General features: G+C 33.4%; 1 protein-coding gene across 1 annotated transcript; it reads right to left on the reverse strand.

Moving 5' to 3' along the window:
- Window positions 1-4,516: 4,516 nt before the first annotated feature.
- LOC139849686 (multicopper oxidase LPR2-like) lies at window positions 4,517-56,333 on the reverse strand. Its single transcript, XM_071839318.1, has 4 exons — window positions 56,178-56,333; window positions 30,028-30,257; window positions 4,688-5,927; window positions 4,517-4,598 (listed from the first exon to the last, which is right to left on the reverse strand). Exons 1-4 carry the CDS (start codon window positions 56,331-56,333, stop codon window positions 4,545-4,547), a joined length of 1,680 nt encoding a protein of 559 aa, XP_071695419.1. The 3' UTR covers window positions 4,517-4,544.
- Between the last annotated feature and the right edge of the window lie 15,756 nt (window positions 56,334-72,089).

Genomic DNA, 72,089 nt, shown 5'->3' on the forward strand with positions numbered 1-72,089 from the left:
GGTGCGAAGCATGCGTTCTGATATATTGTTTTGTTGAGATGTTTGTGGACACGAGAATTGAAATTCGATGTCGTTAGTGGAAAAGAAGTGTTATTATATTCGCCCTCGTTATCTCACTATAGGGTTTTGATGGAGGTGTTACAGTGGTTTTTTACGTATGCGTGAAAATGTAGAAATTTTGAGTAAACATCAGCTTTCTTTCGAAGAGGATAAACTCATACAAAATGCGTATAATGGTCTAAGAATAACAGATAATATTTAAAGCCTCCTACGCTAGTTATAGGTGATGTCCATATATCAGAATGTAATATATCAAAAGGTTTAGAAACAATATTATGAGAACGGTAATTTAACATGTTTGTCTAATTGACATGCATGACACAAAGTATTAGCCGGAGCTTTATTACAATTAAAGAAACCACGAGAAACTAAAATGCGTAAAATATAATCGCTAGGATGTCCTAGTCTAGTATGCCAAAGCGGTTGATTGTTAGATAGAAGAGAAATCTTGGTGAGGTTAGAAGAGGTGACGGGATAAAGGTCGCCATCACTGTCACATCGGAGCAGGGTATGTCTGGTCCGGGCATCCTTCACAGAAAACCAAAAGCGACAAATTCAATGGTAGTTTTATTATCTTTATTGAAGTGTTTGATAGAGATTAAGTTTTTGACAATGTTTGGTGTGACCATTATATGATTAAGGTGGAGAGGTCTGTAAGGGTTAGGTAAAGTGGCATTACCGGATGTGAGGACGTGTGTGGTGGAACCGTTACCGATAATAATCGAAGAAATAATAATTTTATTAAAAACAGTATTGAGTTTACCTGAGTCTGCAGCGAGGTGTGCAGTGGCCCTGGTGTCCATGTACCATCTTTCATTATCACTGAGGTCTTGGAGCTTGCAAGCGCTAAAAGCATGTAGCATCTCCACTACTGTGTGGAGGAAACCAAGTCCACGGAGGGGTCACACCCGGAGCCATATTCGCATTAAAGGCCTAAGGTGTAGCGTACTGTGGGTCGGGCCCTAGGATCCCAGTTCCCGGGCTTGTTGGGCCGTAGGTACTGGCTAAATCCCCTCCCATTATTAGGATGATAAGAAGGTTTCTGTCAAGTCCAATAAGGGTAATGTGCTTTTGGTTTCCAGGCCCAAGGTGGATAAGCCCGACTCATATTACCAGGCCTCCAAAACTGATTTAGACCATGTGCTACGCTACTATTCTGTCTAGTTTGAGATGACTTTTGTTTTCCATTATTTCCTCGACCATTTCCATATTCTTGGCACCATTTTTACGCCTATTGTTATTATTATTTGGACCAATGTTATTCCCATCAACGTAGAGTATGGTTGGGCTCGAGGAGTTATTCGAGTGTTACGCAGAGGGTGGTTTTCCACAATTTGTCATTCGTTTTTCGGTTAAAAGTAACATGGATCGGGCTTGAAGAAAAGTGGGAAATAGAAATTTGTAGGTAATGATTTCTGCAGTGTTACCGTATTTTTCTGGTTAGCCATTTAGCATATACGTTACGAGGTTTCTGTCTTCCACCGGAGATTCAATATTTTCGAGCAGATCCGAAAACGTTTGAATCTTCCAGAAATATTCGGTAATGGACAAGTCACCGAGGACAATGGTGCAGAATTCATTTTCAAGTTCCATTGCGCGACTTTTCTTGTTATTGCGAAACAAATTCTCAATGTGTTCACATAGTTGATGAGCGGTATACTTCCGTTTTACCACAGATTAGAGAAGTGGTTTTGAAAGTGTCCCATAAATCCAAAGTTTAATGAGCGAGTCCGTCTTCTTCCATTCCTTGTCATTAGGTCCGGAAGCAACAAAAGAACCATCAAGATGACCGATTATATCAATGGTCATACAGTGTGTTTCGAATCATTCACGCCACACATAGTTTAATTCATCTAGGTCGAGATTTAGGGGAACAAAAGAGCGAATATTGGTGACTCCAAAGTTATTAGAGACATTAAATCTGTGTTGGGACCCATGAAGCACGTCGTTTAAACAAAGATGAAGGGACAGTGAAGAATATTTCTGTGATATGAAGCTATGTCTGAAGTAGATGGAGAATAAAAGAAGAAACATAAAAAAATGGCGTGATTGCAGGAGGAGAAAAAGGGATATTCACGAGATTATTGGAGGAGAAAGAGGAGAGAATTAATATGGCTCTAATACCATATTAATGTGTGATTTCCAATCTATCATATCCATTCATATGAACAATGTATATATTCAAATTACAATGGAGTTTTAGGGTAACGGTATAATATGGGCTAGCCCATAGCATACAAACATATACAACACATAAGTACAGACTAATATTAATGTCAAGCATATTGTAACTTACTAGGAGCATGATAATGATAATGAAAGCATATGTATGAAGCATTATCTATATATGACCAGCTACTACACTCGAGTCACTTATTGCGCGATTCACCAATATTGAAAGTTCCATATTTTCATCTATAATTCACCAATATTTAAAGTTCCATACTTTCATCTCTAAGTGTTACTAATAAACGAAACTATAGTGGAACATAACGTACCATAGTTTCATTAGTTAATTTAGAGTCCAAAGAGCATGCTGATCATTGTAAATTAAATCTTCCATTAATGTATCATTCATCACACCTGGTTTTCCTTCGCTAAAGTATAATTTCAAAAGCTTATACACTTAAAATTTTGCCCAACAGTCTACAATAATCTAATAGCAAAATAATTTCACTCGAACCATCCATTTTTGATGCTCATCTCACTCGAATTTTCCAATTTTTAATTAGTTATTGATCTGCACTAGATGAAACGAAGGCACAAGACCTTTGAAAAGAATGATTCCATTATACTGCACTTCATGACTACATGCAAAATAACAACCCAATACCATACGGAACACTCGCCTCTATATTAAACAACATCTAGAGAACAAAGTGTATAAAAATCATGCATTAATTGAACCACACTGTTAAATAAGAAAAGAGTGTAAACTTCCCATTGAAGCACCCATTTTCCCGCTTTTAGAATTAGTAGGTCAAAAACAAAATAAGGCTCAAATATGTGTATAAATTCAAACAAGAGAACCTAGATCGTCATAACTGTTATTTGTAGGTTGTCCCACCAAGATACGAATCCATTTATCTCATTGCTTGACCGAGCACTCACATATTCATCATCTTAACCTCTCATTTATAAACCTTTTGAAATAGAGAAACTCGACAATATTGGGAATCATCTTAGAGATTTCGAAGTGGATCCATTCACAATTTAATGGATTGAAAATTTTGTTAGCTAATTCTAATTATTAATTTAATTTAAACTTATTAACTTACAAAAAAAACTTTAAAGTACAAAAGGAAAAAGAGAATGTTTAAATTTAATATTATTTTCATTAATTTTAATTAATAGCAAACACACATCTTTTTTGTTCACGACATGACTTGAACTCACAACTTTAAAGTTGATGAATTCTCTTGATGACTCTAAAGCATAATCCCTTTGGTACTTATTTTTATTCAGTTGCATTTGTTTCTGAAATCTGAATGACATATTATGCTGAATGATTCAACATTCAGTGTTGAACAATTCAGAATTGCAAAAACTTTCTTAACCTTTAAACAGACAAATTTTCTATAATATCATCCTTAAATTATATTAAAAACACACTATCGAATAACTATATTGATTTTTATTTATGTAAAAGATTAATAACGTAATTTTAGCTCATTCATATTATTTATTGAGATTAATTATCGAATAGATTATTACTATTCAGAACTAATTTTAATGTAGAGCCTTTGATCAATGTGGTCCAGCGGTAGGTGGGGTCTGCCTCCTTTAGGGGAAATCAGGAGTTCGACCTCACTTGGCTACATATTAACCCACAATTTCATTGAAGTTCTACCCATGGTACATTTTCCACATCGCGGGGGCGGGGGGGGGGGGGGGGGGGTGGTGGTAAATGGAAGGGGGTTTTTACCGTTTGGTGCGGGTTTCCTCCTAGGCACGCAGTTGGGGGGCGTGTATAACTGTGTAGGAGATGAATGCGTAGGTGGTTAAGTACTCCTGAGCTGACCCAAAAAAATCAAATTATAAACTATTCAGTATTTAATTATTATTATTATATACTTTATCAAACACCGTCTAAACAGAGGTCTTACATCCCGCTTTTGTATCAAACACTTTATAAACTGTTAAGTCCCCCTTTTGTATGATGTCCGGTGCTATCGCACATCCCGCACAGCATCAAGTCCGGCAGTGTCAAACAGAGGTCTTACTCATTCAGACCACCTTGTTTTCGCCCCACCTAAAACCAATTTGACTCATAACCACTTTTACCATCATGTTTAAAAGTCAAGTAGAAAACAAAACAAGTACAACACTTCAAACAAATTTTTTATTGAACAAGATTCACATGATTACTTTAAAATATAAAAAATAAAATCTAAAAATAAGTTCATATCAATCAATATCAATATACTCGCATAAAACATAACAATCATGAAACATCCACAAAAGCCTCTTGAAAGCTCCAATAATCATTTCACCAATTTTAAAGGCCTCATCATCACATTATCTTCATGATCCAATATCTACAATAACCGTAACCAAAACCAACATGAATAGCCAAAACATAATAAAAACTTCATGTTTGTAATCAAATTATATAGAAGCAACTTACATGGCAATGGTAGGCATAACCTGGCTCAGCGGTTGCGTCGAATGGGTACGATGCGTTCGTATGTATGTACGCAAACTTCACAATGATCTTCGTAACATGTCCCGGTTGCATCTTATACACATTCTTCCATCCATTTTCGTACGGTTCTACACTCAATTTCGCCCCCTGACTGTGTTTATTTATCTCGCATTTTTCAGCGTTATTATATATCTTCATACACGCTCTAAATGTCTCTATATCGTTTATCTTTGTTTGATCCAACACTTTGAAAAGTGCAAGATGAATATGCAACGGGTGATTATCCTCCGTTAGATTAATCACATTCCATATCTCCGTTGTCCCAACTTTAGGTTTTTCGGTCACTGGGTCATCATATGGCTTTGCATTGATATAAAGATGGGTCGGCTCATTGATTGGGCTCGTGTACTCGTACATAGCAATGTAACGAGTTTTCGCCACTTGGGTTAAACTCGGTGTAGGATACTTGATCAATGTTTTTGGTACACACGATGAGTCGAATTCATGTTGTCGACTAATGATGAATTTCATGACTACTCCATTGTACTCGTTCACCTGGTTCTCTGGTTCTCCATCGCTAGGGTATGGATAGGCTGCCCCATTGTGTAGTATAGCCGAATCGGTAGTTGACTTTGAAAAGTCAACTACCACATCTGTGATCTCAGATGGCGCCGGAAGTATCTCTTTCACGGATACCGATTCCTCACTATAAACCGAGTCAGACCTGACATGGATGAACATTAAATCATTCCCAAAAAGGAACTTAAAGAACCGTGCATTACTCGCATTGATAATACGGAACCGGTACTTTCTCCGACGTACATTCATGTACGGCCACGCTTTGCCGTTAACAACGATGACATCACCGAAATACTCGGGATTCCAATGTGGATGTATCTTTGGATTTTTTCCGGCCACATCCATGTGAATGGATCCGTTAATACGGAAGCTACGGTCAAAAACGATCAGGGGACGATCATATTCGTCCTGAGACGGTAGTCCAAGTGGAGCCTCTACGTGATGATCACGTATAATGTAGGACCCAAACAACCCGGCAAGAAGGTTGACTCTAGTCAACCCCATGGCATGATCATGGTAATATAAGTTGCCGGGCTGTTGTAAATTATGATAATGATACGTCTTTTTAGACCAAGCGGGCCCGCGCTCTTTGAATCCAGACGTGAACCATGAATGTGAGTTACCGTCGCTTTCGGGTTCATCGTGAAATGTGAAAGGACCCGTTCATATACATTATAAACGATTCACAATAGTTGATTACATTGCGAGGTATTTGACCTCTATATGATACATTTTACAAACATTGCATTCGTTTTTTAAAAGACAATCTTTCTTTACATCGAAAATTGACAGGCATGCATACCATTTCATAATATCCACTATCAAACTATAAATTGATATAATAATAATCTTTGATGAACTCAATGACTCGAATGCAACATTCTTCGAAATATGCTATGAAAGACTCCAAGTAATATCTTTAAAATGAGCAAATGCACAGCGGAAGATTTCTTTAACACCTGAGAATAAACATGCTTTAAAGTGTCAACCAAAAGGTTGGTGAGTTCATTAGTTTATCATAATCATTTATTTCCATCATTTTAATAGACCGCAAGAATTTCATTTCCAGTTCTCATAAATATACGTCCCATGCATAGAGACAAAAATAATCATTCATATGGTGAACACCTGGTAACCGACATTAACAATATGCATATAAGAATATCCCCTATCATTCCGGGATCCTCCTTCGGACATGATATAAATTTCGAAGTACTAAAGCATCCGGTACTTTGGATGGGGTTTGTTAGGCCCGATAGATCTATCTTTAGGATTTGCGTCAATTAGGGTGTCTGTTCCCTAATTCTTAGATTACCAGACTTTAATAAAAAGGGGCATATTCGATTTCGATAATTCAACCATAGAATTTAGTTTCAATTACTTGTGTCTATTTCGTCAAACATTTATAAAAGCTGATAATGCTAAAAACGAACATATATTTCATAGCATTATTCCTCAAGAAAGACAAGCTTTTAGTTGCAATTGTTCTATTTACAAGAGATATTCGTTTAAATAATAAAAGGTGAAGACAAAAGACAGATTCGACGAATTGAAGACGCAAACGACCAAAAAGCTCAAAAGTACAAAAGACAATCAAAAAGGTTCCAATTATTGATAAGAAACGTCTCGAAATCACAAGAGTACAAGATTCAAAACGCAAAGTACAAGATATTAAATTGTACGCGAGGACGTTCGAAAATCCGGAACCGGGACCAGAGTCAACTCTTAACGCTCGACGCAACGGACTAAAAATTACAAGTTAACTATGTATATAAATATAATATAATATATAATTAATTATATTAATTATATATATATTATATATATATAATAAAAACCGTCGGCAGCAGGAAACTCCAAGGGTGTGAGCTGTAAATATCTCTCCGCGACTCGCGGAGTTTTAAGGCCATTTTGCCGCGAGTCGCGGAGCCCCAAATTTCAAGTCTGGCTATAAAGCCAACCGAATTCTGATCAAATTTAATCAATCTTTTTCTCTTCCTCTTCATACGTAAATATATTTATATTTATAATTTATATTTTAATTTTAATTATAATTCTAATAATAAGGGTATGTTAGCGAATGTTGTAAGGGTGTAAGTCGAAATTCTGTCCGTGTAACGCTACGCTATTTTTAATCATTGTAAGTTATGTTCAACCTTTTTATATTAATGTCTCGTAGCTAAGTTATTATTATGCTTATTTAAAACGAAGTAATCATGATGTTGGGCTAATTACTAAAATTGGGTAATTGGGCTTTGTACCATAATTGGGGTTTGGACAAAAGAACGACACTTGTGGAAATTAGACTATGGGCTATTAATGGGCTTTATATTTGTTTAACTAAATGAAAGTTTGTTAATGTTAATATAAAGATTTACAATTGGGCGTCCCTATAAATTACCATATACACTCGATCGGACACGATGGGCGGGGTATTTATATGTACGAATAATCGTTCATTTAACCGGACACGGGAATGGATTAATAGCCACTAGAATAATTAAAACAGGGGTGAAATTACATTCAAGGGTAATTGATGTAATTGTTAACAAAGTAGTAAAACCTTGGTTTACACGCAGTCGATAACCTGGTGTATTCATTAAACAAAGTATTAAAACCTTGTTACAATTCGAATCCCCAATTAGTTGGAATATTTATCTTCGGGTATAATAATAATTTGACAAGGACACTTGCAATTTATATTTATGACTGATGGACTGTTATGGACAAAAACCAGACGGACATATTGAATAATCCAGGACAAAGGACAATTAACCCATGGGCATAAAACTAAAATCAACACGTCACACATCATGATTACGGAAGTTTAAATAAGCATAATTCTTTTATTTCATATTTAATTTCCTTTATTTTATATTTAATTGCACTTCTAATTATCGCACTTTTATTTATTTTATTTTATCGCACTTTTAATTATCGTACTTTTTAATTATCGCAAGTTTATCGTACTTTTATTATTCGCAATTTCATTATCGTTATTTACTTTACGCTTTAATTTAAGTCTTGTATTTATTTTATATTTTACATTAGGTTTTAACTGCGACTAAAGTCTTAAAATCGTCAAACCGGTCATTAAACGGTAAAAACCCCCCTTTATAATAATAATATTACTTATATATATATTTGTATTTTTATAAAAGTAAACTAATATAGCGTTGAGCTTTGTTTAAAGATTTCCCTGTGGAACGAACCGGACTTACTAAAAACTACACTACTGTACGATTAGGTACACTGCCTATAAGTGTTGTAGCAAGGTTTAAGTATATCCATTCTATAAATAAATAAATATCTTGTGTAAAATTGTATCGTATTTAATAGTATTTTCCTAGTAAAATATAAGCTATTTTGTATACACCTCGTTCGACATCAAGTATTTTTGGCGCCGCTGCCGGGGAAAATCTTAAAAGCCGGAAGCGCAACGCTAATATAATAGAAAAAAAAAAAAAAAAAGATTTTTATCTACTTTTATTAAAAGTCGTTTTTTTTGTAAAATTACGTTTTAAAAATTCGAAAAATATAAAAAGAAAAACAAAAATATTAGTATTTTTAGGATTTTGTTAAATATTTAAGTTTTATAAGTTTCTTTATTTTTATTTTAGTTTATAAAAATATAAGTTTTAATTTTAATATCTTTTAATTATTTAAAAAACAGAAAACAAAAAAAAAAAAAAAAAAAAAAATAAAGAAAAACGCGTAAAAAGTGAAACCTGTCAGCTCAAATTCTGAACCCCGCGACTCGCGGGGTTTTCTTCTCTCTTTGCCGCGACTCGCGGAGACCTTCTGACACACGGACAAAACCCTAATCAAGCATTGATTACGGGTATTTTTAATTATTATTATTATTAAAACCTAATTATAATTATTATTATTATTATTTTTAGTTTTAGATTTACTTTTTACTTTTTATTTATTTATGTATTTAGTATTAATTAAGTTTTTATTAAATTATAAAATTAATAGTTTTATTAAATCAATAATATAAAAATAATATTTTTATAAAAATTGTACTTTTTACAACTTTTTGTATATTTTTATATTTTGTCCCTTTTTAATCGTTGTAGCGTAATATTTGTATTTTTTAGCTCATATTTAATTTTAAAATTAGTTTTTGCTATAGTTATTTTTACTCCTAGATTTTTAGGCTTTGCCGTAGAATTCCTTAAAGTGCTTTTTCTTTAGACTAAGATTTAGGTGCTTTAGAATTTTGCGACGCCTTTTTAAGTTTTAGTTTCTTTTTAAGTTATTTCCATTTGGGATTTAGTTTTTCCTGTAAGCTTTAATATTTTTAGACACCTTTTACTATGTATCAATTATCATTCCAATTAGTAATTTCAATTTGCGATTATAATTTTAAGTTAGTTGTAGTAATAAGGTTAAATTAGTTAAGTATTTTTAAGTTTTGATAAGTTTCTTTTATTTTTCCGTCACCTTTTATTTTTCAACCATTTTTCTTTTTCGACCTTTTGCGACGAACTCTTTTTCTTTCTTATTTCTCGCCCTTCTAGTTTTTAGGACTTAGAATTTTATTCTACTTCTTATCTAAATTTCTTAAAATTACGAAAATTTATTTTGAGTAGTTAAATTGATAGACATCAAAATTTTCTGGTTCGTAGTAATAGTTGGATTTGTACGTGGACCGGGTTATTGGAGCCAAACAGTCCTCAATTATATTGAGACCAAACGAATCCTGCCCCTCTGCTGCATCTTTTGGCTATTCGAAACGTGGGCAAAATCAGAAAAGTCTATTAATTGGATAACTTATTATAATTTTTCTTTCCTTTTTAAAACTAATAGGATATTCAGTGAATGCACCGAGCAAGACGTTCATCACCTTTTGTACGTTCACCACCTGTAACTCGATCAATACATCGTTTAACAAATATAACCGCCGTTGATTTTTCTTTAGAATCGTCATCCAGTCGACCAAGTACTTCAGTTCAAATTTCCGATAATCCATTTTTTGAACCCAACCTCACAATTGAGAATCCAGAAAATATTCAGGAACGGTTCGTAGATCCTGAACCATTAAACTTTCCTCCGGAACCACCAATCATTCAAACAGAGATTGTTGAGGAACGAACCATTAAATCTGAAGCATCTAGTGATACCGATTCAACAAATTCAATTATGGAGAATCTGGAACCTTTAAGTATGGAAGACCGAATGAGAGCTAAACGCACTGGCCAAGGTCACGCAATTACTCATCCAGACATTAATGCGCCAGATTATGAAATCAAAGGACAAATTCTACACATGGTGACTAATCAATGCCAATTTAGTGGTGCGCCGAAGGAAGATCCAAATGAACATCTACGTACCTTTAATAGGATCTGCACACTATTTAAAATACGAGAAGTGGAGGATGAACAGATATATCTCATGTTATTTCCCTGGACTTTAAAGGGAGAAGCCAAAGATTGGTTGGAATCGTTACCTGAAGGGGCGATTGATACATGGGATGTTTTAATTGATAAATTTCTTAAACAATTTTTTCCTGCATCTAAAGCCGTAAGACTTCAAGCAGAAATTGTTACGTTCACACAGAAGCCAAATGAAACTCTATATGAGGCGTGGACAAGATATGGAAAATTGTTAAGAGGATGTCCGCAACATGGTTTAGACACCTGTCAAATAGTACAAATATTCTACCAAGGATGCGACATCACTACAAGAAAAGACATAGATATAGCAGCTGGTGGTTCTATTATGAAGAAAACCGAAACTGATGCTTACAAAATTATTGATAACACTGCTTCCCACTCACATGAGTGGCACCAAGAAAAAGATATCATTAGATCATCTAAAGCAGCTAGAGCCGATTCTAGCCATGACTTAGATTCCATTTCGGCAAAGATAGATGCTTTCGAGAGACGAATGGAAAAGATGACTAAGGATATTCACTCAATACGAATTAGTTGTGAGCAGTGTGGAGGACCACATTTGACAAAAGATTGTCTCAGTATTGAATTAACAATGGAACAAAGAGAGAATATTTCATACATAAACCAAAGGCCTGGAAATAATTATCAGAATAATTATCAACCGCCAAGACCGATTTACAATCAAAACCAGAATTATAACCGAAATATTCCATACAACAACCAACAAGGTCCTAGCAATCAACAAGTATCCAACAATACTTATAATCAGCAAAGACCGAATTTTCAAAACAAACCACCACAACAAACCGATGATAAAAAGCCGAATTTAGAAGATATGATGACAAAGCTAGTTGAAACTCAAACGCAGTTTTTCACATCTCAAAAACAAACCAATGAACAAAATGCTCAAGCATTTAGAAATCAACAAGCTTCTATTCAAAATCTGGAACAAGAAGTAAGTAACCTAGCAAGGTTAATAGGTGAAAGAAAACCGGGAAGTTTACCTAGTGATACAAATGCTAACCCCCGGAATGAAACAGCTAAAGCTATTACCACAAGAAGTGGTACAACACTTAAACCACCTGAAATACCTGTAAATTCTGATGAAACTATTCCTACTCCACAAGAACCATAACCTGATAAAGAAAAGGAAAAAGAACCAGTAGTTGAAAAGGTTAATGAAGATAACACAGTTAAGGATAAACCTTATGTTAAACCATACCAACCACCACTTCCTTATCCGAGTAAAATGAAGAAAGAAAAACTTGAAGCCGAGCAATCCAAATTCTTGGATATGTTTAAACAGATAAATGTAAATCTTCCTTTCATTGATGTGATTTCAGGAATGCCAAGGTATGCTAAATTCTTGAAAGATCTAATCACGAATAGAAAGAAAATGGAAGAACTCTCGGCTGTTACTATGAATGCTAATTGTTCAGCAGTGCTGTTGAATAAGATACCAGAAAAACTATCTGATCCAGGAAGTTTCACAATTCCATGTTTTCTGGGTAGTCTTAGTTCAATAGAAGCATTGGCAGACTTAGGTGCTAGTATAAATCTAATGCCGTATTCACTATACGCTAAACTAGACCTTGGAGAATTAAAACCAACCAGAATAAGCATACAACTAGCCGATAGATCAATAAAATATCCTAGAGGGATAATGGAGAACATGCTAGTTAAAGTTGGTACTTTAGTATTCCCAATAGATTTTGTTGTTCTGGACATGGAAGAAGATTCTCAAGTTCCTCTCATATTAGGAAGACCATTCTTAAACACGGCTAAAGCAATGATAGACGTGTTCGGTAAGAAACTGACCCTAAGTATAGAGGATGAGAGTGTTACCTTTTCAGTTGATTGAGCAATGCAACAACCACAATCTGCAGATGATACATGTTATTATATTCAAACTATAGATGCACATGCAGAATTATTAGAAGAATTTCCAGAATTACAAGGAACAGGAGAATGTTCTTTAGGAGAAGGAAATGAACCAATTGATGAAGCTGAAATGTTAGCTACACTTATAGCTAATGGATATGAACCAACAACAGAAGAAATTCAAATGCTAAAAGAAGAAGACAGATATCGATATAAATCATCGATAGAAGAACCTCCAAAATTAGAGTTAAAGCCACTTCCAAACCATTTGGAATACGCTTATTTACATGGTGAATCTGAATTACCTGTAATAATATCGTCTTCTCTTACTAAAAATGAGAAATCACAACTCATTTCTGTGTTGAAAGCTCATAAACCAGCTATTGCATGGAAGATTCATGATATTAAAGGAATAAGTCCTTCGTATTGCACACATAAAATCCTTATGGAAGAAGGTCATAAAACATATGTGCAACGCCAACGAAGACTAAATCCTAATATGCAAGATGTAGTTAAGAAAGAGATTATTAAACTGCTAGATGCAGGTTTGATATATCCAATTTCTGATAGTCCATGGGTAAGCCCAGTTCAATGCGTGCCTAAGAAAGGTGGCATGACTGTCATCACAAATGAGAAAAATGAGCTTATTCCTACTAGGACTGTAACAGGATGGCGTGTATGTATTGATTATAGAAAATTAAATGACGCCACCAGAAAAGATCACTTTCCCTTACCTTTCATAGATCAAATGTTGGAAAGATTAGCCGGAAATAGTTACTATTGTTTTCTAGATGGATTTTCCGGATATTTTCAAATTCCAATAGCACCCGAAGATCAAGAGAAAACCACATTCACGTGCCCTTATGGTACTTTTGCTTACAAACGCATGCCATTTGGACTTTGCAACGCCCCTGCAACCTTTCAAAGGTGTATGATGGCGATTTTTCACGACATGATAGAAGAATGCATGGAAGTATTCATGGATGACTTTTCAGTCTTCGGTGATACATTTAAATCATGTCTAGTTAATCTGGAACGAATGCTAATTAGATGCGAAAAATCAAATCTAGTACTTAATTGGGAGAAATGCCATTTCATGGTTAAAGAAGGCATCGTTCTTGGACATAAAATTTCAAAAGAAGGAATTGAAGTGGATAGAGCTAAAGTAGATGTAATTGCTAAACTTCCACATCCCTCCAATGTTAGAGGAGTTAGGAGTTTTCTAGGGCATGCCGGTTTTTACCGACGTTTCATAAAAGATTTTTCTAAAATTGCCACTCCTATGAATAAACTCCTAGAAAAGGATGCGCCATTCATCTTTTCAGATGAATGTATCAAATCTTTTAATATTCTTAAAGAAAAACTCACTAATGCACCAATCATGATAACACCAAATTGGAATCTACCATTTGAACTAATGTGCGATGCAAGTGATTTTGCAATGGGAGCCGTTTTAGGACAAAGGATTGAAAAACGATTTCAACCTATATATTATGCTAGTAAGACGTTACAAGGAGCACAAACGAACTATACAACTACTGAAAAAGAACTCCTTGCTATTGTCTTTGCTTTTGACAAATTTCGATCATATCTAGTTCTAGCAAAAACGGTGGTCTATACCGACCATTCTGCTCTTAGATACCTATTTTCAAAACAAGATGCTAAACCAAGATTAATCCGTTGGATCTTACTCTTACAAGAGTTTGATATTGAAATCCGAGATAAAAGAGGAGCAGAAAATCTCGCCGCTGATCATCTTTCTCGTCTTGAAAATCCCGAATTAGAAGTTCTGAATGAATCGGCCATACAAGACAACTTTCCTGATGAATATCTATTGAAGATAGATTATAAAGAAATCCCATGGTTTGCAGACTATGCAAACTACTTAGTTTGTGGATTCCTTGAAAAAGGATTATCGTACCAAAGACGAAAGAAATTCTTCAGTGATATAAAACACTATTTCTGGGAAGATCCACATCTGTTTAAAAGTTGTCCCGATGGAATAATACGCCGATGTGTATTTGGAGATGAAGCTAGTAAAATTTTAAACCATTGTCACACAGGACCAACAGGAGGGCATTATGGGCCTCAACTAACAGCAAGAAAAGTTTATGAAGCTGGATTCTATTGGCCTACAATTTACAAAGACGCACACCTTCTTTGCAAATCCTGTGATGCATGTCAAAGGACCGGAAGAATAAGTCAACGTGATGAAATGCCACAAAATGTCATCCAAGTATGTGAAGTATTTGACATTTGGGGTATTGACTTTATGGGTCCATTTCCAAAATCTCATAATAATCTATATATACTCGTAGCCATTGATTATGTATCTAAATGGGCGGAAGCACAAGCTCTCCCAACTAACGATGCACGAGTTGTAGTCAACTTTTTAAAACGTCTTTTTGCAAGGTTTGGAACACCGAAAGCTTTAATAAGTGATCGGGGTACTCATTTCTGTAATAATCAACTTGAGAAAGTTCTTAAAAAATATGGAGTAACTCATAAAATCTCCACCGCATATCATCCACAAACAAGTGGACAAGTTGAAAATACAAACCGAGCTTTAAAACGTATTCTAGAGAAAACCGTAGGATCAAATCCGAAGGAATGGTCCATTAAATTGGAGGATGCACTCTGGGCTTTTAGAACAGCCTACAAAACTCCAATTGGAACCACACCTTTTAGACTTGTGTATGGAAAAGCATGTCATCTTCCAGTAGAAATTGAACACAAAGCATTTTGGGCTTTGAAGACATGTAACCTTGATTTACATGAAGCTGGACGTCTACGATTAAGTCAACTAAACGAATTAGAAGAATTAAGACATGAAGCATACGAAAATTCGTTAATCTATAAAGAAAGAACGAAGAAATGGCATGATAAAAGAATCAGAAGTTCAAGGGAATTTAAAGAAGGAGACAGAGTTCTTCTTTTCAATTCACGATTCAAGCTATTTCCTGGAAAATTGAAGTCAAGATGGTCTGGACCATTCATAGTCAAAAGAGTTTTCCCATACGGAACGATAGAATTAATAAATTCAAATGGGATTGAATTTAAAGTTAATGGTCACAGAGTTAAACATTACATACATGGTCCGATGGAAGTCGACAACGAAGTTAATCACGATTTCGACACCACAGCTAACTAAGTGTGGGGAGAATCAAGTGTTTAAGGGATAATATGTATTTCTGTTAGAGTTAGATTGTCTGTTTTCGTGTAGTTCTCGAAAATGGAACACGTATGGTCTTTCCCTAGCAGACCCTAAAGAACTAGTCTTCTCCCCCCATTCTGAATTTTTATTTTTTTTAGGTTTTTACGAAATGAAGACTGCCTGTGAACTAAACCATGGTCTAATGCTACACGCTTTGATCACTAAAAGAAATAATGACATACTACCGAGTGAATTAGTATCAGTAATCAGAGAAAGAATGGACGGAGTTAGAAAAGGATCCAGATGCGAAGATAATAAGTTACAATTTGGTAAAGGAAAATCAAAATCCGCAGCGAAAAGAAGAGCACGACACCTAGAAAAATGTCACAAATGCGGAAAATGGTCACATGGAGGTAAATGTTCAAATAATCAAACCTATTCAAATACCGAATTTGTTACTTTATGCAGAGACGGACCGTTCATATGTTTAGAAGAAAAGACAATGAATGCTCGAGGTTACGCCTATGCAGCCATGGAAAACCAATTAAACCGACTATCTTATGAATATAATAGATCATATAACTAAGAAATCTATTTCACAGGTATGTCTGTACAGTTTTTATTTTTATTTTTATTTTTAACCTTTTGATAATAAACGCTAATTTGTTCGCTAAAAAGTATTAAATTGGTATTAAATAAAATTAGGTTTGGCGACCGAAATTATTGATATCCTTCAAAAATTTATTACATCACTGCGAAATTTAACGTTTATTCTTAAGGTATAAATATCTTTAAACAATCAAACCAAAATATTTCAAAAATTCGTCATGAGTTAAATTAGGTCTTGGAACCGAAATTACTTTACCGAAAAGAGGGGCGCATATTTTTGATAATATTTGATTGATTAAAGTGGGATAAAAAGACAAAAAGATTTTTAATTTTATTATGTTTTTAATCTTAATATTTTAAATTAATATTGTAAACTTTGTAAAAAAAATATTTTTAAAATTGTAAATATTTGAAAAATTAATATAAGTTTGGTATGAATTTATAAATTTTTAAATTAAGTTTGGTGTGAATTTTTAATTTTTAAAATATTAATTTTTAATTTTATGCATTTTAAATTTTGAGTTTGGTGTGAATTTTTAATATTAATTTTGAATTTTATATTTAAGTTGTGTGAATTTAAAAACAAAAAATTTACTTTATCTCATTAAGTTAAAAATATGATTTTTAAAATTCGTCGTAAGTTGAAGACTAGGTCTTTGAACCGAAATTGCTTTACCCGAGGGAGGGACGAGAACTTTTATTATCAATATTTTTAATCTTGTTGATTTAAAGTATGCCAAAAACATTAAAAAACCCAAAAATCTTAGCTTTTAAAACAATCGCTACAAAAAGACAAATTTTAAAATTTTGTCGAGGGACGGACTAGGACATCGATCCGAAACGACCTCGTCCTAAATAACAAGGGAAACAAAATTTTAAAATTAATTTCTTAATTGTGTTATAAGTTAAAGATTATAAAAAAAAAAAAAAAAAAAAAAAGGGTAAACTCCGCGACTCGCGGAGTTTGCAGGGCAAAACCTCCGCGACTCGCGGAGGGACAAAATTACAGAAAAAAAAAATATAACAAGCTGAACGATCTGTACACACAAAACACAAAAACACTGCGAATTCTGCTGCGAAAACACACCGAAAAAACCCGAAAATCACCTCCAAAAATCTCAATTTTTAACCGTTAATCACCAAATTTTTTGCTAAAATCATGTTGAGATGGATGATATCTAAGAACTACTCAAGAAAAACGGTAAATTTCTACACCTAAACACCATTTAATTCGAATTTTAGTGTTCTTGAGCTAATTTTTACCCAATTTGATTTTGATGCTTTTTAGTGTAATTAGACTTAAATTGTTTATGTATTATGCTTGTATAACCTAGATTGATGCTGTTTAACATGATTAGAAGCCTTAAACTTCAAATTTTGAATAATCTAGGGTTTGTGTTCTTGAGCAATTTGGGGGTTTTTGATATAAACAGGTTATGGCCGATTTTTGTCATGAATTGTTGCTAAATTGAGTAGTGTAACATGTCTAGGTAGTTAAATGATCCAAACTTTGAGCCTAAACATGATTTTGAGAATTAAAGTGGACTTTTTCAAGTCCAAAATTCATGAACTTGATTTTTGAAAGATAATGCCATTTGAGACTTGTTTATTTGCTAGTAATGATTATTTTGACATGTTATTTGAGTTGAATGCTTATGAACTTGGCGAAAATTTTCGTATATGCTTATTTGAAAAAGTGTAGATTTGATAAAAATGTGAAAATAAGCTTAAGTTTGATATAAATTGATAATGTCATTGTAATTATTTTGATTGATGATTTTGCTGACACTAATGCATATTTGGATGCACAAAATTTGTGTTTGATGTGTTTTGCAGAATGAAAGGGGTGAATCTTCATCCCAAGCCCGCCATGCTCCTGCTGAGAACTTGGAACAACAGGAGGTAGATAACTACTACAAGCAGGATGTACCTCATCCAGTCATGACCTTTTCAGATATGCACTTGGAACAGTTGCACCCGAACCTGAGATTTGACAGACTTTGGATAGATTATCCAAAATATCAACGGGGTTTGCATACTCTTCATTCCAAGGTTGTTGAGGTACCGAGGGTCATAGAATGGGGACCCTTGGAAGCTGTAGAATTGGCCGGGCCAATTAGGGAATTACTGGTACAGAGGTATGGTAATTCTTCTTTTAATGACTGGATATGTTTATTCACCATACGCAGACCTGTATATAAAGTATGGTGTGAAGAGTTGTTATGTAGTATAGAGTTGAATGATCGGGTAGCTAGTTTAACCGATCGTTCTTTTATTAGATTTTTGTTAGGCGGTTCGATGCGCCACATGTCTTTACTGGACATGGCTCAGGCTTTACGTATATATACGCCTGAGGAATTAGCGTCTGCCGATTGTAGAGGATTGATACTAAACGGTAGGAAAATAGATGAAAATTTTGATACACACGGTGTGTGGAGTCAAATGACAAGCCATCACCGTTTCAAAGGGGGAAACTACTCTTATTTGGATATAGATAGAGCCGAATTAAGAGTAATACATAGGTTTTTAGCTAATTCGATTACACAAAGGGGTAAAAACAAAGAAAAGGTAAATGAACAAGATTTGTTTTACCATATGTGTATTCGAGACCCACACAGCGCTGTAAGTATACCATATTGTGTGGGTTATTATTTATCAGCTATGGTTCGAGGGATGCGTCCACATAGCATAATAGGAGGTGGTATTTTTATTACTTTGATTGGTGAATATCTCGGTGTGGATATAAGTCGGGGGGGATTATTAGTAGAAGAGCCGGAACCCCGCGACACTATAGGTTTAAATGTATACCATGGTACAAAAGTTTTGAAGCGGCGAAATAACGCCGCAGTACGGTACAATGGTAGACATCCACAGGTAGAGAGAAACCAGGAACAAGGTAATGTAGGAGGGGGGAATGAGATGCAAGAAATGCATAGGTTTATAGCTTCTCAGGAATACGAAAATGCTAGACAGAGAGCATTTGAAGATTGGCAAGTTCATCAGAACCAGATCATAGCGCATTGCCAACATATAGGTAGAAACTATATTCCTACACCGAAACCCGTCTTCCCTCCTTGGTCGATAGAGATGCAGCCACCATATCCTACGTATGACCCTGCCGAAGCATTCTATAGCACTTATGGTTATGCGTGGAACCCCTATTGGTACCAATATCATCCTTAGTTTACTTATTTTTTTTATTTTGTAATTTGTAATTATTGATATGTTTAATACTTTTATTAATATTGTAATCATTTTTATAATTATCTAACTTTTATTCTTAGATTTTAATAATTTTTGAATGTGGGGTAATATACCAAACTTCAAAAATATGTATATATGTTTGCAGTTTATCTTATGTATACAACAGGGTAAAACAACGCATTTTCAAAGACTGGCATTAAGTTCAGCAAAAGCAACAAATTTTGACGACAAGATGAAAAATATATGTGAAATAACAACAAGACGGGATGAACAAATGATGTGCACCATTTATCATTCAGCAAACAAACGCCAATATATTTGGAAACTTTGGTAAAAATTTAATCATTTTCACACAAATCACCCTCAATAATTTAAATTGTTACTGATTTCTTGCAAATGAGGGCATTGCAAGATCTTAAGTGTGGGAAGGGGTTAAATTCTTTCGGATTTTAAAATTTTTTACTTTATACACTTGGTTACCATTAAAAATACTAGTAAAGCAGTAGTTGTATTAGAATCTAGTGCTCTCTGATAAAAAAGAACAGCCCTAGTCTTATATACTGACTACCCAATTCTAGTAAAAATTTTCAATTAAATAAATTCAAATCATGTTTATACATATTTATGAACGATAAAACTAGGTTTTAACACCGAAATTATTGTTACCTCGGAAAGGACATAAATTGAGAAACAAACTAAAATGTTAAAATTCATTTAAAATGGAATAGAGGACGATAAAAAGAAAAATAAAAAGCCAAGTGTGGGAAAATTTACCAAGTTATTTTAAACATATGTCACATATATCTGTAACAAATAACTAAAAATACTTTTGCTTTGGACTAAACTAAACTGTTTTACCCGATGAAAGAAAAGAAGAGATGGATCTACACGATGAATCAATTCCATCACTAAAAGGAAGTAAAGTCTTCCGAAAAAGAAACGCGCTTCTTGATTTAGGTCATGAAGTTGTCGTCCAGACCAGCTGTAGGTTGACGAAAAATCTAGAAAAGTCATCACTAAAATCAGCAGGAAATCCACGGACCTCAGCATTAAACAGGGTCGCCAAGTGGTCAGATTTATCCTAACCATGAGAAGGATTTATCTCGTACAATTGGGAGGCACCGTGCAAATTAGCTGGATAAGACTAATGAATCAGATCCCCAGAAAGGATAATCTCCTTAAAGATTAAAAATCAGCTTTTAAGACTGATATTACTCAATCCTAGAGATTGACCTTAAAGATTGAGAATTACAAACTCATGGAATTCGATGATATCTAAACTCGAGCTTAAACGAGAAAATATTTTGATCAAAATTACAAACCAATTTGTTTTCTGAAAACCCTATTTTCAATGCGTTCATTACCATTGAACGTAAAATCCTAGGAATTCACCTGGAATTCATTAGGTCACCTGAACTAAATCGGGTGTCAACCGTAAGAACGGTGGTTGCATAGTGGTCAAAGACAGGACTTTGTGCCAAACCGACAAATTATAAGGGTGAGCTTTACTATTGCTCCTACCAAGGATAGTAATTGCGTCCGACACGTTATAAACCATAATCAAAAGCATGTCACGAGACATTGCCTTAACAGTTGCTTGTTCAACGCTTTCCTTTACAACCGGACGGTAGTTTGCCGAAAGGTAATATACGGAACAAGTAAACTGGACGTGTTGCTTTCCAAATACAAGGTTAGCAAGTGGGTGACACAAAACCGCAAGTTTTGAGCTAAAATTTTCAAATCTGAAACCCACCAAACCCACAAAAATATTTTGCAAACACCGGTAAAGGGTTATTCCGGAAAACTTATCTAGGGTAAAAACTAGATTTAATTTTCAAAAGATCAAATGTTTTCATAAAGATCCAATTTCCTTAATGGATCTAAATTTTTATAGTCATGTGGGACTGTAAACCATATCGTTACTACCATTGTTTATACCGCCATATAGAAATCACTGATGTACAAAGTGTGAAGAATAAAGAAGTGATTCTAGTATTTCAAGACGATATTGCTTGAGGACAAGCAACGCTCAAGTGTGGGAATATTTGATAATGCTAAAAACGAACATATATTTCATAGCATTATTCCTCAAGAAAGACAAGCTTTTAGTTGCAATTGTTCTATTTACAAGAGATATTCGTTTAAATAATAAAAGGTGAAGACAAAAGACAGATTCGACGAATTGAAGACGCAAACGACCAAAAAGCTCAAAAGTACAAAAGACAATCAAAAAGGTTCCAATTATTGATAAGAAACGTCTCGAAATCACAAGAGTACAAGATTCAAAACGCAAAGTACAAGATATTAAATTGTACGCGAGGACGTTCGAAAATCCGGAACCGGGACCAGAGTCAACTCTTAACGCTCGACGCAACGGACTAAAAATTACAAGTTAACTATGTATATAAATATAATATAATATATAATTAATTATATTAATTATATATATATTATATATATATAATAAAAACCGTCGGCAGCAGGAAACTCCAAGGGTGTGAGCTGTAAATATCTCTCCGCGACTCGCGGAGTTTTAAGGCCATTTTGCCGCGAGTCGCGGAGCCCCAAATTTCAAGTCTGGCTATAAAGCCAACCGAATTCTGATCAAATTTAATCAATCTTTTTCTCTTCCTCTTCATACGTAAATATATTTATATTTATAATTTATATTTTAATTTTAATTATAATTCTAATAATAAGGGTATGTTAGCGAATGTTGTAAGGGTGTAAGTCGAAATTCTGTCCGTGTAACGCTACGCTATTTTTAATCATTGTAAGTTATGTTCAACCTTTTTATATTAATGTCTCGTAGCTAAGTTATTATTATGCTTATTTAAAACGAAGTAATCATGATGTTGGGCTAATTACTAAAATTGGGTAATTGGGCTTTGTACCATAATTGGGGTTTGGACAAAAGAACGACACTTGTGGAAATTAGACTATGGGCTATTAATGGGCTTTATATTTGTTTAACTAAATGAAAGTTTGTTAATGTTAATATAAAGATTTACAATTGGGCGTCCCTATAAATTACCATATACACTCGATCGGACACGATGGGCGGGGTATTTATATGTACGAATAATCGTTCATTTAACCGGACACGGGAATGGATTAATAGCCACTAGAATAATTAAAACAGGGGTGAAATTACATTCAAGGGTAATTGATGTAATTGTTAACAAAGTAGTAAAACCTTGGTTTACACGCAGTCGATAACCTGGTGTATTCATTAAACAAAGTATTAAAACCTTGTTACAATTCGAATCCCCAATTAGTTGGAATATTTATCTTCGGGTATAATAATAATTTGACAAGGACACTTGCAATTTATATTTATGACTGATGGACTGTTATGGACAAAAACCAGACGGACATATTGAATAATCCAGGACAAAGGACAATTAACCCATGGGCATAAAACTAAAATCAACACGTCACACATCATGATTACGGAAGTTTAAATAAGCATAATTCTTTTATTTCATATTTAATTTCCTTTATTTTATATTTAATTGCACTTCTAATTATCGCACTTTTATTTATTTTATTTTATCGCACTTTTAATTATCGTACTTTTTAATTATCGCAAGTTTATCGTACTTTTATTATTCGCAATTTCATTATCGTTATTTACTTTACGCTTTAATTTAAGTCTTGTATTTATTTTATATTTTACATTAGGTTTTAACTGCGACTAAAGTCTTAAAATCGTCAAACCGGTCATTAAACGGTAAAAACCCCCCTTTATAATAATAATATTACTTATATATATATTTGTATTTTTATAAAAGTAAACTAATATAGCGTTGAGCTTTGTTTAAAGATTTCCCTGTGGAACGAACCGGACTTACTAAAAACTACACTACTGTACGATTAGGTACACTGCCTATAAGTGTTGTAGCAAGGTTTAAGTATATCCATTCTATAAATAAATAAATATCTTGTGTAAAATTGTATCGTATTTAATAGTATTTTCCTAGTAAAATATAAGCTATTTTGTATACACCTCGTTCGACATCAAAAGCGCATGTATTCTCAGTCCCAAAAATATAAAGGATAAAAAGGTAAATGAAACTCACCATACTGTATTTCGTAGTAAAAATACATATAACGTCATTGAACAAGTGCAAGGTTGGCCTCGGATTCACGAACCTATATTAATTATATATATATTTATGTTGATCAATATTTGTCTAACAAATTAGGGTTAAGTCATAGTGTACCACAATCCTAATGCTCGAGTCTGACTCAACAGTATAGTAACATGTTATATTACTCATGTTTAGTTAAAATTCTAGTAAAAGGTGACGTGTGAAACAACGTATCACAAATGGTTTCATAATCATAAAATAGTATTTTAGTTTTTAGAGAAAGTCAACAAAAAAATATTAACTGAAAAGTTAACGGAAAAGTCAAAGTTTAAGGTCAAAAGTCAAAGGTTAAAGTAAAAACGAGGTCGCATGCAAAAATACAATAACTTATACAAAAAATGATTTTTCGGTCAAACATGACTAAACGGCCTTTAGAAAAAAATTATCGGAGCTCTGATTGATAAACGGTCAAAGATAAGAGTTACACTTTACCAAAAAGATTAAGCATAAATGTTACAGAAGTAAACTAACCCTAGACAACTCGTAGTTGCCAATGCGGTTTCGGCGTTTCAAAGTTAATTTTTCAGCTTTAATAAATTTACAAAAGTGACCGAGTAGCCTACTTTGGAGATTTTTAGAAAATTCCTCGAAACTCGGATTGACAAACGGTCAAAGCCTGCAAATTCTAGTTACCACAAAGATATAACATGATTTTTGGCAAAAGTAAACACACATCAGGCCGACCATGACAACTGATACAAAACTGACATTTTTAATAAAAAGTTTCAGCTCTTTTCAGAATTTTTAAAATGTGACCAAACAGTCAACTTTGACGATTTTTAGAAAAATCGTCGAGACTCAAATTGACAAACGGCCAGAGTCGTTTGCTAGACCTTACAGCAAAGAATTTAGTGGTATTTTTCTTAAATCTGAAACAACGCAGATCAGCGAGAATTTCAGTTCCCTTTTCGACATTTTTTCAAAATTTGCAAAACTTCTTTTGTCCATAACTTGACAACCGTTCAACGAAACGATACGTGCTTTATATGAAAATTCATCTACTCGACGAGTAGAATCCAAATAACCACTTTTTATAACCCAGAAAATTAGTTCACTAATTATCATTAGCAATCTTAATTACGAAATTAATTGTTTAATTCATAACTTTCTAACCATTCATCGAATCCATTCGATATCTAAATGAAAAGTTCTTAATTTTTCGTTAGCTCTCCAACGACATGCATATCTTATACCTTATCTTAACCACAGGTGTAACTAACCTCAAGATTTAGCCTATCCTATCTAAAGGCAATATCAAAAGTACAAGCATGCATAATCCTATTTTCTCGAGCACTAGTCAGGGATACACTATTAATAAATAAAAGTTAAGTTGTGAGTGTTCACGTATCAATATTGAGATTCAATATTGCAGGAAAGGTACGTAAACGTAACGGAGATGACAAACACTAGATTGACCTCACGAACATACCCATGATCCATACCCATAACCTCCATAGCTATAGCTCATAATTTCCTTAGCTTTATCCCGCTCATAAAAATTCGTTTTGAAAATAATGCACTCATGACCTCGTCGTAGTATTTTATGTATAATACTAATAATATCGCTCATAATACTAATACTAATAAGATTTATAAACTTAATATTAATAATAATATTAATAAATAAATAATAATAATAATCTAAGAGTGCTCGATGAAGAATGCATCCTCCAAACTACAAACGTTCAAATTTATAGCACCACTCTACCTAACCCCTCATGCCAGCTAACACGCATCATTTATTCATTGTAACATAAGTGATATAGATATATATTATTTAATATATAATATATTTAATCTTTAGAATTAATTAAATATTATATTATATTTACGCTCATGGTAAAAATATAATTTTTACAAAAATGACTCGCGCGTTGTCACTTGACTCATGTACCACTTTCCGTTTTTCGGGCGCACTTTCATACGTTTAGAAAACTAGCCTTTTACGTTACGTGACGTGTACCTTTAATAATAATTTGACTTATTTATCAAAGATTTACTTTATGAAAAACGTAACTTATAAAATTGAGCGTTGTGGTCATTTCCTTCTATAAATCAAAGTCTCGTTGTTTGTCAAAATATTTTATTTTAAATTAAACGTTTTGTGACATGTACCTTTATTAATAACTAGACTTAAATTAATTAAAAACTAACCCACTCAAAGTGTAACTTAATCTTTTGAGTGTTTTGGTCATTTACTTTTATAATTCATACCCTCGTTAGTTATCGAAGTATATTTAATAACATTAACTTAAACCAAAACGTCTTTTGACTAAATTGAAATATATTTATAATATATAGGTTTGAAATACTTTAATAAAATATTTAGATTTTAATTATATTTCAAAGTATATTTGAAGATCGTTTATAATATTATATCCTATAACGTTTATACTTTTAAAAAAAATATAATTTCCTTATGCGTCAACGTTTAGTTTGTTTTTCTTAAACTTTCTAAATAATATAACTATATTCCCAAAGTTTCACTTTCACTCTAAATAATAGGAAGGTTAACTAGTTAACGTTTATATAGAAAGTCGAACAGAAAACTCCACTAACATTTGACTAGTTCCCGTTAATTGACACATTTGTCTTCACTTATAACTCACTTTACCATTTTCCGAATACGGTTAATAATAAGGGTTACCTAATTCAAAGTGGACCTCATAACAGATACTCTTAATCATAATTCAATGTATCTGATAATTCAATCATTTGATATTATCTTTTAATCTCGTCGATAAACTTACATCGAACAAATACATTCATGTAAAGTATTATCTATTCAATACCTTGATAGTATTTTCAGGTTCATAAAATAGATCTCATAGCTTATAATCATATTCACTAATCCGTTCGATGTTTTATATAATATATCTCAATTTAATAATCACACATATGTATATGTATATATAATTGTTCGTGAATCGCTAGGCATGGTCAAAGGGTAATTGATTATATGAATATGGTTTTCAAAACTTTCGAGACTCAACATTACATATTTTTGCTCATCGTGTCGGGAACATATAAAGATTAAAGTTTAAATTTGATCGGAAATTTCCGGGTCATCACAAAATGTCCCGTTCTTATTGATTAAAAACGTTCCATATTAATTGATTTCGTTGCGAGGTTTTGACCTCTATATGAGACGTTTTTCAAAGAATGCATTCATTTTAAAACAAACCATAACCTTTATTTCATCAATAAAGGTTTAAAAAGTTTTACATAGATTATCAAATAATGATAATCTAAAATATCCTGTTTACACACGACCATTACATAATGGTTTACAATACAAATATGTTACAACAAAATAAGTTTCTTGAATGCAGTTTTTACACAATATCATACAAGCATGGACTCCAAATCTCGTCCTTATTTAAGTATGCGACAGCGGAAGCTCTTAATAATCACCTGAGAATAAACATGCTTAAAACGTCAACAAAAATGTTGGTGAGTTATAGGTTTAACCTATATATATCAAATCATAATAATAGACCACAAGATTTTATATTTCAATACACATCCCATACATAGAGATAAAAATCATTCATATGGTGAACACCTGGTAACCGACATTAACAAGATGCATATATAAGAATATCCCCATCATTCCGGGACACCCTTCGGATATGATATAAATTTCGAAGTACTAAAGTATCCGGTACTTTGGATGGGGTTTGTTAGGCCCAATAGATCTATCTTTAGGATTCGCGTCAATTAGGGTGTATGTTCCCTAATTCTTAGATTACCAGACTTAATTAAAAGGGGCATATTCGATTTCGATAATTCAACCATAGAATGTAGTTTCACGTACTTGTGTCTATTTTGTAAATCATTTATAAAACCTGCATGTATTCTCATCTCAAAAATATTATATTTTAAAAGTGGGACTATAACTCACTTTCACAGATTTTTACTTCGTCGGGAAGTAAGACTTGGCCACTGGTTGATTCACGAACCTATAACAATATATACATATATATCAAAGTATGTTCAAAATATATTTACAACACTTTTAATATATTTTGATGTTTTAAGTTTATTAAGTCAGCTGTCCTCGTTAGTAACCTACAACTAGTTGTCCACAGTTAGATGTACAGAAATAAATTGATAAATATTATCTTGAATCAATCCACGACCCAGTGTATACGTATCTCAGTATTGATCACAACTCAAACTATATATATTTTGGAATCAACCTCAACCCTGTATAGCTAACTCCAACATTCACATACAGAGTGTCTATGGTTGTTCCGAAATATATATAGATGTGTCGACATGATAGGTCAAAACATTGTATACGTGTCTATGGTATCTCAAGATTACATAATATACAATACAAGTTGATTAAGTTATGGTTGGAATAGATTTGTTACCAATTTTCACGTAGCTAAAATGAGAAAAATTATCCAATCTTGTTTTACCCATAACTTCTTCATTTTAAATCCGTTTTGAGTGAATCAAATTGCTATGGTTTCATATTGAACTCTATTTTATGAATCTAAACAGAAAAAGTATAGGTTTATAGTCGGAAAAATAAGTTACAAGTCGTTTTTGTAAAGGTAGTCATTTCAGTCGAAAGAACGACGTCTAGATGACCATTTTAGAAAACATACTTCCACTTTGAGTTTAACCATAATTTTTGGATATAGTTTCATGTTCATAATAAAAATCATTTTCCCAGAATAACAACTTTTAAATCAAAGTTTATCATAGTTTTTAATTAACTAACCCAAAACAGCTCGCGGTGTTACTACGACGGCATAAATCCGGTTTTACGGTGTTTTTCGTGTTTTCAGGTTTTAAATCATTAAGTTAACATATCATATAGATATATAACATGTGTTTAGTTGATTTTAAAAGTCAAGTTAGAAGGATTAACTTTTATTTGCGAACAAGTTTAGAATTAACTAAACTATGTTCTAGTGATTACAAGTTTAAACCTTCGAATAAGATAGCTTTATATGTATGAATCGAATGATGTTATGAACATCATTACTACCTCAAGTTCCTTGGATAAACCTACTGGAAATGAGAAAAATAGATCTAGCTTCAAAGGATCCTTGGATGGCTTGAAAGTTCTTGAAGCAGAATCATGACACGAAAACAATTTCAAGTAAGATTTCCACTCGAAATAAGATTGTTATAGTTATAGAAATTGAATTAAAGTTTGATTATGATTATTACCTTTTATTAGAAAGATAACCTACTGTAAGTAACAAAGGTTTCTTGATCTTGGATGATTACTTGGAATGGATTTAGAAAACTTGGAAGTAAACTTGCAATTTTGGAAGTATTCTTGATTTTATGAAACTAGAACTTTTGGAATTTATGAAGAACACTTAGAACTTGAAGATAGAACTTGAGAGAGATCGATTAGATGAAGAAAATTGAAGAATGAAAGTGTTTGTAGGTGTTTTTGGTCGTTGGTGTATGGATTAGATATAAAGGATATGTAATTTTGTTTTCATGTAAATAAGTCATGAATGATTACTCATATTTTTGTAATTTTATGAGATATTTAATGCTAGTTGCCAAATGATGGTTCTCACATGTGTTAGTGACTCACATGGGCTGCTAAGAGCTGATTATTGGAGTGTATATACCAATAGCACATACATCTAAAAGCTATGTATTGTACGAGTACGAATACGGGTGCATACGAGTAGAATTGTTGATGAAACTGAACGAGGATGTAATTGTAAGCATTTTTGTTAAGTAGAAGTATTTTGATAAGTGTCTTGAAGTCTTTCAAAAGTGTATGAATACATATTAAAATACTACATGTATATACATTTTAACTGAGTCGTTAAGTCATCGTTAGTCATTACATGTAAGTGTTGTTTTGAAACCTTTAGGTTAACGATCTTGTTAAATGTTGTTAACTCAATGTTTAAAATATCAAAAGAGATTTTAAATTATTATATTATCATGATATTATGATGTACAAATATCTCTTAATATGATATATATACATTAAATGTCGTTACAACGATAATCGTTACATATATCTCTCGTTTCAAAATCATTAAGTTAGTAGTCTTGTTTTTACATATGTAGTTCATTGTTAATATACTTAATGATATGTTTGCTTATCATAATATCATGTTAACTATATATATAACCATATATATGTCATTATATAGTTTTTACAAGTTTTAACATTCGTGAATCACCGGTCAACTTGGGTGGTCAATTGTCTATATGAAACCTATTTCAATTAATCAAGTCTTAACAAGTTTGATTGCTTAACATGTTGGAAACACTTAATCATGTAAATAATAATTTCATTTAATATATATATAAACATGGAAAAGTTCGGGTCACTACACATCGACCCCACCATGAAGGTGAGTGACTGTTGGAATGCCTGTTTTTGTTCGAGGGATAGCCGTTGGGATTGTGGGGTCCCATGGAAGGATGTGTTGTGAAGGGAGACAATTTTTCCACCTCACATGAGTGGAGACACCGTGGACGGCTTCGATTGTAGGACCAGGAACTGTTGCGGTATGTCGCGTTTCACCGTATGCGAACACTTTAGATGGTGGAAGATCCTTGTGAAATTTCTGCAAATGAAGTAAAAATGAAGAAAAAATTGTTAACTTGCACAATTTGAAGTTACATTGAAATTTAGGCCTAAACATATCTACATGTCCCTAATTCAATAAATTGTTAACGACTATAGTAACTTCTTTCCGAAGTTCATTTTCGATTGCAATTAATAAATCTCTGTTTAGACCAATATAATATCATTGACTCTGTTTTCAAGTTAAAGTGTTCTTTTTTTTCGAATAGCAACTTTATTAACCAACGAAATCAATACAAGAGAGTCACTTGAGACCGACCCAGATTACAAACATACGACCACAAACCTGGAGGATATTACAACAAAAGCTCGAAGCTACAAGATTCTTCAATAGATATATACTCCGTAATTTTTACAGGGTCGTCTCAAGGCTGAACATCTTAATATGCTGAACATCTTAATATATACTCAGGCTGCATTTAACACGTACGCTCCTTAGTATAAATAATTGTACGATTAACCACTTCATTAATATTAATATTTATCCGAAAGATAATGGATCAAATATCAAATCACCATCACCATCGCTTATCTAATACTATATCCAATCTTATTTGCATCAAATATCAGTCATGTTCTTCAAATTCTGGGCATAAGCTGTAGATTCAACAACAATCAACTACATGATCAGCTATGCTCGACTGGAGATCTGCCTTCTGATCTCTTTTTAATTCACGATCTGGTATCTGCTTTATTCCTTAGATTAGTTTCTCTATTTTATTCAATCAGTTCCCTATTCTCTCCTCCAATTCGATTTCCGGCGGCGATTTTCACGATCTATTTCCGATAATCTGTTCATGTTTTCTTATTAGCCTTTACGTTTTCCTTTCTGATCTAGGGTTAATCTATTACTGGTTCTCATCTTCTTCTACTCCCTGCAATTTCTGGCGGAGATCTTAATGATTTAATTCCGGCAATCTGCTCTTTATTTTCTTATTAGTTTTTTTTTTCTTTTCTAGGCCTAGGTTAATCTGTTTTGGTTCTCTGTCTTTTTTTCTTATCATATTAAGATGTTCAGCATTCCATGCTCTCCTTTCACACCTACATCTAGCCGATTGAACAAACAACCACACATATCTCATCAGAATCGACACTTGAACAATTCTCGCATCATCAACAACATAAAATACCAACCTGATAATGTTGGCATTTGGGTTAAAGTTGATCGTAATCGCAAGAACCGCACTAACCCTAATTCGGCTATCTATTCACCATCTTCCTGTGACTTTCCTCCTCTTTATCAACAACCTACAAACCCTAACACCCATTTTCTCAAACGTATGAACGCGGCAAACAATCTCCTATATCAACGATTCAAACAACAAGAACACGCCAAATCCCTAATTAAGAGGTTTGGAAATCATAATCATTCATCCGACAACCATATCCCATCAAACCACCCAACCGAAATCCATAAACAACCTAACCATACAACCGAAAACCCTAAACCTACCCCATCACAATTCAAACACGTACACAATGGAATCACCTCATTTTTATTCTTCAACTTTCCAGACTCCTGGAACTCCGTTAAACTCTGGTCTCTTTTCAAAAAGCATGGCGAAATAAACGAAGTGTATATACCAAAAAAAGGCTAAAGAATGGAAAAAGATTCGGGTTTGTGAGATATAAAAATATACCTCCTCATCAAGTCGATAATATGGAAAGGAAACTGAATAGGATTGAAGCTGATGGTATGTTATTGGTTGTCTACAAAGCTCGCGATCAAAATAATGATACAAATGGGACTGCCGAAAACCATACTAATCAGAACTCTCAGGGTACAAATCAGAAGGTAAAACCTAATATTAATCTTGATAATATTGTTAACGACCGTACCTTCTGTCATGTTCTGAACAATAAGATACATGTTAATAAACACAATGATGCATATTGCTCCAAAGAATTTTCCATCAAAGTTCCAACCGACTCAAAGATAGTCGATCTCCTCGGGCACGCTCTTATCGGTGAGATCAAGAATATTGAACATCTTGAGTATTTCAATGAAATATGTAAGTCCGAGAACTTTAATGGTTTTGAATCTAAATATCTTGGTGGTAAAGACGTATTGCTCCTGTTTGAAGATATTAGATGCGCATTTGATGTTATTAATCCTATGAGCTTCGGTAAAAAAACATCCTCTGTGGAATTGGTTTGATAACATACGCCCTTGGGATCCGGATAAATACACATCATCCGGACGTTTGGTTTGGTTCGACATTAGGGGGGTCCCTTTAACATGTTGGAACGAGTCTACTTTTCATAAGATAGCCAAAATGCTGGGGTGATGTTTTGGAACTAAAAAATTGCTCACTAGAAGAGAAGGGATTGCAAGACATCTCCATCGGCAAAGCTCTCATCAACACAAGTTCACTCGCCCCAATTTTCGGTCAGGTATTTATTCATCACGATTTAAAGATCTATAATGCCTTTGTATCTGAAAATCTTATTACAGGTGTAGAATTTAACTCAACGGACAATAAATCATCGATTTGGAAGGACGATATACATTCAGATGAATACCCCTCGGACAACGAATCCCACATGGATGAAGATCAAGGTAATAGATCACAAAATTCTGAAAACCAAAATCCACCGCCACCACATGAAATACATGATGACCACAATGATAACCATAACTGCACTAATCAAAACCAAACCTCACCTTCCACATCATCGAAAAGGGTCGAAGCAATCAAATTCGCCACTCACAACCATGTAAACTCAAACCATGACAACGAAATCGCAACAGGACCTTCGCATATCTCGGACACAAACGTAGAAACCAACTCATCAAACCGGCATCATCTATATAACAACACCTCCTACTCAAGCAACAACTCACACATCCCTGAGTCTCACCCACGCCAACCTATACACATAAGCCCAATTGACATCATGCATAACCTAATATCTTCCAAGCCCACTAGCCCAACCAAATCCCCTATCAACAACCCACGGGCCTCCCAAATAGAACCCATTACACTTAACATAGATTCTCCTGCTATACAAACAAACCACCCCACCTATCCCACGGGGCCCACCGAACCCACCGAATCCCCAAACATCACACCCATGCAAACTCCACCCGTGTCAAACAACATACCCACTGAACCTACACATGCGGACACTACCATTGAACAAACCATCCCAACTAATTCACCCAACCACTTACCTACGGCTACCACTGATCTAACACCCAATGATGATAACCCCACCATATATACTATCCACGACTTTCCGATGAGTAAAACAAAGGAGAAATCAAAGAATAAAAACCACGATGTGACACGAGCCATAAATAAACCAATATACTCCTCCAATTCCATCGACTTCAAAAAAGTCGCACGCCCCAATCCGGTTACTAAACCACCCACGAAACAGCTAACCAAATCACCATTTGAGAATGCTAAGAATAGTACGCGATCAAAATTTTTATACATAAAGCATTGTGCGAGAAGCGGACAAAAGCTAAAATTTTCCCAACTCAACCGTAAAACAAACTCCACTTCCAAATTGTCCGGGAATGCCTCAAAAGCAGTAACAAAGCCTAAAGAAGCCAGCACGAGCCACAATTCCAACAAAATATCGAGTAGCACCAAAGACACAACCGAATTCGGGCTTGGCATCGGCATCCGTTGGGAAACCGAAACCTGATCTTCCTTCATCTCCATTCGTTTGTAAGTTTTTTATAATGTGTTGTATTTCACTAAATATTCGCGGGTTGGGTCAAACGGATAAAATCAATTGGCTCAAACAAATTTGTCAAAAAGAAAATCCGATCTTCCTCGGGCTACAAGAAACAAAATGTGGTCAATCCGATGACTTTTTAATCGAATCCTTTTGGTGTAACACAAATTTTAAATTCATACAAAAAGTCTCAATCGGGGCTTCGGGGGGTTTATTATTAATTTGGGATTCGTCGTCTTTCATATTTGACTCCGCCATTGAAGGAGAATTTTTTATCGCAATTAAAAGGAAATGGGCAGGGTTAGACACCGATATGTTTATGGTCCACACTCACACACACAAAAATTAAGATTTTGGTCCGAACTTTCAAAATTAACTGATTCCATCGATGTTCCCCACATTATCTTCGGTGACTTTAATGAAGTTAGATCTGATTCCGAACGCCTAAACTGCTATTTCAAACAAACTTGGGCCGATAATTTTAACAACTTCATAAATTGCGCTAACTTAATCGATCTTCCACTTGGAGGAAAGAAATTCACACGCATGTGCCTCAACATACAAAAATTCAGTAAACTCGATAGATTCCTTATCTCCGAAACTATCCTTAACATTTGGCCAGACATCTCCTCAAAAATACTTGAACGCGACCTTTCTGATCATTGCCCGATCATATTAAAAAACTCCTTCACCGACTTTGGACCTAAACCTACCCTAGTCTTCAACTCATGGCTTAAACTAAAAAATGTTGATGACATCATCAAAAACACATGGCTAATCCCAGTTAACGGAAATCGACCGGACTGTATTTTTCGTAGTAAACTAAAAAACGTAAAACCTGAACTTAAAAAATGTAGCCTCCAACTTAGCAACCTTGACTCCGAAATCAGTTCGCACCTCGATGCCTCAAATGAATGGGAAAAAATCGCAGAAACCAGGCAACTAACTGAATCCAAACATAAAATCTGGATAAATGAAAAGGTCCAACACATCGAAAAGAAAAAAAAGAAAAACAACATGTTAAAACAAAAAGCCCGAATTAAATGGAATTTAGAAGGTGACGAAAATACTAAATATTTCCATAACTTCATTAAAAGACGAGCCAGCAAAAACAACATCCGCGGCATCTCACTAAATAGAGCATGGTCCGAAGACCCCCACATAATAAAAAATGAGGCATTAAAATACTTTGAGACACTATTCAAATCCAAAAAACGCAAAGGTAATTGTCCCTTTGTAAACGACCCCAATCGCAATTACATAAACGATGCAGACAATCTCATACTTGAAGCCCGATTATCCGAAAATGAAGTGTGGGATGCACTTAATGGCTGTGACAGCTCAAAAGCTCCCGGCCCGGATGGCTTCAATATGAAATTCTTTAAAAAATATTGGTGGTTGATAAAAGAGGACCTTTTCAAAGCACTTGATTGGTTTTGGTGCAATTCTGAAATTTCTAAGGGTTGCAACGCCTCTTTCTTCACACTAATCCCAAAAAAAGTCCAACCCAATCGGTTTCAATGAATATCGTCCTATATGTTTAATCGAAAGCTATTACAAAATTCTCACAAAAATCCTTTCCAACAGACTTTCAAAAGTAATCTACAAAATTATTGGCACAGAACAAACCGCCTTCCTCAAAGGAAGATACATCCTTGACAGCATCCTAATTGCAAATGAAATAATAGATGAATTAAAAAGAAAAAAACAAAAGGGTCTCATATTTAAAGTGGATTTCGAAAAGGAATTCGACTGCATAGAGTGGGACTTCCTTTTTGATACCATGAAAAGTATGGGATTCGGCACTAAATGGATCAGCTTCATCCACGCATGTCTCTCATCTTCTACAATCTCCATCCTCATCAATGGCTCCCCGACCATGGAATTCTCCCCTGGTAGAGGTATCCGCCAAGGTGACCCTATTTCACCGTTCCTATTCATTATCGCGGCGGAAGGACTCAACATTCTCGCCAAACGTGCCATAGCAAATGACCAATTCCGCGGTATTTGTGTTGGCCATGACAAGATTGTGGTATCCTGATATTATGCGAGGTGTATATAAAATAGCTTTATTTTTACAACTAAATACTATTAAATATGATACAATTTTACACAAGATATTTATTTATTTATAGAATGGATATACTTAAACCTTGCTACAACACTTATAGGCAGTGTACCTAATCGTACAGTAGTGTAGTTTTTAGTAAGTCCGGTTCGTTCCACAGGGAATCTTTAAACAAAGCTTAACGCTATATTAGTTTTAATTTATAAAAATACAAATATATAAATAAGTAATATTATTATTATAAAGGGGGGTTTTTACCGTTTAATGACCGGTTTGTCGATTTAAAAACTTTAGTCGCAGTTAAAACCTAATGTAAAATATTAAAAATAAATACAAGACTTAATTTAAAGCGTAAAGTAAATAACGATAATGAAATTACGATAAATAAAAGTGCGATGAAATAAAATACAATAATTAAAAAGTGCGTTAATTAAAAGTGCAATTAAATACAATGACAATAAATAAAAGTGCGATAATTAGAAGTGCAATTAAATATAAAATAAAGGAAATTAAATATGAAATAAAAGAATTATGCTTATTTAAACTTCCGTAATCATGATGTTTGATGTGTTGATTTTAGTTTTATGCCCATGGGTTAATTGTCCTTTGTCCTGGATTATTTAATATGTCTGTCTGGTTTTTGTCCATAACAGTCCATCAGTCATAAATATAAAGTGCGAGTATCCTCGTCAAATTATCCTTATACCCGAAGTTAAATATTCTAACTAATTGGGGACTTAAACTGTAACAAGGTTTTAATACTTTGTTATCAATTATGCCAAGTGTCCTTATACATAATTTTACCCCTATTTTAATAATTTCATAGACTATTAATCCATTTCCATATCCGGTTAAATGAACGATTATTCGTACATATAAATATCCCGCCCATCGTGTCCGATCGAGTGTATATAGTTATTTATAGGGACGTCCAATTGTAATCTTTATATTAAAATTAACAAACTATCATCTAGTTAAACAAATATAAAACCCATTAATAGTCCATAGTCTAGTTTCCACAAGTGTCATTCTTTTGTCCAAACCTCAATTATGGTACAAAGCCCAATTACCCAATTTTAGTAATTAGCCCAACATCATGATTACTTCGGTATTAAATAAGCATAATAATAACTTAGCTACGAGACATTAAATTAAAAAGGTTGAACATAACTTACAATGATTAAAAATAGCGAAGCGTTACACGGACAGAATTTCGACTTACACCCTTACAACATTCGCTAACATACCCTTATTATTAGGATTTAAAATTAAAATTAAAATATAAATATATATATATATATATATATATATATATATATATATATATATATATACGTTTACATATAGATAGAGAGATTGATGGATGGATATTGATGAACCAAACACTCGTTTTTATAGGGCATGTGGGCTGGAAAAGGTGCTCATGCGATCGCATGAGCTTTGCCCTTCAGGCTCATGCGATCGCATGGCCAGCTGGGGAGACTCAAAAGTCTACAAAAACGTGGGCTGCTTATTTATTTATTATATAATATAATATATATAATTAAATTTAATTATATATATATTATATTATATTCTTGTACTCCGTTGATTTGTAATTTTTAGTCCGTTGCGTCGAGCGTTGAGAGTTGACTCTGGTCCCGGTTCTGGATTTTCGAACGTCCTTGCATATAATTTAATATCTTGTACTTTGCGTTTTGAATCTTGTACTCTTGTAATTTTGAGACGTTTCTTATCAATAATTGGAACCTCTTTGATTGTACTTTGTACTTTTGAGCTTTTTGGTCGTTTGCGTCTTCAATTCGTCGAATCTGTCTTTTGTCTTCACCTTTTATTATTTAAACGAATATCACTTGTAAATAGAACAATTGCAACTAAAAGCTTGTCTTTCTTGAGGAATAATGCTATGAAATATATGTTCGTTTTTAGCATTATCAAATATTCTCACACTTGAGTGTTGCTTGTCCTCAAGCAATATAGTCTTGAAATACTAGAATTACTTCTTTATTCTTCACACTTTGTACATCAGTGATTTTTTTACGGCGGTATAAACAATGATAGTAACGGTGTAGTTTACAGTCCCACATGACTATAAAAATTTTGATCCTTTAAGGAAATTGGATCTTTATGAAAATATTTGATCTTTTGAAAATTAAATCTAGCTTTTACCCTAGATAAGTTTTCCGGAATAACCCTTCACCGGTGTTTGCAAATTCTTTTTGTGGGTTTGGTGGGTTTCAGATTTGAAAACTTTGGCTCAAAACTTGTGGTTTTGTGTCACCCACTTGCTAACCTTGTATTGGGAAAGCAACACGTCCAGTATACTTGCTCCGTATATTACCTTTCGATAAACTACCGTCCGGTTGTAAAGGAAAGCGTTGAACAAACAACTGTTAAGGCAATGTCCACTGACATTCTTTTAATTATGGTCTATAACGTGTCGGACGCAATTACTATCCTTTGTAGGAGCAATAGTAAAGCTCACCCTTCTAATTTTTTGGTCTGGCACAAGGTCCTGTCTTTGACCATGCTATGCAACCACCGTTCTTACGGTTGACACCCGATTTGGTTCAGGTGACCTAATGAATTCCAGGTGAATTCCTAGGATTTTACGTTCAATGGTAATGAACGCATTGAAAATAGGTTTTCAGAAAACAAATCAGTTTGTAATTTTGATCAAAATATTTTCTTGTTCAAGCTCGAGTTTAGATATCATTGAATTCCATGAGTTTGAATTCTCAATCTTTAAGGTCAATCTCTAGGATTGAGTAATATCAGTCTTAAAAGCTGATTTTTGATCTTTTAAGGAGATTATCCTTTTCCGGGGATCTGATTCATTAGTCTTATCCAGCTAATTTGCACGGCGTCCTCCCCATTTTACGAGACAGATCCTCTCATGGTTAGGATAAGTCTGACCACTTGGCGACCCTGTTTTATGCTGAGGTCCGTGGATTTCCTGCTGATTTTAGAGATAACTTTTCTAGATTTTTCATCAACCTACAGCTGGTCTGGACGACAACTTCATGACCTAAATCAAGAAGCGCGTTTCTTTTTCAGAAGACTTTACTTCCTTTTAATGATGGAATTGATTCATCGTGTAGATCCATCTTTCTTTCAAATATATTACAGTAAATCGGGTAAAACTTTTTAGTTTAGTCCATAGCAAAAGTATCTTCAATTATTTGTTACAGAAATATGTGACATATGTTTAAGATAACTTGGTGAATTTTCCCACACTTGGCTTTTATTTTCTTTTATTTGCCTTTTTATTGTCCTCTATTCCATTTTAAATGAATTCTAACATTTTGGTTTGTTTCTCAATTTATGTCCTTTCCAAGGTAACAATAATTTCGGTGTTAACACCTAGTTTTATCATTCATAAATATGTATAAACATGATTTTGAATTCATTTAATTGAAAATTTTGAAAAATTTTACTAGAATTGGGTAGTTAGTATATAAGACTAGGGCTGTTCTTTATTATCAGAGAGCACTAGATTCTAATACAACTACTGCTTTACTAGTATTTTTAATGGTAACCAAGTGTATTAGTTAAAAAATTTTAAAAATCCGAAAGAATTTAACCCCTTCCCACACTTAAGATCTTGCAATGCCCTCATTTGCAAGAAATCAGTAACAATTTAAATTATTGAGGGTGATTAGCGTAGAAAAATGATTAAATTTTACCAAAGTTTCCAAACATATTGGCGTTTGTTTGCTGAATGATAAATGGTGCACATCATTTGTTCATTCCATCTTGTTGTTTCATCACAATTGTTTTTCATTTTGTCGTCAAAACTAGCTTTTGCTGAACTTAATGCCAGTCTTTGAAAATGCGCTGTTTTACCCTGTTTTGTATAATCGACAATATACATACATACAAATATAAACATGCATGGCAATTTGAAATGGGACTTAATATCCCACTTTCAAATCCTAAATGTGAAATATTAGTACACAATAATAATAAAAATGATAAAAATTACATAAATATATCCAATAACATAAGTTTAAACATGAATAATTAAAAAGATAAAAATATAAAAATCATAAAAATAACCAATGGAACTAAATCAGTCTGGATAAGGGTTCCATTGTTGGTTATAGGTGTTCTGATAGGCTTGGTTATAGTCATACCAGTTAAAGGGTGGTCGGATGTCGGGGTTGTGTGGGGGAAAATGAGCAGGTCAAGTAGGCACGTAATTATTTGGTACCTGATATGATAGCTGGCTCATGATTTGGTGCTGATGAACTAACCAGCTATCGTGTTGGCGTCGCCTATAATCCTCGTATACTCGCTCGGAGTTCCACTGCTCGTACATACTATGTCTGGTCGCGCTCGTCATTGATTCCTCATCTATACGAACGTGCACATCAAGAATAGCATCTCGAATGACATCCCTGATGTCTTCCGCTTCCTCCATTTCTTCGTCTGAACCCCTTTCTACCTGTGGATGATTACCTTCATAGGGAAGTGCCTGATTGCGTCTACTCTTCAATACCTTAGCACCTACATAAAACCCGCAATCCTATGGTCTCATCCTGTTCTCTACAAAGCTGTAATGGACCCCCTCGGTTCCTATCAACACCTAAATACTCTCCAATGAGAGTAACAAAAATACCTCCTCCTATTATACTCCCTTCCTGCATTCCTTCGACCATTTTAGATAAATAAAAACCAACACAGTAAGGGATATTAACAAAGCTTCTCGGATCCCGAATACACTTTAGGTAGAATAAATCATGTAAGGTCAGTTTCTCCTTATTGTGACCTCTTTGTGTAATCGAGTTAGCCAAAAATCTATGAATCACACGAAGCTCGGCTTTATTAATATGTAAGTAGGAGTGTTTCCCTCCTAGTGTAAAAACATTATAGTTTGACATACGCCTCCAAACGGCGTCAGCGTCAAACTTCCTATCTACCCTTTCACCCCGATAAATCAAACTCATACAATCAGGTAGTAGCAATTCACTAGGAGTGTAAATCTGTAACACCCTGGCCATGTCCATCATGGGCATCCTATACATCCTACCGCCAAGGATAAATCTAAGAAAACTTCTATCATCTAACCTATCTACATCTACATTTAACGCTATAGTACTCATCAACTCAACACACCATTCCTTATATACAGGTCTACGAATGGTGAAAAGACGTATCCAATCTGTAAAAGAAGAACTGCCATACCTTTGTACCAAATGCTGTCTAACACGGTCAGCTAGATGGACCGTTTCCAAAGGATTCCAATCAATTACCCTTGGCACCTCTACCTCTTTTTTTACTAATTTGAACTTATTACTTTGATATGATGGGTAATCTCTCCATCGTCTATCGAATCTCAAATTAGGATGTAACGCGTGTTCCGGAATTGTTGGGTATTCGACAGGCGGATGCGGCGGAAATACTTCAATTCATTAGGTAACTGTAGCAGATCATAATAAGGTACGTGCTGTTCAGGTTGATGTTGTGGTTCCTGTTGTGGTTGTTGTTCAGGTTCATATTACATTTCTGGTTCTGGTTCTGGAGCTGGAGGAGGCTGTCTAGATGATGATGCTCCTGAACCTCCAGTATCGGCTTTCTGCAAAACACATTAAACACAAAGTTTGTACATCCAAGTATGCATTAGTGTTAGCAAAATAACAATTTAAAATAATCACAATAACATATTAAATCAAAATTAAACTTATACACATTTTCACAATTTTTCACAATTCTACACTTTTCCAAATAAGCACATATGAAAATGTAGACAAAGTTCATAAGCATTTAACTCAAATAACATGTCAAAATAGTCATTACTAACAATTAAACAAGTCTCAATTGGCAATTATATCAAATTAATCAAGTTCATGAATTTTGGACTAAAAAGTCCACTTTAATCTCCAAAAATCATGTTTAGGATCAATGTTTAGATCATTTAACTACCTAAAAATGTTACATTACTCAATTTAGCAATAATTCATGACAAAAATCGACCATAACCTGTTTATATCAAAAAGCCCCAAATTGCCCAAGAACACAAACCCTAGATTTCTAAAAATTTTGAAGTTTTTGGCTTCAAATCATGTTAAATAGCATCAATCTAGGTTATACATGCATAAAATACTAACAATTTAACACTAATTACACTAGAAATTAACAAAATTGCATTAGGTAAAATATTGGTAATTATCACAAAAACTAGGAATTTATAGAGTTTTAGGGGTGTAATTTTTACCTTTTTGTTGAAGAATGAGAATCTAGGCATGATTAGAGCAAGAAATTTGATGAATTATGGTGAAAAAATGATGAAATTTGGTGATATTTTGAGAGAGTTTCGTATATGTGTGTGTGTTGTGGTATGGAGACAGAACAGCTCGCTGGACTTTATCATTCTGACCTGCATTTGGTCCCCAGGCGATCGCATGGGGTGCCGGCTACAGTGATTTTCATTTTTATTTTTATTTTTTTTTTTTTATAAAACCTTATAATTAATAAAACATAAAATTAATAAAATTTTAAAAATTTGTTTCTTTTTAGGATGAGGGTGTTTCGGATCGTTGTCCTAGTCTGTCTCTCGACAAAATTTTAAAATTTGTCAATTTAAAGCGCGGTTTTTAAAAGTAAAGATTTTTGGGGGGTTTTTTTTTTAATGTTTTTGGCATACTTTAATTCAATAAGATTAAAAATAATGATAATAAAAGTTCTCGTCCCTCCCCCGGGTAAAGCAATTTCGGTTCAACGACCTAGTCTTCAACTTACGACGAATTTTAAAAAATCATATTTTTAACTTAGCGAAATAAAGTAAATTTTTGTTTTTAAATTCACACCAAACTTAAATTTAAAATGCATAAAATTAAAAATTCATATTTTAAAAATTAAAAATTTACTCCAAACTTAAATGCATAAAATTAAAAATTCATACCAAACTTAATTAAAAATATTATTTTTTTCAAATATTTACAATTTTAAATATATATTAGTTTTTAACAAGTTTACAATATTATTTTAATACTAATTTTAAAAACTTGGTAAAAATAAAATTAAAAATCTTTTTGACTTTTATCCCACTTAAATCAATCAAATATCATCAAAAATATGCGCCCCTCTTTTCGGTAAAGTAATTTCGGTTCCATGACCTAATTTAACTCATGACGAATTTTTGAAATATTTTGGGTTGATTGATTAAAGATATTTATACCTTAAGAATAAACGTTAAATTTCGCAGTGATGTAATAAATTTTTGTATGATATCAATAATTTCGGTCGCAAGACCTAATTTCATCGAATACCAATTTAATACTTTATAGCGAACAAATTAGCGTTTATTATAAAAAAAAATTGAAAACTGTACAAACTTACCTGTGAGATAGTATTCTTAGTGATATGCTCTAGCCCACTCATAAGATAGTCGGACTAATTGATTTTCCATGGCTACATAGACGTAACCTCGAGCATTTATCGTTTTTTCTTCTAAACATATGAACGGTCCGTCTCTGCATAAAGTAACAAATTCGGTGTTTGAATAGGTTTGATTATTTGAACATTTACCTTCGTGTGACCATTTTCCGCATTTGTGACATTTTTCAAGGTGTCGTGCTCTTCTTTTCGCTGCGGATTTTGATTTTCCTTTACCAAATTGTAACTTATTATCTTCGCATCTGGATTCTTTTCTTACTCCGTCCAATTTACCTCTTATTAATGATACCAATTCACTTGGAAGTGTGTCATTATTACGTTTAGTGATCAAAGCGTGTAGCATTAGACCATGGTTTAATTCACAGGAAGTCTTCATTTCGTAAAAATCTAAAAAAAATAAAAATTCAGAATGGGGGGAGAAGACTAGTTCTTTAGGGTCTGCTAGGGAAAGACCATTCGGGTTCCATTTTCGAGAACTACACGAAAACAGAAAATCTAACTCTAACAGAAATACATATTATCCTTTAAAGACTTGATTCTCCCCACACTTAGTTAGCTGTGGTATCGAAATTGTGATTAACTTCGTTGTTAACTTCCATCGGACTATCTATGTAATGTTTAACTCTGTGACCATTAACCTTAAATTCAATCCCATTTGAATTTATTAATTCTACTGTTCCGTATGGGAAAACTCTTTTGACTATGAATGGTCCAGACCATCTTGATTTCAATTTTCCAGGAAATAGCTTGAATCGTGAATTGAAAAGAAGAACTCTGTCTCCTTCTTTAAATTCTTTTGATTATTTTATCATGCCATTTCTTCGTTCTTTCCTTATAGATTAACGAATTTTCGTATGCTTCATGTCTTAATTCTTCTAATTCGTTTAGTTGACTTAACCGTAAACGTCCAGCTTCATGTAAATCAAGATTACATGTCTTCAAAGCCCAAAATGCTTTGTGTTCAATTTCTACTGGAAGATGACATGCTTTTCCGTAAACGAGTCTAAAAGGTGTGGTTCCAATTGGAGTTTTGTAGGCTGTTCTAAAAGCCCAGAGTGCATCCTCCAATTTAATGGACCATTCCTTCGGATTTGATCCTACGGTTTTCTCTAGAATACGTTTTAAAGCTCGGTTGGTATTTTCAACTTGTCCACTCGTCTGTGGATGATAAGCGGTGGAGATTTTATGAGTTACTCCATATCTTTTAAGAACTTTCTCAAGTTGATTATTACAGAAATGAGTACCCCGATCACTTATTAAAGCTTTCGATGTTCCAAACCTTGCAAAAGGACGTTTTAAAAAGTTGACTACAACTCGTGCATCGTTAGTTGGGAGAGCTTGTGCTTCCGTCCATTTAGATACATAATCAATGGCTACGAGAATATAGAGATTATTATGAGATTTTGGAAATGGACCCATAAAGTCAATACCCCAAATGTCAAATGCTTCGCATACTTGAATGACATTTTGTGGCATTTCATCACGTTGACTTATTTTTCCGGCCCTTTGACAAGCATCACAGGATTTGCAAAGAAGGTGTGCGTCTTTGTAAATTGTAGGGCAATAGAATCCAGCATCATAAACTTTTCTTGCTGTGAGTTGAGGCCCATAATGCCCTCCTGTTGGTCCTGTGTGACAATGGTTTAAAATTTTACTAGCTTCATCTCTGAATACACATCGGCGTATTATTCCATCGGGACAACTTTTAAACAAATGTGGATCTTCCCAGAAATAGTGTTTTATATCACTAAAGAATTTCTTTCGTTTTTGGTACGACAATCATTTTTCAAGGAATCTACATACTAAGTAGTTTGCATAGTCTGCAAACCATGGAATTTCATTATAATCTATCTTCAATAGATATTCATCAGGAAAGTTGTCTTGTATGGCCGATTCATTTAGAACTTCTAATTCAGGATTTTCAAGACGAGAAAGATGATCAGCGGCGAGATTTTCTGCTCATCTTTTATCTCGAATTTCAATATCGAACTCTTGTAAGAGTAAGATCCAACGGATTAATCTTGGTTTAGCATCTTGTTTCGAAAATAGGTATCTAAGAGCAGAATGGTCGGTATAGACCACCGTTTTAGCTAGAACGAGATATGAACGAAATTTGTCAAAAGCAAAGACAATAGCAAGGAGTTCTTTTCCAGTAGTTGTATAATTCGTTTGTGCTCCTTGTAACGTCTTACTAGCATAATATATAGGTTGAAATTGTTTTTCAATCCTTTGTCCTAAAACGTCTCCCATTGCAAAATCACTTGCATCGCACATTAGTTCAAATGGTAGATTCCAATTTGGAGTTATCATAATCGGCGCATTAGTGAGTTTTTCTTTAAGAATATTAAAATATTTGATACATTCATCTGAAAAGATGAATGGAGCATCCTTTTCTAGGAGTTTATTCATAGGAGTGGCAATTTTAGAAAAATCTTTTATTAAGCGTCGGTAAAAACCGGCATGCCCTAGAAAACTCCTAACTCCTCTAACATTGGTGGGATGTGGAAGTTTAGCAATTATATCTACTTTAGCTCTATCCACTTCAATTCCTTTCTTTAAAATTTTATGACCAAGAACGATGCCTTCTTTAACCTTGAAATGGCATTTTTCCCAATTAAGTACTAGATTTGATTGTTCGCATCTAATAAGCATTCGTTCCAGATTAATTAAACATGATTCAAATGTATCACCGAAAATTGAAAATTCATCCATGAAAACTTCCATGCATTCTTCTATCATGTCGTGAAAAATCGCCATCATGCACCTTTGAAAGGTTGCAGGGGCGTTACAAAGTCTAAATGGCATGTGTTTGTAAGCAAAAGTACCATAAGGGCATGTGAATGTGGTTTTCTCTTGGTCTTCGGTTGCTATTGGAATTTGAAAGTATCCGGAAAATCCATCAAGAAAACAATAGTAACTGTTTCCGGCTAATCTTTCCAACATTTGATCAATGAAAGGTAAGGGAAAGTGATCTTTTCTGGTGGCGTCATTTAATTTTCTATAATCAATGCATACACGCCATCCTGTTACAGTCCTAGTAGGAATAAGCTCATTTTTCTCATTTGTAATGACATTCATGCCACCCTTCTTAGGCACGCATTGAACTGGGCTTACCCATAGACTATCAGAGATTGGATAAATTAAACCTGCATCTAGCAGTTTAATAATTTCTTTTTTAACTACATCTTGCATATTCGGATTTAGTCTTCGTTGGCGTTGCACATACGTTTTATGACCTTCTTCCATAAGGATTTTATGTGTACAATACGAAGGACTTATTCCTTTAATATCATGAATTTTCCATGCAATGGCCGGTTTATGAGCTTTTAACACAGAAATGAGTTGTGATTTTTCATTTTCAGCAAGAGAAGACGACATTATTACAGGTAATTCAGATTCACCATGTAAATAAGCGTATTCCAAATGGTTTGGAAGTTGCTTTAACTCTAGTGTCGGTGGTTTTTCTATCGATGATTTATATCGATATCTGTCTTCTTCTTTTAGCATTTGAATTTCTTCTGTTGTTGGTTCATATCCATTAGCCATTAGTGTAGCTAACATTTCAGTTTCATCAATTTGTTCAGTTCCTTCTCCTAAAGAACATTCTCCTGTTCCTTGTAATTCTGGAAATTCTTCTAACAATTCTGCATGTGAATCTATAGTTTGAATATAATAGCATGTATCATCTGCAGATTGCGGTTGTTGCATTGCTCTATCAACTGAAAAGGTAACACTCTCGTCCTCTATACTTAGGGTCAGTTTCTTATCGAACACGTCTATCATTGCTTTAGCCGTGTTTAAGAATGGTCTTCCTAATATGAGAGGAACTTGAGAATCTTCTTCCATGTCCAGAATAACAAAATCTACTGGAAATACTAAAGTACCAACTTTAACTAGCATGTTCTCCATTATCCCTATAGGATATTTTACTGATCGATCGGCTAGTTGTATGCTTATTCGTGTTGGTTTCAATTCTCCAAGGTCTAGTTTAGTGTATAGTGAATACGGCATTAAATTTATACTAGCACCTAAGTCTGCCAATGCTTCTATTGAACTAAGACTACCCAGAAAACATGGAATTGTGAAACTTCCTGGATCAGATAATTTTTCTGGTATCTTATTCAACAGCACTGCTGAACAATTAGCATTCATAGTAACGGCCGAGAGTTCTTCCATTTCTTTTCTATTCGAGATTAGATCTTTCAGAAATTCAGCATATCTAGGCATTCCTGAAATTACATCAATGAAAGGAAGATTTACATTTATCTGTTTAAACATATCCAAGAATTTGGATTGCTCGGCTTCAAGTCTCTCTTTTCTCATTTTACTCGGGTAAGGAAGTGGTGGTTGGTATGGTTTAACATAAGGTTTAGCCTTAACTGTGTTATCTTCATTAACCTTTTCAACTACCGGTTCTTTCTCCTTATCTTGTTCAGGTTGTGGTTCTTGTGGAGTAGGAATAGCTTCATCAGAAATTACAGGTATTTCAGGTGGTTTAAGTGTCATACCACTTCTTGTGGTAATGGCTTTAGCTGTTTCATTCCGGGGGTTAGCATTTGTATCACTAGGTAAACTTCCCGGTTTTCTTTCACCTATTAACCTTGCTAGGTTACTTACTTCTTGTTCCAAGTTTTGAATAGAAGCTTGTTGATTTCTAAATGCTTGAGCATTTTGTTCATTAGTTTGTTTCTGAGATGTGAAAAACTGTGTTTGAGTTTCAACTAGCTTCGTCATCATATCTTCTAAATTCGGCTTTTTATCATCGGTTTGTGGTGGTTTGTTTTGAAAATTAGGTCTTTACTGATTGTAAGTATTATTGGATACTTGTTGATTGCTAGGACCTTGTTGATTGTTGTATGGAACATTTCTGTTATAATTCTGGTTTTGATTGTAAATCGGTCTTGGCGGTTGATAATTATTCTGATAATTATTTCCAGGCCTTTGGTTTAGATATGAAACATTCTCTCTTTGTTCCATTGTTAGTTCAATACTGAGACAATCTTTTGTAAAATGTGGTCCTCCACACTGCTCACAACTAATTCGTATTGAGTGTATATCCTTAGTCATCTTTTTCATTCGTCTCTCGACAGCGTCTATCTTTGCGGAAATGGAATTTAAGTCATGGCTAGAATCGGCTCTAGCTGCTTTAGATGATCTAACGATATCTTTTTCTTGGTGCCACTCATGTGAGTGGGAAGCAGTGTTATCAATAATCTTATAAGCGTCAGTTTCTGTTTTCTTCATAATAAAACCACCAGCTGCTATATCTATGTCTTTCCTTGTAGTGATGTCGCATCCTTGGTAGAATATTTGTACTATTTGACAGGTGTCTAAACCATGTTGCGGACATCCTCTTAATAACTTTCCAAATCTGGTCCAAGCCTCATATAGAGTTTCATTTGGCTTCTGTGTGAACGTAACAATTTCTCCTTGAAGTCTCACGGCTTTAGATGCCGGAAAGAATTGTTTAAGAAAATTTTCAACTAAAACGTCCCATGTATCAATCGCCCCTTCAGGTAACGATTCCCACCAATCTTTGGCTTCTCCCTTTAAAGTCCAGGGAAATAACATGAGATATATCTGTTCATTCTCCACTTCTCTTATTTTAAATAGTGTGTAGATTCTATTAAAGGTACGAAGATATTCGTTTGGATCTTCCTTCGGCGCACCACTAAATTGGCATTGATTAGTCACCATGTGTAGAATTTGTCCTTTGATTTCATAATCTGGCGCATTAATGTCAGGATGAGTAATTGCGTGACCTTGGCCAGTGCGTTTAGCTCTCATTCGGTCTTCCATACTTAAAGGTTCCAGATTTTCCATGATTGAATTTGTTGAATCTGAATCACTAGAGGATTCTGATTTAATGGTTCGTTCCTCAACAATCTCTGTTTGAATGATTGGTGGTTCCGGAGAAAAAATTAATGGTTCAGGATCTATGAATCGTCCCTGAATATTCTCCGGATTCTCAATTGTGAGGTCGGGTTCAAAAAATGGATTATCGGAAATTTGAATTGGAGTACTTGGTCGACTGGATGACGATTCTAAAGAAAAATCAACGGCGGCAATATTTGCTAGATGTCTTGATCGAGTTACAGGTGGTGAACGTACAAAAGGTGGTGAACGTCTTGCTCGGTGCATTCACTGAATATCTTATTAGTTTTTAAAAGGAAAGAAAAATTATATAAGTTATCCAATTAATAGACTTTTCTGATTTTGCCCACGTTTCGAATAGCCAAAAGATGCAGCAGAGGGGCAGGATTCGTTTGGTCTCAATATAATTGAGTACTGTTTGGCTCCAATAACCCGGTCCACGTACAAATCCAACTATTACTACGAACCAGAAAATTTTGATGTCTATCAATTTAACCACTTAAAATAAATTTTCGTAATTTTAAGAAGTTTTAGATAAGAAATAGAGAAAATTCTAAGTCCTAAAAACTAGAATGACGAGAAATAAGAAAGAAAAAGAGCGCGTCGAAAAAGGTCGAAAAAGAAAAGGGTTGAAAAAAAAAATAAATAAATAAAAGGCGTCGAAAAATAAGAAAGAAAAAGAGTGACTTATAAAGCTTTAAAACACTCGACTAACCCAACCTTATTACTATCACTAACTTAAAATTAAAATTGCAAATTGAGATTACTAATTGGAGTGATAATTGATACATAGGTAAAAGGCGTCGAAAAATTCTAAAGCACCTAAATCTTAGTCTAAAGAAAAAGCACTTAAGAGATTTTACGGCAAAACCTAAAAATCTAGAAATAAAAATAACTATGGCAAAAACTAAGTCTTAAAACTAAATACGAACGAAAAATACAAAAAAAATTACGCTAAAACAATTAAAAAGGGACAAAATATAAAAATACACTAAAAGTTGTAAAAAGTACAATTTTTATAAAAATATTATTTTTATATTATTTATTTTATAAAAGTATTAATTTTATAAATTATTTAAACTAATTAACCTAAATACATAAATTAATTAAAATCTAAACTAACTAATTAAATATTAAAAACCTAATTAGGGTTTTAAATTAATAATAATAAATAATACCCGTAATAAATGCTGAATTAGGGTAAACTGTGGCGTGTCAGACGATCTCATGCGATTGCATGAGTTTATGCCTTCGGGCTCATGCGATCGCATGAGCCAGGATTTTGGGCCAGGTTACGGGCTGCTACAGTAGCAGGCCCGAGAGTTTTTTTTTTTTTTTAAATTCTGTTTTAAATATTTATATAATTACAAAATATTTAAATAAAATTTATATTATTACAAACTAAAATAAAAATAAAGAAACTTTATAAAACTTATATATTTAACAAACTCTTAAAAATATTTATATTTTTGAATATTTAAAACGTATTTTTACAAAAGCGTATTTTTTATAAAAGTAAACTAAAAATAATTTTTTTTATTTAGCGTTGCGCTTCCGGCTTTTAAGCTAGATTTCGAATCCCCGGCAGCGGCGCCAAAAATACTTGATGTTAAAGCTAAGGGGTATAAAATACTATTAAATTTTAGCATGAAAAACTATTAAATACGATACAATTTTACACAAGATATTTATTTATTTATAGAATGGATATACTTAAACCTTGCTACAACACTTATAGGCAGTGTACCTAATCGTACAGTAGTGTAGTTTTTAGTAAGTCCGGTTCGTTCCACAGGGAATCTTTAAACAAAGCTTAACGCTATATTAGTTTTAATTTATAAAAATACAAATATATAAATAAGTAATATTATTATTATAAAGGGGGGTTTTTACCGTTTAATGACCGGTTTGTCGATTTAAAAACTTTAGTCGCAGTTAAAACCTAATGTAAAATATTAAAAATAAATACAAGACTTAATTTAAAGCGTAAAGTAAATAACGATAATGAAATTGCGATAAATAAAAGTGCGATGAAATAAAATACAATAATTAAAACATGCGTTAATTAAAAGTGCAATTAAATACAATGACAATAAATAAAAGTGCGATAATTAGAAGTGCAATTAAATATAAAATAAAGGAAATTAAATATGAAATAAAAGAATTATGCTTATTTAAACTTCCGTAATCATGATGTTTGACGTGTTGATTTTAGTTTTATGCCCATGGGTTAATTGTCCTTTGTCCTGGATTATTTAATATGTCCGTCTGTTTTTTGTCCATAACAGTCCATCAGTCATAAATATAAAGTGCGAGTATCCTTGTCAAATTATCCTTATACCCGAAGTTAAATATTCCAACTAATTGGGGACTTAAACTGTAACAAGGTTTTAATACTTTGTTATCAATTATGCCAAGTGTCCTTATACATAATTTTACCCCTGTTTTAATAATTCCATAGACTATTAATCCATTTCCGTATCCGGTTAAATGAACGATTATTCGTACATATAAATATCCCGCCCATCGTGTCCGATCGAGTGTATATGGTTATTTATAGGGACGTCCAATTGTAATCTTTATATTAAAATTAACAAACTATCATTTAGTTAAACAAATATAAAGCCCATTAATAGCCCATAGTCTAATTTTCACAAGTGTCGTTCTTTTGTCCAAACCCCAATTATGGTACAAAGCCCAATTACCCAATTTTAGTAATTAGCCCAACATCATGATTACTTCGGTATTAAATAAGCATAATAATAACTTAGCTACGAGGCATTAAATTAAAAAGGTTGAACATAACTTACAATGATTAAAAATAGCGAAGCGTTACACGGACAGAATTTTGACTTACACCCTTACAACATTCGCTAACATACCCTTATTATTAGGATTTAAAATTAAAATTAAAATATAAATATATATATACGTTTACATATAGATAGAGAGATTGATGGATGAATATTGATGAACCAAACACTCGTTTTTATAGGGCATGTGGGCTGGAAAAGGTGCTCATGCGATCGCATGAGCTTTGCCCTTCAGGCTCATGCGATCGCATGGCCAGCTGGGGAGACTCAAAAGTCTACAAAAACGTGGGCTGCTTATTTATTTATTATATAATATAATATATATAATTAAATTTAATTATATATATATATATATATTATATTATATTCTTGTACTCCGTTGATTTGTAATTTTTAGTCCGTTGCGTCGAGCGTTGAGAGTTGACTCTGGTCCCGGTTCCGGATTTTCGAACGTCCTTGCGTATAATTTAATATCTTGTACTTTGCGTTTTGAATCTTGTACTCTTGTAATTTTGAGACGTTTCTTATCAATAATTGGAACCTCTTTGATTGTACTTTGTACTTTTGAGCTTTTTGGTCGTTTGCGTCTTCAATTCGTCGAATCTGTCTTTTGTCTTCACTTTTTATTATTTAAACGAATATCACTTGTAAATAGAACAATTGCAACTAAAAGCTTGTCTTTCTTGAGGAATAATGCTATGAAATATATGTTCGTTTTTAGCATTATCATATCCCATCTCTAATATGCAGATGACACAATCTTCTTTGGCGAATGGAGCAAACGAAATGCGAAAAATATCTCAAAATTATTAAAATGTTTCGAAAACATATCCGGCTTAAAAGTAAACCTTAAAAAAAGTAACCTCTATGGGATTGGCGTCACAAAAAACGATGTCGAGGAGATGGCTAAGTATATCGACTGCTCGGCAGGTTCCACCCCATTCACATACCTTGGACTCCCGATTGGGACTCCCTCTAATAGAGCATCCTCATGGCAGCCGATCATTGAAAAATTCGACAAACGTCTTTCTGACTGGAAAGCAAAGTCCATATCATACGGTGGTCGCCTCACTCTAATCAAATCCGTCCTATCTAGTACCCCACTATACTACTTCTCCTTATTTCACGCTCCAGTAAAAATAATTAACATACTTGAATCAAAAAGAAGAAAATTTTTCTGGGGTGGTTCGGAATTCGAAAGCAAAATAAACTGGATTAAATGGGAACACATCCTCTTACCTTACGATAAAGGTGGGTTGAACATCGGTTCTCTTTTCTGCAAAAACATATCCCTACTATGTAAATGGTGGTGGAGATTTTATAATGAAAAAAACGCATTATGGGTTAAAATAATTTCGAGCATATACGGGGAGGGGAGAGGGGTTGTTACTAACGTTTTTTCTAGAAAGGTTGCAGGTACCACAATTTGGAATGAAATCATCAAGGCAGGTAAAACCGCAGACAACCTCGGTGCTAATTTCTCCAACTCAATTACAAAGCGCCTAGGAAATGGGAACAACACCAAATTTTGGCTTGAAAAATGGTGCGGAAACGAAACTTTTAGCAATCAATTCAGAAGGCTTTTCATACTTGAATCAAATAAAAATGCGCTAGTCTCGGAACGCATATCGTCCTCCAACTCGCATACCTCCGGAACTTGGAACTGGACTCGAGAACCGAACGGACGATCACTTAACGAAATATCGGAACTAAACAACCTTCTTTCTTCCATTAACCTTTCCGATAACCCCGATACTTGGAAGTGGAACTTAGATAATTTCGGTTTGTTCACTACAAAATCCCTCTCATCAATTCTAAACAATCTCAAACTCGAGACACCTACCTTAACCTTCAAAACACCAAGAAACAAACTCATACCGCAAAAAATCAACATATTCATTTGGAGGGTCATACTAGGTAGAATCCCGACTAGAGTTGAACTTGACAAGCGTAACATCGATCTCGATACCATACTCTGTCCACTTTGCAACTCACATGTGGAATCCATGGAACATATTTTATTCCAATGCACTACATCTGAAGCAACTTGGAACTCTATCCTAGCCTGGTGGAACCTCCCCGCAAACACGTTCTCCAACCTACACGACATAACATTAACGGATCAAACATTCACCACATCGATCCTAGGTAAATACATCTGGCAAGCGACAAAATGGACCACAATCTACATGATATGGAAGAACCGTAACGCCAAGGTCTTTAGCAAAAAAGTTTGGTCCCCCGCCACTATACTTTTCGAGATCCAAGCACAAACGTTTTCATGGATTTTCAAAAGATCAAAGAAATCACTATTAGAATGGCACCAATGGCTCATCAACCCATCGTTTTACACATCCTTGAACATTCAAAGAATGGGTATTGGCTAATTCGGCCACAAAGCTCGCATCGACGCACGAAGGCATGCCTTAGATTCCCATTATTCACTTGGTTAAATGAGTAGTAGTAGGCAACTTTGTCATCGCAAGTGCGGTACTGTCTGCCTACTCCCACCCAGCTTGATCTCTCTCAAGTGTTGCGGTGTTTTAATGTCTCTAGGTTCATGTTTTCCGTGTGTTCCTATTCTCTTTTCTCGTAATTTTTACATAATACATTGCATCTCCATATTGTATAGATCATAGGGCCTTGTAATTATCCATTATATGAATGAAAGTTTTACTTGCTTTTTAAAAAAAAAAAAATAGACCCATATATACGTTAAAATTTTTTACTACGCCTAAAAAAATACGTAGTAATACCTTAATTTATCTATTTATTTACTTATATTGTATTTAAGTATTTAAAAACAAGGTATTTTAAATTTAATTGACAAAATTTTATTTGATTTAATTAAATATATTGAGAAAAATATTTACGTATTCAAAATTTTGGGACACTCTTAATTTTTGGGCCCTAGGCGACGGTTGCTTATCATGCATATGCTTGAAGATACTTCTGAATTTTTACTAATTAAATATCATATTCACCGATTAAAGTATTACTCCGTATTACAACTACATCGCAACATATAAGTTTTTATCAGAATTAGCCATAGAACCAATTAATATCAAATTATCAACAAAAAAATTGTAAATATTTTAATATGAGAAAAAATGGTATATTTATTTTTCACCTATACTTGTTAGTTCTCAATATGATCCACATCATTATTTCTTTGGGTAGCATTCAAATATACACAAATGGAAGGAAGTTTATTTCATTGTTGGAAAACGCCGAATTATGGTTACATAAGTGTTCAAAGTTTTAACTTCCTTTCAATTTAAGTTATACTATAATCATAAATAAATCAGCCAAATTCAGAAAATACCATTTTTTGTTAAAAAAAAATATGTTCAACCGTTTCTATTATATTAAATTATTATAATTATAATATTCTACAGATATATAGCCGTTAGAATGACATTTTTATCTAATAAAGGCGAAAAATTACTAACAAATTGGGAATAAGGTATGTTACTGGGAGTATGTGTTTGTTTGTTTGTTAATGAATAAAAGAATCGCAAGAAATGTTTTATCAACTTTTAATAAAGTAGTTTAACAGGACAAAAGTGGGCAAGATCGATAAGAAAACATAATTCGTCTTTGTCTTGCAGATAAAATGAGGTGCAAGTCACCCAAAAAAAAGTAATAGCTCATTTGCTTTACGGAATTCAATTGGATCATGTGAGCTAAACGGGTCGGTGTTCCCAAATGTTATATGAAATTGTAATATATTTACATGGCTATGTCCATGTAAATCGAATGCAACAACTGTATTATTTTAAAGTGGGATTAAAGTTTGAAAACTAATTCATCAAGTGTACTCAACTTACATACGCTTAACTAAAATTAAGGCCCACAAACAATTCTATCAGGTAATTAAATCAAATCAAATATAGATAGATTATAATAATATAAAATATGCTTCACTTTGAAACTTTATTGGAAAATATGATAACATATTCACATTCAATACCTGAGACATTCAATAAGGCTACAAGCACAAACAATGCATGAAATATATAAATTGAAGGATAAATAATTAAAATTGAAGACATACCCAATACTTATGAAACATTGTAATTTTGAGAGCTTTTGGAAGTTTAACTCCATTCACAACATGATATCCTTTGATTCTGGGCATATCTGGAATTTCATCTACAAACATTCTCAACTTAGATGGATTTACCACCCCTTTATCTCCATAAACAACCATAAACACACCGAAAATTTGGATTATTGTTAGAACCAGTAAAGTATTCATCATTTTGTATATATGTGTATTATTACTAATTATTATACCCTTATTTCTGTTTTCATGAATAAGAACACACTTAGTGTGTGTGTGTGTGTGTGTGTGTTTGTCTAAGAAATATGTAGGAGAGAGATGGAGAAATAGAAGGAGTTTGGTGTGTAGGAATCAATGGAATTAGTTTCATATATAGGGAGTTTGAATAAATGTGATAATGCAAAATTTGGGTGATGCGTGTAACGTAAAAAGGGATTTTTAATATGTTGTGTTTTCTAAAAATAAAAAACATAGTAAAGTTTAACATATTTTCTTTACTTTTAATATAAATTTACCCAATACTTTGTGGGGGTGATATATTAATCATCTTTTATGATACATTCTAATAGAGTATGCATTAACATATTGTACAACCTATTAATGTACGGTTATTGTTGATGTAGGGTTGTTAACAAACCGAGCTTTTAACGAGCTACTCGAGTTTAGATGCGTTTAAAATATGTTTGATTTGATAATTTTCGAACACGATTCGAGCTCGATCAAAATTTAATTGTTCAATTAACTTTACGGGTCGAGCTATAAAAAATAATATTCGGCTCGACTCGTTCGAATACTCGTTCAATTAAATCAATTCGAACGAGTTTGGCGGGCGAACTTTTCAAACGAGTTGGTCGAACCAAATATCGAATATGCTTTACGAAAGAGCGGACAGTGGAGCTCGCGAAGATGATTGCGAAGCCAGCAAGTTTCATCAACCGCATTGGTGACACCTCAATACTCTGCCTCTGCAATAGATCTCAAAGGTGTGTGTTGTCGCTTAGGTGACCAAAATAGCAAGTTACTGTCAAGAAAAACACAATAACCGGATGTAGATCTGCGTATGGAGGGACATTCTGCCCAATCAACATCCGAATAAGCCACAAGAAAAACAGTCGAGGAAGCAAACAACTGTAGGCCAAGATCAAGTGTCCCTAAATGTAGCGGAGAATCCATTTGAGAGCTGCTAATTGGGGCTCGTGATCATGGATGAATAGACATATTTATTGGACACCATAAGTAATTTCTGGACGAGTAAAAGTGAGATACTCAAGTGAACCAGCAAGACTCCGATACAATGTGGGGTCACACACAGTTGGACCAAGCTTAGTATCCTTTAAAAATCGGCTAAAAGATTTCATGGTTTCTCATGATGGGTTTTCCAGTTGAATTTTCCATGATCCAACCTCGTTAATGTGCACCTCATATGCACACAATGTATTGACACAATAGGTCTTCTGAAATATGTTTGGTTGCAAAACATTGAAGTCCCAAGCTTAGTGTCTCCACTTTTTCATTATCAATAAAGTAATTAACTTTATCGAAGAATTAAGCGTTTATTTACTTTTTTAGTAGATCAAGTGATTATGAAGATGATGCAAGAAGAATCGAAGAAAACAAACTTAAAACGAAGAACCTAGAGCAAAAACGGTGAAAATCAAGTTACGACTCCGGAAACAGCACAAGTGATCTAAAAACCCAACCACATGGGCTGCCATTTAGAGCCACATGAGATTTTTTAATATGTTGTGTATTCTTAAAACAAAAACATAGTAAAGTTTAGCATATTTTCTTTTTTTACTTTTAATATAAATTTAGCCAATACTTAGTGATATATTAATCATTTTTTATATATATACATTCTTCATAGAATACGGATCAACATGCTGTATTGTACAACCTATTAATGCACAGTTATGATGGATGTAGAGTTGTTAACAAACCGAACTTTTAACGAGCTACTCGAGTTCAGATGCGTTTAAAAGGTGTTTGATTTGATAATTTTCTATCACGACTTCAGCTCGATCAAAATTTAATTGCTCGATTAACTTTACAAGTCGAGCTAAAATAGTTTTCGGCTCGACTCACTAGAAAACTCGTTCAAATAACTCAAGTCGAATGAGCTTGTCGGGCGAGCTTTTCGAATGAGCTTGTCGAACCACCAGTTTTTGAACATGCTTTATGAAGGAGCTTATATACAAAAATTAAATTATTAATTTTAAACTTACACATATTAGTATTAGTTAGATTTTTATAACATGTAACTTAAATATCGTTCAGACTTTAACTAGCAATAATATAATGATAATGAATCATCTCTTTGAGTATTGTCTTTATAAGAATTTTTTTTTTTATTTTTATTTTTATTTTTTATTTTTGTATCTTTCTCTTTCTCTCATCCAATTTGAGATGAAATTCCTTCAATATACAAATATTTAATGGAGGTGATCTTCAAACACTCTTTTTTAGCCCATACACATATTTTATTATTAACTTACTATTATACTCTTATTTAAAATAATATAAATTCAACATTTCTAGATTAACTTGAAGGTATAATCATAAATTTTTTGATAAAAAAGTGTATATGAATAAAACATTAGTGTGTGAGAATCACTCTCCATACTTAAATAACTTACATATATAAAATCAGTTAACATAAAATTAATCATTGATTTTATATTTCAAGATGTTATAAAAAACTTACAATTACTAAATATTATAATTTAAGTCAATGTATTCTATTACAACGATTTTTTTTTTCTTTTTTTGCAAAAGACAAATTTAATACAAAGATAATGAATGATATTAACATTAAGGAAAACTGAGTTTTTGAGGTAACATTCATCTACACTTTTAACATTCATCTGGTGTATATTATATTAAAATTGAGTAATTGACGCAAATGCATAAAAAAGAAGTTAAATCTAACAAACATCGAGTAAAATAGATATTTTTTAAATGTTAAGATTTCTTGATTAATTCTTTTTGTGAGTTATAACACTAACTGATTAATATTATATACAAATCGATAACATTCACCAAATGAATGTTAACTACTAACTACTCACTTCTAGGGATGTCAATGGATGTTTCATCCATGAACATACACCCGATCCGATCCATTTATAATGGATATGGATGATGTAAATGGACGATTAACTGATATGGATATGGATATGGATGATTTAAATATTTCGTGGATCGGATATGGATGACAATTTATCATCCACGGATATATCCATTATCACCCGAAATACATATATATATATACATATATACGTACTAAAATATATGCATTTACATTTACATATCGATAAACATATACATATAACCTATAAAATTTTAAATTATTAACGAAAATAGGTGTTGTGATAGTCACAATTATTACATTGTTACTAACAATATTCAAAGTTAGATACTTAGATTAGTTTAAACTTATATATACTAATGTATTTTGCTCAATTAAAGTCACAATCGGTGACAAATTACAATTAAAACATGTATAACAAATCAAAAATATAAAGATTAAATATTTTCATTTGTTATAATCTATATTAAATTGTGAAAAATCGTCGTTAGATTAATATTTCATTTGATATCCAACTGATATCCATTTACCCGCTTAATCCATCGGATATGGATATGAACGGATGAACTGAAATTAAATGGATATGGATATGGATATGAATGAGCAAAAATTAAATGGATGTGGATATGACATCATCTGATCCATATCCAATGCATTGCCATCCCTACTCACTTCTTCTCTCTTACCTTTTCATTCTCTCTTGAACGCATATATATATATATATATATATATATATATATATATATATATATATATATATATATATATATATATATATATATATATATATATACATACATACATACATACATACATACATACATACATACATACATACATACATACATCAGATGAAACATCTAAAGCAGTATGAAGCATCAAAACCAGTCTGCCTTAGTAAGCCATCAAAGTCATCATAGTGTAGCCAAGAGTGAAAAACCTTGAAAAGAGCTGGGCCGACATCAATTTTTATGAAGTAAAGAAGAAGTCGGATGTGATCAGACCAGCTATGGGTGAGACCAACCACTTTTAATTCTTATTCTGTTACAATATAGTTTAAGATACTAAAAAATATCAAAGCAACTCATTTTGCTATACACTTTGTTTATCCAAGTAAAATGCATACTTCCAAAGAGATGTCAATAAACCTTATATCAGTCAAAGAGTTCCGTTTTTAACCCCAATATTAATCCCTAAAAATAATAAATTAATTAAATTTACCGAAGAAATAAGCGTTTATTTGGTTGATCAACTGATTATGAAGACGATGTGTTGGACCGTAATATGATGAATATCATGTAAATGATTATGAATGTATGAAGATAGAATGAAGATTGAGAGAATTAATCAAATGATCAACATTTACTAATTCCACAACTTGTTTGAACTTGGTTTAGTGCTTTGGCTATGGGTGTGATGGACACTCAATAAGGATGTCTTGGTAGGATATATATAGCCCTCATCTTATCCCACCATTCTAAGGCATGACGAACAATCCATGCAATTCCTGGGGTTCTAACAATCTCCCCATTTGCATCGATTGTGTCAAAAAACTAGCATCCGTACTACTTACGTACAAAAAATCTAAAACTACTAATCTAGTCTTCGATTTATGTATGTTGCCGTTGTTGACGCTCTTGACATTCTTGAATCTTCAACGAACTTCTTTAGAATCTTCTTTAAATTGCTGAGCACCCCGTTTTTACTTTGCCTTTTATCCCCCCCCCCCCCCCCCTCTCTCAAAATTTGATTAAATCTCTTAAACATATTTTTATTAGAGAGGGAAAGGGTATCAGAACCTATGCAAAAGTAATTGACATTGTATCTTCATGCATAACTTCCACTTGACAAATGCGTAAACTTAATCAATGTATCACAGTCAGGAATCATGGTAAGCATGTGTTTACTCCTCCTAAAAAGAATAATAGTTGCTCCCCTATAAGTAAGAACATTTTATCCCCCTTGACAAGTTACGTCAATCAAGGCACATGTGATGTTTAACATCTATTTGAAGAGCGGGTCCCATACAGAGGTATATGCAAACCGTAGTGAAGTCAAATCATCTAGAAAATAAGTACCACTTGTAGGTATTATTGATTCGATCTATGAATTCTTCACTCCACTTGGCTGGAATACTTGGTTTAGCTTGTGAGAATAGTGTATTAAATGGAATGAAGTTTCAACCATAATCACGGAACGTGGCTTAAACTTGAGTAACTCTTCAAAAGAGTACTTGGTTGGTGTTGAAGAATTAGATGTGGTATCACTATGGATTTTACCATTATCACTTGACACCTGTTTAGGAAACTAATGCTTTGAGTGTTTAGAAACAAGGTCAAATTTTTTGGTATGAGGGGTTTTCTCGGACCTATGGTTAACTTCTTGGTTTTGTGTGAAAAACGACCATATTGATCGCAATAACCCGTAATCTCCCCATTCTCCCCATATGTGGTTTTTAGAAACGGACGATTCACATTGCTTTTGTAACTTGAGTATATCGTTTTGCTTGAGAAAAATGATTTCTTGGGCGTAGAAACCTTAGGAGGTGTGGATTCCATCTTAATGATCTTCTTCTCAACTGTTTGAGAAGAATTTTGAATCGAAGTCTTTGTTTTAACCATTACTGGTTCAATGTTATCTCCTACTGACACCATCTCGGATTCTAAATTTTCTTCCCGTGAAGAATTCTTAAATGATTTGAACTCCAACTCTGAAATTTGATCTTTCAATTGAGAAATTTCAGAATGGTAATCTTCTTTTTCCTTTTTGAGTTCTTTGATGATTAGCATGACACATGCATTTTGTTATTCATACGTTCTTTGTTTTCGATCATAGTCTTGTTGCAGTGTACACACTTTAGCTTCCAAACTTTTCTTCTCTCAATTTGCTTAGAGAAAGTTGTGGACTCATTTCCGTAATCTGAGCTTTAAGCTTGGAATTCTCTGAATCAACTGACATCATTGTATGTAAAGTACAGGAAACGTAGAACAATATCAAGAATTATTACTTTTTCTCCCCCTCAAAATATGATTCTCATGAATCAAATTTTGAATATGACGTTTCGTTAGTTTTCGTCAACTTTCCGTTAAGTGCACGATTTAGGATTTCCCTCCAAAACATTTTCGAGAAAATTGGATATCGGAAACTTTTGAAATATGAACTAATATGTGTTCGGGGGGTTGAGGAAAAATTTAGTTTTTCCAAAAATTTTCAGCAAATTTCGCTCGAAATCGTGCGTTTTCGGTGCCGAAAAATTTTCTTTTGTGAAAATTTAAATCTCTCTTAAAAATGATCTTCTAAATCCAAGGAAAATTAAAATTTTTCTAGACTTTTCCCGCCTTTTTTTTCAAAAGTCTAGATCTATTTTGGTGCTATTCGGACATTGTGAAATTTTTCAATTCGCACACTAGATTCGTACACCAAAATTGTCATATTCGCACAATGGGATTCTCACAGTAAGATTCGCACAGATATGAGATTCGTACAATGTGAGATTCGGAAGGGAACAGTTGAGATTCGCACAGGAACAATTGAGATTCACGCAGGCGTCAGATTCACACAGATGTCCGAATCTGATTCAAAGGTGACAGTTATCAGTATCTGAAGCTGCAGGTGTACGAATCTGATCAAAATCAATCAATTGACCAAATTAAAACGTGAAATCTTCCAAAATTCAATCCTTATGCTCCAATTAACATCTTCGAGTATCATTTCTGAGCAAAACACTAACAAATCTGTAGAATTCAAGTTGTATAACGACCCGACAAAATCGTCATTGACGGCGCCGTTAACATAGGTCCCATTACGTGGTCATAGTCCCTAAATGAGTCGCGTTTGACCAAAATTATGACGCATTCATTTGAAACGTGCATGACTTGCAAAGTTTTAAGTTACCAAACGGTTTGACAACAAGTTTAAGTTTACAAAAGTTATAAAGTATAAATGAAATAACTTGCGACATAATATAAGTTGAAAATCACGAATGCTATCAATAACGTATGCATGTAAACATTATGTTTGAATCCCAAGGTGCTATCACTAGCGTATGCATGTATGCTTGACCCAAAGCAAGAAATCAAAGTGTGCGGAAGCATGTATCAAGTAGTCAAGTATGAACCTGAGAAACATATAGAAAACTGTCAACGAAAAACGTTGGTGAAATCATAGGTGTATTTGTAAACGTTGTTTTTGAACCAAGATTTTGTATAGTTGATTATCCAAATCGTTTGCATTCCAAAGATGTTGTACGTTCGCGAGCACCCAATTATCAAGACTTAACTGTATACGAACCCTATTGAATTAGTGTTAGAACCTACACTATACCTGAAAATATATTTTATCCGCTAACGGTAGCGAACCGTCCGAATGAGGGCTCATCAAGCCCATGTGATCACATAACATAAGTTCACGTTTACACCCTGCAAGTGTAACTAATGATAATTAAATTGAGGCTTTTTGTTCTAACTCGCTGTGGAATGTTTGTTTTCGTACTTGTGTTCAAAGTATAAAAGTATGATACGTATATGTTTCTCATCCCATAATTTAAAGAGTAAAATTTGTTGAAAACGTGGGACTATGATCTCACCGTAGTTGCATGCCAAAGTGCTTGTAATTAAATGTTGTGCAAATGAAAGTTGCTTAGCCTTGACCTAAACAAATAAGTCGTATCAATTACCGGTTACGACACAAGGTCAGTCAAAATGTGTTCAATTAGTCCTATGGCTCGTTACGACTCGATTTATATAGCATGTGGATCAAGTGTCAAGTTTCATGCAAGAATTAAGTATAAAATCATGTTAGAACGATTGCATAAGTGTTTGGTTAAGTTTGACTAAAAGTCAAACTTGGTCAAAGTCAAAGTCAAAGTCAATGGGGTCGCTCGGGTATCCGACTATTGCACATATAAACGTAGTCATATATAAGCATGTTGGCAAAATTTCATGTTAAACGGAGTTGCGAGTAAGCGGGAACGAAAATTGAAAAATCAAAAAAAAAAAAAAATTGGGACAGAAATATTCTCGCTATAGCGAGATTTTGTGCACACCGGGGCTCGCTATAGCGAGGCCCCTAGTTTCAGGTGCTGTTGCTGAATTTTCAAGTGCACGAACCAAGCTTCTTTCAAACACAACTAATGAACCGTAAACATTCAAAATACGTATATTATATCGTTGGAAAGGTAATATAACGAGGAATACAACTAAAAACATTTCATCAACCAAAAACATCATTTACAATAACCAAAATCTCATCGAATGATCATTAAATGTTCATAATCAAAGTTTCAAGTTCGTAAAACGCATAAGATGATTCGGGAATCCAATTTACACATACGATATGCTGTTTCGAAGGTAATTACGCATACAATGCAACTAAACACTCACCCATAACATCTCATAGCATTCAAGGCATCAAAAGTTCATTTTAAAGTTTATCAAACCCGAACCAAGAATCATGAATTCAACATTTATGTTAATGAAGTTTTTCCAAGTCAACCTACATACCAAAACGAAGCTAATGATGCTAGTAACACTTTTAATACATGAGCTTTATCATTTAACAACATTAAATCACCCAAAACTCAAGATTAAACACACCCATTTTCAAGTTCATGCTAGTTACACTAAATAACAAGATCGAGCATACAAATTACATATACGACATCACAATGAGCCATAGACACTAATTAACACCATTTCAAGTCTAAAGGTCTAATTTATGAAAATTAGAGATTTTGAAAAACTTACCCCAAGCTATGAAATTGGTACCAAATTGAAGAGGATGATGCAAGGATCACAAATATGTAATTTGTTTTGATGTGTGATTGCTAGATTGAATTTAGATGATGAATTAAGGATTAGGAGTTTGAGAGCATAATAATGGAAGTAGTAGAAAAGAGAGAAGAGGATGAATGAATGATTGGTGGTGATGGTGGGTTGACTAGTTGACCTACTCAACTAGTTTGCCGACTTGGCAACTTTAGTCCCTCAAGTTTAAAAGCGGGTGCGTGAATTAACCGATACAATTATTTAAATATGCTAGGGTAACTATAGATGTTATAACTAAATAACGGGAGGTATTAAAACGCTAGTCAACAGAAGATACGAATTTAGATAACGAAAGATATTATTTAAAAAAAAAGACGGGCGTTAAAATGAGTTAACGGAAAAAGTCGGGTTGTTACATTACCCACACCTTAAAAGAAATTTCGTCCCAAAATTTAGTTGGAAGTAGTAGTCGTTGTTTCTTCCTTGAGACCTTGCATTGCAAATTCTACGAGTAAGTGAGGGTACTTCTTTTGCATTTGATCTTGGCATTCTAACGAACTTTGACTATCGGGTTTTACGTTGTTTTAAGGTTTGGTTACACGATCCATAATTTCGACCAGTTTTCCTATGAAGTTGAGTTTGTCATCGATAGTAAGTTCATCAAAAGAAATAACAAGTTCTTGTTCGGCAAGACGCTTCTTTAAGTTTGATACATGAAATGTAGGATGAACGGGATTTCGATTGAGTTGGGAGTTCGAAACGGTAAGCAACGCATCCAATACGCTCCAAGATTTTAAAAGGATCCAAATGTTGCGAATTCAGCGTTCTACGTTTTTCAAAACGAATTACACCTTTCCAAGGTGCGATATTTAATATTACGCGGTCGCACACTAGGAATTCGAGAGGCTTACGTCTAACATCGGCATAGTGGCGATTACGTGCCGTCTTGGGTCTTTCTTAGATTTGAACGATCTTAACGGTTATTTCATGAATGTGTTCGGGTCCGGTGGTTTGCTTGTCACCTACTTCGGTCCAACGAATAGGAGAACGACATTTTCGGCCATATAAAGTTTCGAAAAGGTGTGGCGTTAATACTCGAATGATAGATATCGTTGTAAGAGGAATCAATTAAAGGTAAAAATACAAGTTCGTGATATGTTTTCCAAGGGTTGAATCGTATGTTTGCTTGGTCCGTCGGTTTGTGGATGATACGCGGTACTCATGTTTAAACGTGCTCCCAAGGTTTCTTGTAAGGCACTCCAAAATTTAGAAGTGAAACGAGTATCTCAATCCGAAATAAATGACAATGGCCCACCGTGTTGAGATAGATTTTCTATAATGTATAGTTGTACAAGTTTTTCCCATCTTGTCGGTTTCTGAAAAACGTTTGTTAGGACAAGTTTCTTATTGGTTTCTGAAAAACGTTTGTTAGGACTATTCACCCTCGTGGCGAATATTAATATAACGTGAAGAGTCTCTCTCTCCATTAAGAATTTAGATAAAGGATTTCCTTACACGGAAGTACGAGTGTAATGCGAGAGAAGTTTCCGCCTCGATGTGAGCATATCAAGCATTTTGGTAGTTCGTCGATAAAACTGTGCAAAAACGAGATAGTATACACGTGTAGTATATGTTTTGAAGTTGAAAGAATTGGTCCTTTATTCAGAAGTATAAATATGATTTGGCAATAATCAAAAGTGTGTCCTTGGTATGGTTCTTATCAATATTCTCAAAATTTTTGGATGTTCAAACAAGAAAAATAAAGTCATGTACATGGCACATGGTGGTGATTAGGTTGATCGAGTCCAATCACCATCACGAGTCATTAGAACTTTGGTATGACTTACCATAATATAACCACATTGATCGAGTGTCGTTATATTACGCTAAATCATACTTCCATTCCCACATCACTCCATAGAATCAAGTTCGCGTAATCGTGAAGATTTAAAAGGAACAAAGTGTAACGACATCTCTAACGTGACTCGTATTTAATCGAAAGAATTAGTGCAACTCTGAAGATGTGTTTCCCGAGGGAAGTGTATAACTGGTTGTTCACGTCAATGCGGTTCAAGTCAAACAATAATGTCTTTAGGTACGAAAAGAGTTACGACTTATGATAATGAGTAGTACGCAACCATAGTGATAAGCAGTGATGACGATACTCACCTAGAGTAGTGGCGGTAGTAACAAGAAGTGGTAGATAGTGAAGAACACCGGTGTAACATCGGTAGAGGTCAATGATTGCCATAGTGGTGGAAACTTTATAGCACTTGTGGATAGTAAGCCGGGACGGTGATGAATAACAACCTGGGAGACAGAGTTCCCGAACTAGTATAACTAATGAAGTCGTCGTCATCCTCACGTGTATGAATCTTAAGTTTACGTGTGTTACCCGAAAGTGGCAGAATACGAGTTCGTATGATGAAAATTTGGTACCGTTAAGAAGTTCACCTAAGAATGGTTCAAGTATAAATGCACAAGTAGTCAAGTAAGTGCTATCTATAGCAAATGCAAGTTAGAATGCAATGATTAACTATCCGGTTGTAGTCTAGATTCACTAATGCGTCCTAACGACTTTGTCAGACACACTAATGCACATCCTAGATCCCTACAACCAACGCTCTGATACCATCTGTAACGACCCGACAAAATCGTCATTGATGGCGCCGTTAACTTAGGTCCCATTACATGGTCATAGTCCCTATATGAGACATGTTTGACCAAAATTATGTCGCATTCATTTGAAACGTGCATGACTTGAAAAGTTTTAAGTTACCAAACGGTTTGACAACAAGTTTAAGTTTACAAAAGTTGTAAATTATAAATGAAATAACTTGTGACATAATATAAGTTAAAAATCACGAATGGTATCAATAACATATGCATGTAAACATTATGTTTGAATCCCAAGGTGCTATCACTAGCGTATGCATGTATCAAGTAGTCAAGTATGAACCTGAGAAACATATAGAAAACTGTCAACGAAAAACGTTGGTGAAATCATAGGTGTATTTGTAAACGTTATTTTTGAACCACAAGATTTTGTATAGTTGATTATCCAAATCGTTTGCATTCCAAAGATGTTGTACGTTTGCGAGCAACCAATTATCAAGACTTAACTGTATACGAACCCCATTGAATTAGTTTTAGAACCTACACTATACCCGAAAATATATTTCATCCGCTAACGGTAGCGAACCGTCCGAATGAGGGCTCGTCAAGCTCATGTGATCACATAACATAAGTTCACGTTTACACCCTGCAAGTTTAACTAATAATAATTGATTTGAGGATTTTTGTTCTAACTCGTTGTGGAATGTTTGTTTTCGTACTTGTGTTCAAAGTATAAAAGTATGATACGTATATGTTTCTCATCCCATAATTTAAAGAGTAAAAGTTGTTGAAAAGGTGGGACTATGATCTCACCGTAGTTGCATGCCAAAGTGCTTGTAATTAAATGTTGTGCAAATGAAAGTTGCTTAGCCTTGACCTAAACAAATAAGACGTATCAATTACCGGTTATGACACAAGGTCAGTCGAAATGTGTTCAATTAGTCCTATGGCTCGTTACGACTCGATTTATATAGCATGTGAATCAAGTGTCAAGTTTCATGCAAGAATTAAGTATAAAATCATGTTAGAACGATTGTATAAGTGTTTGGTTAAGTTTGACTAAAAGTCAAACTTGGTCAAAGTCAAAGTCAAAGTCAACGGGTTCGGGTCGGGTATTCGACTATTGCACATATAAACATAGTCATATATAAGCATGTTGGCAAAATTTCATGTTAAACGGAGTTGCGAGTAAGCGGGAACGAAACTTGAAAAGTCAAAAAAAAAAATTGGGACAGAAATATTCTCGCTATAGTGAGATTTTGTGCACACCAGGTATAACGACCCGTCCTAATCCACCTGGACGAATACATTACATTTGGTTACATCGCGAGTTACTTGACCTCTATATGATACATTTTACCAACATTGCATTCGTTTTTTAAAAGACAAACTTTCATTTCATCGAAAGTTGACAGGCATGCATACCATTTCATAATAGATCTAAACTATAAATGACTTGATAATATTCTTGATGAATTCAATGACTCGAATGCAACGTCTTTTTGAAATATGTCATGAATGACTCCAAGTAATATCTCTAAGATGAGCAAATACACAGCGGAAGATTTCTTTCGTACCTAAGAATAAACATGCTTTCAAGTGTCAACCAAAAGGTTGGTGAGTTCATTAATTTTTCATAATCAATCATTTTCAATAATATAATAGACCACAAGATACTCATAATTAGAAAACAATCTGCGCAGGTCTATTCCTGCTATAAAATCATTCATATGAAGAACATTGGAACCTTTCAAACAACTCACCAACGGTAGCTAATGCGTAGTGCAATGACAAAATCATCTCACTGTGGTAGTTAGTACAATATAATTCTTACAACGGGGGCTAATGCGTACGCAATGCAATACAATACATCGGTAGCTAACGCGTAGTGCAATGACGAAATCATCTCACTGATGGTAGTTAAAACGGTAGCTAACGCGTAGTGCAATGACGAAATCATCTCACCGTTACTAACTACTAAATCGAACCATATCGGTAGCTAACGCGTAGTGCAATGACGAAATCATCTCACCGATGGTCGATAATACAATCTTTATAGAAATCGAATCTCTGAATCCAAATAATTCTATCATAGAATGTAGTTTTGAATATTTGTGTCTATTTCGTCAAACGTTTATAGAAACAGTTCATGTATTCTCAGTTCAAAAAATATATCTCAAAAGCATTTAGGAAACAGTTATAAAAACAGCGCATGTATTCTCAGTCCCAAAAATGTAAAGAGTAAAAAGGAATCAAATGAACTCACTATACTGTATTTTGTAGTAAAAATACATATGACGAAATTGAACAATGCAGGGTTGGCCTCAGATTCACGAACCTATATCATTTGTATATATATTAAAACATATAATCGTAATTGAACAATTTTATATATTATTATTAGTGATATGATTTTTATATTAATACTTATATATTTCATTATTTAATTAAATGTATTCATTTTATATATTTTTAACCAATAAAAGTATTAATATAGTTAAGTTATGTGTAATAAATATATTGCTATATAAAGATCATTTATTAATAATTGTAAATATACTAAATTAAGGATCGTAATAATAATAATAATGCTAATTTTTATAATGATAACTTTAATAAAAGTAACACTTTAATAAATGTTAAATTTTTAAGAAAAATGATAATTTTGATAATAATAATAATAATAAAATGATACTTTACTTAAATTTTGTAATGATAATATTATTACATAAATGATAACCTTAACGATAATAAACACATTAATAATACTTATAAGATTAGTAATAATAATAATAATAATAATAATGGTTATACTAATTATAATTATGATAATAATAATAATAATAATTACAATACTAATAATAATAACACTAATACTTAATACTAATACTAATAGTATTTAGTGATATTAATTAATAACAACTAGAATGATAATAATAATAATCATATCATAAATGTTAACATAATAATAACAATTTACAATAAAAATAGTAATAACAATAATAATAATAATGAAACCGATAATAATAATAATAATATAACTAAATAAATAAATAAAAACTGAATTACCTTCAAGAAAATAGGCCAAGAAAATTGCTGCCTGGCCAGGGACTCGAACCCCGGACCTCTCGCATACCCGAATCACTCCCTAACCATACGGCTATCGCCTATTTTTCTGATTATAATCCCTCCGTAAATATATATAACTCGTACTTCTTTCTCTCTATTGCTTCTTCTTCTCAGCTCAAACAGAAATCAAACCAACACTAACCACACTCTAACTAAATGATTTTAGGTTCATCACTAGAATTCAAAGTAATTGGTATCAATTTAAATGGGTTTAACAGATCGTAAAAGAAAATATATAAAGAGAAAAATACTGCTGTTGTGTTCATCATGAACTCAATCAATGATTTTAAAATTTAGAAAGTTATAGACCTCGATTCCTACATGAAACATGTTGTAATCCGTCCCTAGAAACTATCTCAATCCTCAATTTTACCAGAAAACTTCTTCAGATCATGAATTTGGATTATAAAAACTCGTTTGACTTTTTGCTCTTAAACTTTGACTTCAGAATTCGTGTTTTATTTGAAGAATTGGAAACTGAGATTGTACACACACATTCACGACCTGGTTTAAAACAATTCTGTATTTATAGATTTTGATGTAAAACTTGAATTTGAATTTTGGCTAAGATAATGAAGAACAGAGGTTTTTTAGAATGGGTTTTCTTGAATTTCTTCTTTTCTCTTTCAATTTGCAGTCCGTGAATGATAAAGTGTAGCTAAGTACATGATTTAATAATAATATGGAATTGTAATTGATCTGTGATATGGACAGGAAATTGATTTGCAGACAAGTGGTACCAGTTTTCAACAATCGAATAAAAAGAAAAGAATAAAACAGATATAACAATCCAATTCTGTTACATGTCCTTGTTGTACTAATATGTATAATTAAATATTATTAAGTAATAAATATATTAATACTAATAATACTAAATAGTAGTATTTATATTAATAATACCGTATAATAGTAGAAAATACTAATAATAAATAATAGTACTGATTTCCAATATATATATATATATATATATATATATATATATATATATATATATATATATATATATATATATATATATATATATATATATATATATATATATATATATATATATATATATATATATATATATATATGTATATACATTTATATATGTATATAAGTGTGTTTTTTTATATTTGTTTATATAAATTTGTATATAATTCAAGATTTTGGAAATTAACAATTATAAATATATTAATAATACAAATTATGATATTGCTAATAATAATAATATTATTGATAAATTAATTAGTAATAATAAATAATAAATAATAATATTATAATATTAATTCTAATAACAATGGTAATAATAAATAATCCTAA

The sequence above is a fragment of the Rutidosis leptorrhynchoides genome, chromosome 5, assembly GCF_046630445.1.
Source record: "Rutidosis leptorrhynchoides isolate AG116_Rl617_1_P2 chromosome 5, CSIRO_AGI_Rlap_v1, whole genome shotgun sequence".
Taxonomy (NCBI): domain Eukaryota; kingdom Viridiplantae; phylum Streptophyta; class Magnoliopsida; order Asterales; family Asteraceae; genus Rutidosis; species Rutidosis leptorrhynchoides.

Bases quoted from the DNA above. Each gene is read 5' to 3' on its own strand.
- LOC139849686 (XM_071839318.1), bottom strand. From the start codon at position 56,333: ATGGTTGTTTATGGAGATAAAGGGGTGGTAAATCCATCTAAGTTGAGA. The intron at 5,928-30,027 runs CGATGTGTAGTG...TTTCACATTTCA, and splicing joins ACTCACCTTCATGGTGGGGT to CGATGAACCCGAAAGCGACG. The intron at 4,599-4,687 runs GTAAGTTGCTTC...CGGTTATTGTAG, and splicing joins GTTATGCCTACCATTGCCAT to ATATTGGATCATGAAGATAA.